This window comes from Haliotis rubra, unplaced genomic scaffold (assembly GCF_003918875.1).
Source record: "Haliotis rubra isolate DU_JTF1 unplaced genomic scaffold, ASM391887v1 Scf1158, whole genome shotgun sequence".
In the NCBI taxonomy this organism is placed as follows: Eukaryota; Metazoa; Mollusca; class Gastropoda; order Lepetellida; family Haliotidae; genus Haliotis; species Haliotis rubra.
The window spans coordinates 212,590-275,159 of record NW_025765068.1 but is presented as its reverse complement, the minus strand read 5'-3'; the positions used below and the strand labels follow the sequence as shown (position 1 = coordinate 275,159).

The 62,570-nt window shown below is 40.1% G+C and overlaps 3 protein-coding genes across 10 annotated transcripts in view; 2 read left to right on the top strand and 1 right to left on the bottom strand.

Moving 5' to 3' along the window:
- Nucleotides 1-1,919: 1,919 nt before the first annotated feature.
- LOC124255785 (serine/threonine-protein kinase 36-like) lies at nt 1,920-17,580 on the bottom strand. 3 transcript variants are annotated; one of them, XM_046689726.1, is made up of 9 exons: nt 17,562-17,580; nt 17,332-17,439; nt 15,061-15,198; nt 12,157-12,240; nt 9,609-9,785; nt 8,877-8,953; nt 7,942-8,162; nt 6,548-6,630; nt 1,920-4,691 (listed from the first exon to the last, which is right to left on the bottom strand). In XM_046689726.1, exons 2-9 carry the CDS (start codon nt 17,422-17,424, stop codon nt 4,353-4,355), a joined length of 1,212 nt encoding a protein of 403 aa, XP_046545682.1. In that variant the 5' UTR covers nt 17,425-17,439; nt 17,562-17,580; the 3' UTR covers nt 1,920-4,352. The 3 variants fall into 3 exon arrangements, with proteins under 3 accessions (XP_046545682.1, XP_046545672.1, XP_046545664.1); XM_046689716.1 differs by lacking the exon at nt 17,562-17,580 and having other exon boundaries at nt 1,920-4,425; nt 4,467-4,691; nt 17,332-17,475; XM_046689708.1 differs by lacking the exon at nt 17,562-17,580 and having other exon boundaries at nt 17,332-17,475.
- On the top strand, nt 17,357-53,807 carry LOC124255798 (serine/threonine-protein kinase 36-like). 4 transcript variants are annotated; one of them, XM_046689742.1, is made up of 9 exons: nt 17,357-17,486; nt 24,852-24,959; nt 25,667-25,804; nt 27,905-27,982; nt 29,615-29,791; nt 30,323-30,396; nt 31,386-31,612; nt 32,815-32,897; nt 53,492-53,807. In XM_046689742.1, exons 2-9 carry the CDS (start codon nt 24,867-24,869, stop codon nt 53,660-53,662), a joined length of 1,041 nt encoding a protein of 346 aa, XP_046545698.1. In that variant the 5' UTR covers nt 17,357-17,486; nt 24,852-24,866; the 3' UTR covers nt 53,663-53,807. The 4 variants fall into 4 exon arrangements, with proteins under 4 accessions (XP_046545698.1, XP_046545694.1, XP_046545712.1 ...); XM_046689738.1 differs by lacking the exon at nt 17,357-17,486 and adding an exon at nt 17,707-17,903; XM_046689756.1 differs by lacking the exon at nt 17,357-17,486 and adding an exon at nt 18,318-18,437.
- A 6,936-nt stretch (nt 53,808-60,743) lies between these two features.
- Nucleotides 60,744-62,570, top strand: part of LOC124255765 (serine/threonine-protein kinase 36-like) — a 13,118-nt gene continuing 11,291 nt past the window's right edge. For 2 of the 3 annotated variants that reach the window (XM_046689687.1, XM_046689678.1), the window contains exons 1-2: nt 60,744-61,046; nt 61,907-62,073. In XM_046689687.1, coding sequence (XP_046545643.1) covers nt 61,001-61,046; nt 61,907-62,073 — 213 coding nt within the window. In that variant the 5' untranslated portion in view covers nt 60,744-61,000. The other variant, XM_046689695.1, reaches the window with a different exon arrangement.

The following is a 62,570-nucleotide window of genomic DNA, read 5'->3' as shown; positions in this document are numbered from 1 at the left end:
GGCTTCCGTTCGGGTCGAGGGACGCAAGAAAATATACATGGTTTGTATTCAGTCCTTAAAAAATAAGAAGAATAATAAACAGTCTACCTTTGCTTGTTTTTATTGATGCCATGAAGGCCTTTGATAAAGTTAACAGGTTTAGGGTATAACTAACTAACTAACTTCATTTGGGAATTAATGGGAAATTTCTACATGCAGTTCAGGCTATGTATGATAACACTTCTGGAAGGGTTTGAGTTAATAACGAATACACACATGCTTTTGAAATTCAATCTGAGTCCGCTAAGGGTGCACATTATCTCCAACGTTATTCTCAGTGTATATTAACCATCTTGCTACTGAAATTAAAAGCTTAGGATGTGGTATTGACATCGATGGTGTTATGTTGAGTCTTCTCCTTTATGCTGACGATATTGCCTTGATAGCCCCAGATGAGGTGTCATTACAGAAAATGTTAGATGTTGTGTCTGATTGGTGCTCCAGGTGGCGTATGTTGGCAAATATTCAGAAAACTAAAGTCGTTCACTATCGCCCCTCTTCTATTGCCAGGTCAAGTTTTACATTCAATATTGGCTGTAATGTTTTGGAATATAACTCTGCCTATAAGTGCAACATGTGTATGTCTGGCCAACAGAGGTTCCTGCCATAGCATTATCAACATTACTAGTTGTAGGTTTGTAGTATATTCTAAGGGGAGATCACTCCAGTTGGACTTCCTGTACAAGACCATGTGCTCATCAGCACCAACCATTGTTCATCGTAATTAAAGCTTTCTAACCCGAAGCTTCAGTTTGTAACTTCTTTACAATAAGTATCTTAGAATTTGGCTACAGGAAAATCTGGATTTAATCTTTACAGCTATAGAGATAGCAAAATCGGCCAGTCGTGCCCTTGGAGTAATAGGAATGTATATCAAATTTAAGTCAGTAGGTGGTATGGCTAACAATGATCTGTTTGATTGGCATTTAGAAGTTGGTGACTAATAGGAAAGTAAGAAAGTTTATGGATAACAACTTCTTTATTATATATGATGCGACGTTTCGGTATGGATTCTTATACCGTTTTCAAGAAAGAGTGAAGTACTACAGCACAGAACAGACTTATATACATGAACAGGATTAAGTAATAACAACATGTAGGACTGAATCAGGGGATTAACAATAACAACAAGGCACGGTGGCAATAATGTAGTGACAATAGGAAGCCAATGGTGGTGGAGGTAAAAATAAAATATACATGCTGATGAGATTAATTAACAATGATGGCTGAGGTGCTCTAATCTGTTGTTTTTATGAGATCATTGTATGCAGAAGGGATGAGATATCCCTGGTCTCTGTTGATTGAGGGCTTGTGTCTCCGGATTTGAACTGCTTCTGCACTTAGGTTTTGGCTTTAAGCAGACTGTGCAACACACAACATTTGTTAAACATCTTGCCGCTTTTGTCTACCGCATGTACAGGAGGAGACTAAATATCTCTTAGGACGGGGTTGGTGTGTGTGTGAAATGGTTGTGAGTGTGGGTTGGTGTGAGACTAGAAGGGTGAGTGTGTGTGGGTGTGTGGGGAGTTTGACGCATGCATGAATGTACTTATGTGTGCAAGAATTGTGATGTATGTGCAATCTACATTTTTATTTATCTTAAATGTTTCACAGTGATATATACATGTGTCTCATAGGCCAAATGGCCGGATGCTATGTAAACGTTTTAATCGTGTCGCATATTAGCATGTGGCACAATAATAAAATATTTTTCTTCTTTTCTTCTTCTAACCCGGATATTCACGGGTCAATGTGGATTCGAACCAACGACCCCAGATTCCTGACAGGCGTCAAGCACGCAACCCTGCATGGTGACTTGCGGCACCCTAGACGAATGTGACATCCGGGCCCCTTGTGGGAAGAAGAGCAACGCCAGAACATTTACAAATGATCATAATAAATTTTATTGAAATCAAAACAAAGAACGTACAAAATCTACCTGACCGTAACAATTGTATACTGAGCAGAAAAATCAGGTTTATAATTTTATGAAATGGTGTCGATCTTATCAACAAAAATATCACCTTAGATATTTACGTTCCTTAACTTTGTTTGCTCAGTATTATTTTGTGGTCATTTTGCGAAATGAATACGCATTTTCAAGATGTACAGGAATAAGACCAACGCCTGAACATTCAGAAATAATCAAAATTTTATTGAAATTATACAAAACTGCGAACACGCATTTTCAAGGTGTACAAGTATAATACCTTCAGGTATTGTTGTGTTTAGTTGATTTGACGAGCAATAATTAATATGTTTGGGACTTAAAAGTATACAAAACCAGAACTAATAATTAATAATCATCCTAGTTGATTGTGGTTGATGCATGTCATCGTACAACAACGATGCTCACGATATCAATCACTTGCTTGTTAAGTCCTAAACGATTAGCTGGAATTTCGAAATAGAATTTATTCCAAAGCAACCTATACGTATTGCAAGGACCGGGCGACTTAATATAACGGGTGGTTCGACTATGTTACTAACATTGATAGCCTGGGTACAGTGTGTGAAGCCCATTTCCGGTGTCCCAGGCCGTAATATTGCTGCAATATTGCTAAAAGCGGCGTAAGTCTAAACTCATTCACAATGATAGCCTGGTATCCTACCGGCGTGAATCGATGCCTGTAACATCGATCCCTGGATTGTCTGGTTCAGAAAAGATCATTAAAAGGAGCGCCGTCGTATTGTCTAGAGCAATTAACACACAAACAAACAAGAGAATTCTATAAACATACAACTAGAATTAGTAATGTCACAAACGCCGCATAAAATTGTACATACATGACCCCATCCCGTCTCAACATTAAACAGTGAACTATCAGAGACACTAATGTTTGTTTTCGTTTTATGAACACAATACGTATTCTATTAAAGGTTACGGAACAATAATCTTTTGATGGGAAGACGTTAGTGTTTGATTTTGTAAATATTTGCATTGTAAACATTATATTATGATTTAAGTACTGTCTCTCTGACAGAATTCTCTTTATACGTGCCAGAAACCTACAACCGGGGATTCGAATGTCGCTTCTACCAGGTTATGTCTGTTAACACCATATCCGTGCCGAGAAACGTCTTCACGCAGGGGTACGGAGCAGAGGGGTAGCCTAGTGGTTAAAACGTTCGCTCGTCACGCCGAAGACTCGCGTCTGATTCCCCACATGGGTACAGTGATTGAAGCCCATTTCGGGTGTCTCCCGCCATGATATATATTGGTGGAACATTTCTAAAAGCGGCGTAAAACCATACTTACTCACCCACGCAGGGGCACGCTTGAACTTGATCGGACGCCGGCTTTATGTTGTGACTTGTTGTCACTCTAGAACTGTTTTGCCTGAGGGGCATATGATACCTTAGATGGTTTCTGGTGGTTTGGTCATAGCTGTAAAATTGTTAGACCTGCGTTATTCCGGTCTCTTTCCACATCAAGCTGGATCACCGTGACAGCTGAAATACTATTCAAAGCAGGGTTCAGCTATACCCTAACTTCTTTACGGGACTGTTGCTATAGTGATAAATAAATAAAGGAACGCGATAAGTGAAGCAAAGAGTAACATCTTTTACTGCTATACATAAAAAAGATACAAGGTTGGGTATGATTGTTGGTTGTACTAAATCTTCAGTTTGAGTAACATGTTCAGTCAGTATTCTAACACCTGCATGTTTGGCGATAATACAATGTAAAAATGTATACTCCTAAGGGAGATGAGAATGACATTTGAGTACATACACATCCAAAAGACCTTGGTAATGATAATATTGCGCCGCGAGCATTCACTTCATGAATGGAATGACATACATTGAAATTGACAACTTATACAGCTGACATTCAAGGGAAAGGACACCTTGTTTTTTAGGGTATTATTTAAAACAATTCTACGTTGATTCGTATTTTTACAATAGTTCCAAAGAGCTAGGCGCCATTCGCCTGATTAAGGAGCAAGAATTAGCTCTGAAACGTCGTGATAAAAAGTAAAAAATAGAATCCACAAAACGTGTCATGTATTCATGTTCGTCCAACTCTAAATGTCTATGAGATGCTACTTTCCTCTTTGTACGTCAGTGTATATAGCAATACTTTCGACATCATATTCAATATGAATTCTAAATGCTAAATTGCTGCGAAATGGGTTTCATCTCAGTCCTCCGAACCTTCATCGCCATCCTCGTCATCTTCTTCATCTTCATTCTCGTGACCAAAGTGTCCCTCCTCATCCTCCTCCTCTTCCTCAAGTCCAATGATCACAACAACATCTACATCGTCATCAATATCTACCTCTGCCATTGCTTCCTCCAATATCACAAAGTCATCGTCCTCCCCAAACCCGTCCACACATCGATATCGACATCGTCCTTAGCTGCGTCAACGACATCGGTGCCAGATGCCACCCATCTATCTGGTACTCGAGGAAAACGGCACTACTTGTCACATGTTCCGTTCTCGATGCAGTTTGGGTCTTCTTTACATCAAGATTGTCAGTTCTTGAGGCATCCTCGTTCTTGTCTTGAAGATAATCGGCCTCAGATGCTGCTTCACGTTCCTTTGTATCGAGATTATCAGGTCGAGATTCAACTTGAAGCCCTTTCACTCTACCAGCATCTGGTCTCCTCCGACGCATACTTCTGGAGTGTCGGATAATTCGGACCTGCATCATGATGTTGATGAAAAAACGTTAATGAAGTATATAACTTTATGGATGACAAGATCGTGCTTATTGTATTGACAACGTTTCGATGTAGATTCGTACACGTTATCGCTTAAAGTGACCACAACCAAATGATGAGAGGTTTATATACATTATATGTTTTGACAAATAGCAGATTAACATTAACAACAGCATGCAATTTAAGAACAATTGGCACATAATTGGAAGAGGCCAGTTGGGGACTAAGAACAACGGAAAGAACAGGTGATGAAGCCAATAAACAGTAGGGGAGGGGAGGGGGTAGTAGTGAAAACAAGCTGACAGGGTGCTTTGATAGAGTCTATAGATTGGCTACTTCACAGGCCTATTGTAACCTTGATCTCTGTTCATCTCTGTACATCAATGGTTTGTGGCGGCGGATTTCGCTGGCTTCCAAACGTTTTCCTTTTGTGAAGTCCTGATTCTTGGTGGACAGGATGTCGAGTTTGACAAACTTGATTTAATGGGTTGGGGCTTTTTGTTGGTGTGCTTTTTTTTGGAGGGTGGGTGGGTACTTTTGGAGGGTGGGTTGATTTCATTCTAAGACGTGGACAACCTGAAATTTTGCATTCGCAGGACGTAGACAGACATTGTGTCTTTGATGTTAGTGTGTTATTTTTGTAACGGATTCATTAGTCAGGAGGTGTTAAAATGTGAACTGTATGACATGGATGGATGACATGGATGGGATGACATGGAGGGATGACATGGATGGGATGGGATGGAGGGATGACATGGATGGATGCCTTAGATGGATGGGATGGATAACATGGATGGATGACATGGAGGGATGACATGTATGGGATGGGATGGCATGGATGACATGGGTGGATGACATGGATGGGATGACATGGAGGGATGACATGGGTGGGATGGGATGGCATGGATGACATGGAGGGATGACATGGATGGATGGATGACATGGAGGGATGACATGGATGGGATGACATGGATGGATGGGATGGCATGGGTGACATGGGATGGAGGGATGACATGGATAGATGACATGGATGGGATGACATGGATTGACATGGATGGGATGGGATGGAGGGATGACATGGATGGGATGGGATGGATGACATGGATGGGATGGATGATGGGGTGGGTGGATAGGTAGGTAGGTAGGTAGTATATGGGCAGGTCTTCTGTATAATAAGTCTAGTTGACTTTGACTATTCATACATGCGTTGGTATAATCTCTAAAGTCACATGAAGGGGGAGTCCAGAACATGCATGGGCCATGATTCGAATGATGCACATACGTTTATAACGAACATGTTTTTAATCAAAATGCGTATAACGTACTACGCTTATAACGAAAAATCTTTATGGCTCTTTCTTTGAGTTCTTTATATCAGTAGTGAATATCACAAACTATACATCGTGCCTGTTTAAACTGTACATCGAGCCTGTTTGCCTGTCTGTTGATGGTAATTGCTGCCCCTCACCTTCTGCAGACAACAACCCCCCAGGAACTTAGGATGGCCTCAGCAGGGCCAGCTGATCATATTCGGTTACTTTGCTGATTGTGTATCATCGTGATTAAAAGCTACTCAGCCAATCAGAGCGTGCTCCCCTTTACTGCCGTCACTAGGGCGCCATCTTGTCCCACAAGCGCTGACGATATTAAGGCTTTTCTATCACTGAGAACATGCAGTCTGTACAGAAACACCTTAAATATGGTAAATATTGTGAAGTTCAATTATATGGCAGGTGATGCCTGTCCAAGCTATGCATTGTCTGGTCCTGACTCCGTTATTTCCAGGCTGTCATTTGGATGGAATATTGCCGAGTGCGGCACTAAATAATTTACCCACCTTCCGAAGATGTTCCTGACGTTTCTTCACGCCTATTTCCGGTTTAGTGTATGGACTTTCCCTGGCCAAGTCTGCCTCTGATACTGAGGAATACAAAACACAAAATTAATGAATAGATCTACCATCACTCGTGTGTTCACATCATTCACGGTAGAAACGTTTTCACTTTGTTTGGAATAGTTTCCTTTCCTCATCGTCAATCATTTCAACTGTGATATCTGGAAACAGCGTCATTTAAAGAAAATGCCCAAATTGATTTGTTTGCTTCAACGCAAATCAAATAAAAAGTTGTTTAACAAACTATCATCAACATATTTACACAGGTCACTATTTGTTTACGAGGGAGGAGTGCAAAGAAAGGGACAGCCAGGGTGTGCGAGAAAGGATGGAGACGGCACAGCACAGGTTAATGAATCAATAGCTTTGTCGGTACTGCTTCTCTAACACCTGGCTGTCCCTTTCTCTGCACTCCTCCCTCGTAACAAATAGAGAACTGTGTCAACATTTTAATGATAGTTTGTTAAACAACTTTTTAAATTTTAGGACATAAACTCTGCAAACAAATCACAGAGTTGGTCTGATGTTTTGATTATGATCAGCGTTTCATTGAGTATTATATGTTTTCGAGTTAGATTGCAATTCATCGGTCCGCTTTTGAGCCAAACGGACTATAATTGCCGATCCTTATCGGGATTGTACCCACGTGATCAAAACTCCACGTTAACCGCCAGCAAATGAACATTTCTTGATAAGCACACTTTGCAAAGAATTGTCATAAAGTAAGCTACAGTCCTTATCGGTTAGTTTAACTTCATAAGTATTATCATACATGCAGCTATCTTCCTTGCTAAGTACCATACATGTATATGGTGATTCGATTTTCCAATAGCGACATACGTAGAATTTCATAGGTGCGAAAAAACCAGGGATCCCAGCCACCGCAAAGCACAAATATTCGTTGAACTAAGCGACAGATAAAGTAACCAAATACGTAATATATAGGTCCCAAACCTTTAAAAGTACTCGAATTTGTACATTTGACCACTTTCTAAATGACAGCGTGATTTTTTAATGGAATTTAGAGATAAAACCCTTTTTACATCCATAAGTTATCTCTGCTAAAATCAGATCCGATTGTACAATTGTGAACATGTAATGAGTATATATTTGTTTGAACAGTACTACAGCTGAACGATGTTGTTTGTAAACAAATCGAGTCTGGACCAGACAATCCAGTGATTGTCGCAATGCGATACGATGACAGAGCATGCATAAAAGAAATCATGGCCACAAAGGTAGCATCGTACTCGTATCTTCTGAGGAGAAAAACATTAACTGCTACCGAAGCAAGGTACGACAAGCTAGATCCGTGTTCGAGAAAATGCCATTCCTACCAGGTATGCCAGTCTTGAACCACGGATGGTTTAGAATATTGGGCCAGTTGAGTCGACTGTGTTGGTCACACACCAGCAGCCTCTGAAGCAGGTCCGTCAGCTTGCTGCTCATCTTCTTCGGGAGCTCTACATTACGATGCAGCTTACACAGAGCTTTCAAGCTCTTTGTTTCGAATAGTCGTTTACCAACAAACAGTTCGTATATAATGCACCCAAGAGCCCTGAAACGGAACAGGTAGGCCACTTCAGACATTTCTCCAAGAACAGTGTCGACACAGTTTCAGCTTTTATACCAGGTTTCCGGATTTTACCAAAACGTTAAGTGTTCCACCTGGTTCTTGTTTAGCAAAGAATGGAAGTTACGGTCATCTTTTGGCCACTTTGTGAAAGCTGGCCATGGGTCACTTCGGGCGTTCCTTTAACATCAAGGTGAAACAATGTAATGTCACTGAAATTCTATAAAATAAAAAAATTAAAAAGGAATTTCCGTAATCATAAGAAATTTCTTCTAAAAGCTTTGTCCATTTTTCGAATCTTTCTGTATCATGTGTGTATTTTGTTATTGACGATCAAATAATGATCATACTAGGTATTTGCAAACTGGCTTTAAATGCTAGTCACTTAGTTTTCAAAGGTCGGTGAAAATAAACCACAAATTTAGGGTGAAATCCATGTTTGATGGTTATTTTGTATTTTTTTCAAGATGTCCTTTTCAGGTAACTTAATTGTAAAATAGCATCTTCAATCATTTTATTTTTACAATTGTATCTGATATACAGGTGTTTTACACACTGTTTTCGGAAGCGTTATTCGACAGTGTCATGTAGTTTTAATTTCTAGTTATATTTATTCCCATGTCACTTACTCTAGTTTATATTCGTTTATGCAATCTATCCTCACGGCTAAAGCGGGTAAGGGTCAGTTGCCATAGTTACCAAATGTCCACTTTCTCTGTATAGTGGACAAACGCCTCATGGCCAAATAGTTCCGGTGCCATGTAGATCAGCGTCCCCTGTTAATGAAAATAATATATAAATAATAAAGAAAGGTTCCCTTGACAAGCAGCTTCCTTTATGGTGACCTACCCAACGAAGAGTGGTTCCGGTAGAGTTTGACATGCGCATACTTTGTCATAGTCAGTTCACAAGTACAACGAGGAGAGTGAGTGAGTGAGTTTAGTTTTACGCCGCACTCAGCAATATTCCAGCTATATGGCGGTGGTCTGTAAATAATCGAGTCTGGACCAGACAATCCCGTGATCAGCAGCATTAGCATCGATTTGCGCAATTGGGAACCGATGACATGTGTCAACCAAGCCAGCGAGCCTGACCACCCGATCCCGTTAGTCGCCTCTTACGACAAGCATAGTCGCCTTTTGTGGCAAGCACAACGAGGAGAGTTCTATGGATATACAACTTCTTTAATATTATATGAGCGACGTTTCGGTGTAGCTACTAATATCGTTATCAAGCAAATGTTGTATATCCATAGAACTCTCCTCGTTGCTCATCACACCAACTTCTAAATGCCACTCAAACAAGTTCACAAGTACTCATGGTGAACGTGTTTGTAAATTTTTGAATCGATTCTTGATGGTCATTGTGACCCTTTAACAGGTCATCATTAACTGTAATTTTAGAAAACATATTGATGTGCGAATAGTTCACCTGGATAGTTCTGGCATAGTATTTTTCTTCCATCATTCGCGCGAATCCAAAGTCACAAATCTTAATTATGTTGCCCTGGGTGACGAGGATGTTCTGTGGTTTGAGGTCTCTGTGGAGCACCTTCTCGGAATGGAGGTAGTACAACCCAGAACAGATCTGGCACGAGATCTCGCGCACCTGAAACAACGAGGAGGGTGACGTATCACGTTGCCTTATCTTGTTTGGTTATTGTTTGACGCCGCAGTCACCAATATTCCAGCGATCGTAGCGCTATGACTGTCTTAAGTCTATGTTAAAGTATGGGAGTTACGATCACCTTAGCACTACGACTGTCGTAAGTCTATGTTAAAGTATGGGAGTTACGATCACCTTAGCACTACGACTGTCGTAAGTCTATGTTAAAGTATGGGAGTTACGATCACCTTAGCGCTACGACTGTTGTAGGTCTATCTATGTTGCAGTATGGGAGTTACGATCACCTTAGCACTACGACTGTCGTAAGACTATGTTGCAGTATGGGAGTTACGATCACCTTAGCACTACGACTGTCGTAAGTCTATGTTGCAGTATGGGAGTTACGATCACCTTAGCACTACGACTGTCCTATGTCTATGTTAAAGTATGTGAGTTACGATCACCTTAGCACTACAACTGTCATATGTCTATGTTAAAGTATGGGAGTTACGATCACCTTAGCACTACGACTGTCGTAAGGCTATGTTGCAGTATGGGAGTTACGATCACTTTAGCACTACGACTGTCGTAAGTCTATGTTACAGTATGGAAGTTACGATCACCTTAGCACTACAACTGTCGTAAGTCTATGTTACAGTGGGAGTTACGATCACCTTTGTGGAACGGGGCCCTGGTCTGTAAATGATTCAAACGAGTGATTAACATCATGAACACCGATCTTTGTAATTGTGATACATGTGACGACTGATAAAGCGAGTCTGACCACCCGATCCGTTAGTCGCCTCTTACGAGTCACGGGTCACAGAAAATTTAAACCGGATCTTCACGGGTCTCTGCCTTATTAAACATACATTGAAAGAAGCAGGCAACTGTCACAAGTAAATGTGACGTTATTTTGCACATATTCGTCTTGGAACGGGTGAGGTGGCACGCCGTATTCAGGATTATCTCAATTATGTAGCAATGTGTTCACTAGTATATGTGTGTGTCTGTATGGACGAGTCCGGTCTAATGTCGGTCTCATGTTTCTAGCCCATTCAACTTAACATGAATACCTCACTCACACAGTACACTAATTCTGAACCGACTGGTAGTTGATTTACCGCTTTAATGCCGAGCGCAGGGCATATTGTAATAGTTTTAGGTACAACATGATCAGGGATCGAAGGACAGCCACTCTGCGAACAGACGCTCATCCATGGTACCACAGAGGTGAGGTGAAATTGGGTTTAACGTCGTGCTTGAGAATATTTCGCTCATATGACGACGTGCATGCGTGTGTATGTGTATGTACGGCTGTTTGTACTAGCCCAGACTTAAGCTGGTTTTATAGTGCTAGCTCACTGGAGATACCATGCCGCAGTGAAACATGAATACCCCACTCAGACACATTATACTGACTCCGAGCCGACCAGTCCTTGTTGTACCCATTAGTGCCGAGCGCCAGGCAGGGACCAACAAGTACCATATTTTAACGTCTTTTGGTATGACGCGGTCGGGGATCGAACCCGCGACCTTCCGCTCTCCGGGCGGACGCTCTAACCACTACACCACGGAGATGGTCTTGGCACCAAAGAGGGGTGGGTCAAAGGGGATATAATTTGTAGGCGATACCTAACTGTTCTGTAGCCTGAAGTCAGAGCTTGAAACCTACTGTTAAAACGTCTATTCATTACATTTTGTTAAGCCGGAAATTGTAATAGTATGCGTCCCATTAGCAAATGTACCGTATGGTTTCATGCATGTCTTTTCAATTGTCAGAGCCCTTTTTCGTTGAATACTCGATCAATTAAAATTTATGGTATATATTTGATAATATATTTATGTCGGTCTAATGGTTATACCTCGTTAACTAAAGGCCCGTTATCTCTTCCTCAATGAGTCAATGTTTTAGTGGAATATTATCTTCACCTTAACCAGTTTATGAAATAAGGCCCGTCCGACAGCCCGAGACGGGTTAGATGTCTGCCAGACGGTCTAATTTTAAAGCTAGTCAGCCCGATGGACGGGTGACAAAAATATTCAGATAACGTGTCCACTGGCACTGTCTATTTAGTGTTTAAGAAGGACTGATTAAATCTCTTCTGGGCTGGTAAGTTTTTGAAGTTACCAGCCCAGATGTCTGGCTGGGTTTTTGGCTTATTTCATACACTGCCTTAACAGTATTTCAGTGTATTGCTGATGTCTTTGACGTAATAGACGCAACTACCAGTACCTTGTCTTCCTTGACAGTGTTTCAGTGTATTACTGATGTCTTTGACGTAATAGACGCAACTACCAGTACCTTGTCTTCCTTGACAGTATTTCAGTGTATTACTGATGTCTTTGACGTAATAGACGCAACTACCAGTACCTTTTCTTCCTTGAACTTCCCCTTGGGCTCTGACCTCATAGCCTTGAACAATTCCTTGACAGCGTACTCGAACACAAGCACGATCTGCAAACATACATGCAAGAATGGTTAGATACATATACACATGACAGTCGAGACTGAAGCTCTTGACAAACTCTTTCTGACTGAAACATTTCACGAGTACAAGAATGTAAAACAGTCCACGGATATTGTTCTGCAAGAAGGCTTAGCCTGAAACAGCTCCGGAGAATTAACAAGAAAATGTTTAGGCCGGAACAGATCACGAGTAGGAAAGAAGGTCAACGTCTAAGCTAGAAAACAAAGTGTTATACAGGGAAAGTAAGATCGAAGAGTTCTGGGTTATTGTTATACAAGGCAGTTAAGACTGACACAGCTCAGTGTTTCTATTAGACTGACTGACTGAGTGTGGTTTTACGCCGTTTTTAGCAATATTCCAGCAATATCAAGGCAGGGAACACCAGAAAAGGACTTCACAAATTGTACCCATGTGGGGAATCGTATCCGGTCTTCGGCGTGATGAGCGAACTTCTATTATACCAAAATGTTTATACTTATAGAGTTAATAGGTATTTAATGCACGAGTGTTAAGACGGAAACAATTCAGGAATATTATAATACTTGAAGGTTATGACCGAAACAGTTTACTAGTATTATCATACGATAACGTTTAGAATGAAACAGTTTACTTTTATTATCATACGATAATGTTTGGAATGAAACAGTTTACTAGTATTATACTGCGGTAATGTTTAGAGTGAAACAGTTTACTAGTATTATCATACGGTAATGTTTAGAATGAAACAGTTTACTAGTATTATCATACGATAATGTTTAGAATGAAACAGTTTACTAGTATTATCCTACGGTAATGTTTAGAATGAAACAGTTTACTAGTATTATCATACGGTAATGTTTAGAATGAAACAGTTTACTAGTATTATCATACGATAATGTTTAGAATGAAACAGTTTACTAGTATTATCCTACGGTAATGTTTAGAATGAAACAGTTTACTAGTATTATACTGCGGTAATGTTTAGAGTGAAACAGTTTACTAGTATTAACATACGATAAAATTTAGAATGAAACAGTTTACTAGTATTATCATACGAGAACGTTTAGAATGAAACAGTTTACTAGTATTATACTGCGGTAATGTTTAGAGTGAAACAGTTTACTAGTATTATCATACGGTAATGTTTAGAATGAAACAGTTTACTAGTATTATACTGCGGTAATGTTTAGAGTGAAACAGTTTACTAGTATTATCATACGATAATGTTTAGATTAATGAAACAGTTTACTAGTATTATACTGCGGTAATGTTTAGAGTGAAACAGTTTACTAGTATTATACTGCGGTAATGTTTAGAGTGAAACAGTTTACTAGTATTATCATACGGTAATGTTTAGAATGAAACAGTTTACTAGTATTATACTGCGGTAATGTTTAGAAGTGAAACAGTTTACTAGTATTATCATACGATAATGTTTAGAATGAAACAGTTTACTAGTATTATCATACGATAATGTTTAGAGTGAAACAGTTTACTTGTATTATACTGCGGTAATGTTTAGAGTGAAACAGTTTACTAGTATTATCATACGATAATGTTTAGGATGAAACAGTTTACTAGTATTATCATACGATAATATTTAGAGTGAAACAGTTTACTAGTATTATCATACGATAATGTTTAGAATGAAACAGTTTACTAGTATTATACTGCGGTAATGTTTAGAGGAAACAGTTTACTAGTATTATCATACGATAATATTTAGAGGAAAACAGTTTACTAGTATTATCATACGGTAATGTTTAGAATGAAACAGTTTACTACCATTAAGGAAGGTTCAGTGTTATCTCTCGAGTATAATAGCAAACACTTAAGACTTAAACAGTTCACGAGTATTATTTACAATAACGTTCAGACTGAAACACTTCACGAGTATTATGGAAGCGACATTTCAAGACGGAAAACCTTCGCTGGCGGTGAAAACTCGGAGTAGGCTTTGATGTGAGCTATTTTTCTAATGTTTTGTTCATATTTCACAGGCGCGAACATATTATATGTTATGACAGTAGATTACCGATTTAACTGTTTATATAATTTCATTTGACTATTTCACCACACGTTCTTCTTACCGAGTCAGTTTCTCAGTTCGATACTTAAAAACAACGTCATTATTTAGCATTGTCAGAATGTCTAACTTTGATATAGATGTGCCTCTGTCACAGACAAAACTCGATGTCTGTTTTATTGACACCTATATGTCTGCCTGCCTGTCTGCTAGTGACAATATGTAATACACAACATCGATCACTGACCACATGCAATTTGAACTTAACACCTATCAGGCTATACACCACAAACAAAATTACACCACAAACAATATTGATTTATGGCTCGTGCACCCAAAATCTGTTTCTGTCACATTGTGTAATTACACAGACAGGCAGGTGTGATTCTTGTACACATGACATCTTATGATGTCTGTTGATTGCAAAATGTTATACACAAAAAATGAGCACGTATTTACAAAATCCAACATCTCTATACACACACAAATGGCCCTGAATGTATCGGCAAATGAACCAGCCAATAAAAGTTTTCGTTACACTTTAAAATTGCACGCCCACCCGCTCTGACTGGGTTCGGTATCCCGGCTGCTTCGTTTCGAGGGAAATATACCAAAGTACAAAATATTGCACTTTTGATTTGCGATTGTACGCTTATAATTTTGTTTATTTGATTTTTCATAATCAGCAATGTATATTATATGTTATGAAAAAGTGATAATTGTGTTTTAATTATGTTTTTTTTTGGTTGCATGTGACCTTTAAGGATGGTGGGTCATTGGAGCCCATTGGTTCTGAACCTACATGTTTGTCTGTCTCGAAGCTGTCCAGCATCTGTACAATGTGTGGATGCCTCAGTCGCTTGAGGATGTGAATCTCGTTCCGAGCATCCTTGATGTGTTTCTCTGTAACATTCTTGGGGATGTACTTGAGGGCGCACACCTGAAAAGACGGAACAGTTATCAACCTGGGCCTAGATTTTCGAAGCTCTCTTAGTGCTATGACAGTCGTAAGTTAGTGTTAATGTATGACACTTACGACTATCTTAATTAGCGCTAAGAGAGCTTCGAAAGTCTAGGCCCTGACACTCACTACATACGGAACAAAATTGAAATAATGAGTGAAGTTTGAGTTCAATGTTTAAACAGCGGGTCATAAAGGATTTTACGAACGCAGATGGCCCCGAATACACACACAAACTTTCACCTCTAGTCTGTCTCTCAGTCCCTCAACCGCATCAGTTTCCATTCCAGCCGCCGTGAAATGCTAAAGCTCTAAATGAAGCAAGTCTAGATTCCCTCGGGTTGTGAATCTCCCATCCTCGTTGGGCCTCCTTTTCAATGTACACGGGATTATTTATTGCTATCAAAATTATATATATTCAGAGATTAAGCGTTAGTCTAATTCAGCTCGTAAACTCATTGCACCTCTTTATCATAACCAGCCAATCTGAGTCGTCTAGTGGAAAGCATGTTTGCCGGGGTGCGGAAGGTCTGTGGTTCGCTCTCCGACCCCCGAAGTTGTACTTCTTGTTACCTGGTATACCTCAACTTCGTTTTGATGGCATCTGTGAAGAGCCCGGTTAGAATTGGTCTTCAGTAACCCATGCTTGTCGTAAGAGGCGACTAATGGGATCAGGTGGTCAGGCTCGCTGACTTGGTTCACACATGTCATCGTATCCCAGTTGTGCAGATCGATGCTCATGATGTTGATAACTGGATTGTCTGGTCCAGACTCGATTTTACATTTACATATAGCTGGAATATTGCTGAGTGTGGCATAAAACTAAACTCACTCACTCGTTTAGATGGTATCAGAGGGTATCCATGTCAGACTTCAGCATGGTATTTCAGTGAGTCAGCACATTAAAACCGGTTCAAGCCTAACCACGAGGACGTGAACAAGCATGCACGTTGCCATTAAGTACAATACCCTGGAATGCGACCATACACCCCATTGAAATCCCATTTGACCCCGACCCGTGAATATCCGGGTAAGAATCAGTAACCCATGCTTGTCATAAGAGGCGACTAACGGGATCGGGTGGTCAGGCTCGCTGACTTGGCTGACACGTGTCATCGGTTCCCATTTGCGTATCCAGATCCATGCTCATGCTGTTGGTGACTGGACTGTCTGGTCCAGACTCAATTATTTACAGACAGAGGCCATATAGCTGGAATATTGCTGAGTGCGGCGTAAAAGTAAACTCACTCACTCACCCATTTGAATCCGCCTCCCATTCCATTATTGTATAACGATACGATATATACAACCTGTCTAGGTGAAATATTTGTAGCAATTAGTTTCTGTTACCATGTCACTCTCTGACCGTGAAATGGCAATTTGACGTCGACCGTGACGTCATGATATCCCGATAACGGCAACTCACCAAAGAGACAGCTTGGTTCGTCACGAAAAGGAAAACAATATTCATACCACATTTTGTAAATTCCAGCTTTATCATGGCGGCTTAAAATACACGAGTCTGAACCAGACAAATCACTTAGCGAGACAAGATCGACGTCATGGCAAAACAACCTCGTCCTTGACCTCTGATGCCTCCAAGTCATTTATGGGAACATGCGCGACGGTCGTCTAAGATACCGGAAGTCGCGATGCAGATTTCAACTCTTTAGATTTCGTGCCAAAACTGAACCAGATGGCTTAACATGCGGATCGATGCTCATGATATCAATCACTAGGTTCTCTCGTCCAGACTCTATAATTTACAGACCTTCGTCACATAGCTTGAGTGAGTGAATTTAGTTTTACGCCGCTTTTAGCAATGTTCCAGCAACATCACGGCGGGGAACACCAGAAATGGGCTTCACATTATTGCACCCATGTGGGGAATCGAACCCGGGTCTTCGGCGTGAAAAGCAAACGCCGTAACCACTAGGACTACCCCACTGCCTAACATAGCTGCAATATTGCTGAGAGTGACGTAGACAACGTACAAACACACATGCGTCATTCCTGATGAAATTAATATTAATCAAATACAGTTAAGAGCGGCGTAAAACTAAACTCACTCATTCACTATCCACTGAGTCTAGGGATTGTTTCGACAAATACCTTGTCTTTATTGTCCCGTCTCCTGCCCTTGTACACAACTCCATATGACCCCCCGCCGATCTTCTTCAGCAGCTCGTATTTGTCGTCAGACATCGTCACACCTGAAACACGGAACAGATGTTCACCACGCCCCTTGGTCGTCATGACAACCTCAGGTAAAACTGTAATTTACAAGCACATTTACTACAAACTTGTAGACCTACACCCAATCCGGCATAAGAATATACGTACCTGTTGAATGAGCACAACGCGTCACACTAGACACATAACCAGTCTTGCTCAGCCTGTTGTACAAACCTGTATATACAACTACGCTCTGATAATTACGTCCTTCACCTTGAATGTCAGAGGTCATATTATATTCATGGCTGATTCAATTATGCTGTGACGACATGTAAGGGCAATACATACTAGGCCTCGCTCACATTGGATACGACAACTCTGGACTAAAAATGTCAGCGTGACACAACAGCGATATAAAAGAACTCCAACCGATTGTGAATGACCTAGCCTCGCAATATCTCTCGACTCCGTACAACAGTGACCGACATTTTAGCGTGGAGCAAAAGCACGTGAGTCCCTGCCTTCACTATCTTATCAAACCTTATCTTCTCCCTCGAGACAGGCCAATTACAATTACCAAGTTAATATTTATAATGACATCATACACCCTTTATCTTGTCATTACGTGCAGCTGTCAACTTGTTCATCAAACTGTCAGTTACTATATTTACCCCTCGTGATCAGTTATTAAATGTAATAACTGATATTATCTATTACGACAATCATATAATAACTTAGATTAATCAGTACTGTATCGTTTATGGCATAGCAATCACTGTTGACATCAACGTTCACAGTTTTACGACATAATTTAGAAACATGATATATCATTGTTGACAACACGAGTGGTTAGGGCTCCTCACATGGATATATAGGCAGCGGTTATAATCGATCTGGCATAGATATGAACATGCACTAAACCGAGCTTACAGCTTCGCTTACCTGTATGTTGCGTAGCTCTGTCCTAACTCAGGGGCAGAGTTTTGCCATTAACTACCTGTACAGGTAAATCCTGTGTGATCGAGTCGTGTGGTCGCACTCAGGTGAGTCACGGCCGCGCCCGGGTCTGTTTACTGGGTTACGTGAGCTTTTCAAACTCCTGGGGAATTCCTCTCACTGGTTCGCGCGTCGATTTCGTAAAGACTGACACGAGGTATTTGTAAAGGTTATGTTCGGCGGTTCAGATCGGTTCGCTCAGTGGGGTTAAAGTGTCGTGTTATTTTGATGAGATTTTTAAATGGTGAATATTTTATTGATGTATGTGTCTGGGGATTGAAATAACTTGTGTCGCCGGAATTAACCAGGTGTATAGTTACAGCACCGAAAGCAGGTATCTGACCTTAACAGGAAACAGAAACCGATTACGCCATGCATAAAATGGATGCTACGTATTTCATGCCGTGAAAATAACAACAAATGAGTGAGTGAGTGAGTTTAGTTTTACGCCGCTTTTAGCAATATTCCAGCGATATCACGGCGGCCCAAATGACACAGACTGACAAACGTAAGATGTCTGAAAAGGGAGGGTAAGGGGATGTATTATTACCGCCATTACCACCTCCCCCAATCACTACGTGGCGGTGGGTTGGGTAGCTTCGTGGCTAAAGCGTTCGCTCGTCAAGCCGATGACCTGTGTTCGATTCCCCTCGTCGATCCCGTACAATGTGTTAAGCCCATTTCTGGTGTTCCCCGCCGTGATATTACTTGTATATTGCTAAAAGCGGAGTAAAACTAAACTCACTCGCTCACTGCCCCTCTCCTTCCAAACTACACATAGGCTTTTCAAAACCGTCAAAAGACCACAGGCAGACAGACCCACCCACACATATATAAACACCCACATGCCGACACAGACGCACACGCTTGCACGTACGCACGTACTTTCAAGGAGAAAGTGGGTGAGTGAGTGTGGTTTGACGCCGCTTTTAGCAATATTTCAGCAACATCACGGCGGGGAGCACCAGAAATGGGCTCACAAATTGTGCCCATGTGGGAATCGAACCCGGGTCTTCGGCGTGACGAGCGAACGCTTTAACCACTAGGCTACCTCACCGCTCCCAAGGAGAAAGTGAAGACTCTCAATACTTCATTTCCAGTCAGATATAGATATTATTATGCCGTATATATACATTCAGCTGTTGTTTCCTGCACGTGTCATCAAGGACAGTTAACACACATGTAACACAATCCATGTACTGCCACTCCGCCACATACACAATCAATACAGGTGGTGGCTGTAGCTGGTCTACATCATAGTTCATCAGGTATACAGCCAACGCTCTGAAGTGTGAGACCCGTGAAGATCCGGATCAGAATTGATCTTCAGCAACCCATGCCTGTCATAAGAGGCGACTAACGGGATCGGGTGGCCAGGCTCGCTGACTTGGTCGACACATGTTATTGTATACCGATTGCGTAGATCGATGCTCATGCTGTTGATCACTGGACTGTCTGGTCCAGACTCGATTATTTACAGACCGCCGCCATATACCTGGAATAGTGCTGAGTGCGGCGTAAAACAACATTCACACAAACATACAGACAACGACTCACATACGCGCACGCGGAAATGACCTACCCGTCCTTGAGTTTAAGCTTGATAATGATATTATTATGGCGTATATTCACCCAGCTGTTGTTCCCTTCATGTGTTATCAAGGACATTTAAAACATATGTAACACAACCCATATGTCACTCCGCCACATACACAATCAATACAGCTGGTTGCAGTAGCTTGTCTACATCATAGTTCATCAAGTAGACAACGCTCTGAAATGTGAGGCAAATGATGAACCGTGTAGCCTCCGTTACAGCCAAAACAGATTGTTGCAGTCGCTGTTATACGTCATGGGGCGGCGGGGTAGCCTAGTGGTTTAAGTGTTCGCTCATCACGCTAAAGACTCTGGTTCGATTCCCCACACGGGTACAATATGTGGAGCCCATTTCTAGTGTCCCCAGCCGTGATATTGCTGGAATATTAAAAGCGGCGTTAAAGCTATTTGACGAAGGTCGTAAACGAGTCTGGACGAGAGAACCTAGTGATTGATATCATCATCGAATCGCATGTTAAGCCATCTGGTTCAGTTTGGCACGAAATCTTAAAGTTCATCATACCCGTGAAGGTCCGGGTTAGAATGAACCTTCAGTAACCCATGCTTGTCGTAAGAGGCGACAAACGGGATCGGGTGGTCAGGCTTGCTGGCTTGGTTGACATATGTCATTGTATCCCGATTGCGTAGATCGATGCTCATGCTGTTGATCACTGGATTGTCTGGTCCAGACTCGATTATTTACAGACCACCGCCATATAACTGAAATATTGCTGAGTGCGGCGTAAAACTAAACTCACTCACAGGTGTACAACGCTGCAAGGTGTGAGGCAAGTGATGAACCTTCCAGCCCCCGGGTACAATCGGTCGATTACTGTAACTTATAGATCGATCCCTCAGTGTTCTCTAATGATCCTTGACCTGGTCGTGACCTCTACCTGCTATTTTTGTTCACGCTTACCTGGATAGAGCAGATTAAAGAATGCCGACAGAGTATGTAGGTGTAGGTGTACTTACATTGTAACTCAAGATAGAAACACACTGATTTTATACTTTCATTTTTTATACTACAAATGGGGAGAGCAAATGCAGTGAATATTTCCTTCTCTTGTATCCGAGACCCTGTGTAATGAGGACAAACTTTGATCGCAAAATGATTTTTCTTTTCTTTTTGTTTTATTTATTTGTTTCATTTTATTATATATTGTAATTCATTATTGAATAAATGTACACCGTATTCATCCACCCGTTCATAAATCCACCCATTCATAATAATTATTATAACATCACGCTAAAGACTCCTGTTCGATTCCCCACATGGGAACAATGTGTGAAGCCCATGTCTGGTGTCCCTTGCCGTGATATTGCTGAAATATTGCTGAAATATTGCTGAAAGGGGTTTAGAACTGAACTCACCATTTATAATAAACATTATTACGTTATTTATTCATTTATTTATTCATTCATTCATTCGTTCATTTATAGTGGGTTGTGATCTGTGAATCTCAGATATCTTATCTCGCTTGACTCCAATCTTGTCCTGAACAAGGTAGTTTCCGAATAAAAATGATTCTATTTTCCTCCAATTCTGAGCAAACCCTAAATATGACATACAAATTTACTCGTCATAAACGAAACAATGATGTTTTTATATATTTGTCATACTGTAAATATATTACATATATATTTTTTCCATTTTCAATATTTTTTCCATTTTCATCCTCGACTAAAGATTTTCAAGAAACCTGAAACCAATAATTAGGAAAACGTTAAGGACGGTTGTTTGTACATGCATTCGGGTTCATTTACGCTACTTTTGTGACTATACTGGTGTTTATAGACACACAGAAGAAATGCACTGAATCACAATATAACGTGTATGCTTATGTACGTTTCCCCGTACAGTCACTCTTATGTCCATGTCAGCGTCAAGAATAGTCCCCAAAGTCCTGGCGCGGCAGCGACTCTATATTTCACGAATACCTTAAACAGTGTGGTTATAAAGCTACCAGGTACAGTATTGTACATACAAGACGGCCAAACAGATTCAAAGGAGGACTCTGTGTTCTATTGAAACGGTAAGTCATAAACATGCTGTTCACTTCAAAGGGACTGTCACAGTTACTTCACGAAACACGTATAAGTGAGTGAATTTTGTTTTACGCCGCTTTTTAGTATGTCCCAGTAATATTACGGCGGGGGCACCATAAATGGCCTTCACACGTTGTACCCATTTCGGGAATCGAACCCGGGTCTTTGGCATGGCGAGCGAACACTTTAACCACTAGGCTACCCCCTCGTCTCAAAATGTATATACTCATGGAAACGAATAAGGGAGCACAGGGAAGTAAAGTGTTCCTTTATTCTTTACCAGGTTTTTTCACAAGGTATATATTGCAATGTGAGAGAAATCCTGGAAATAAATGAAGGAACACTTGTACTTTCATGTGTTCGCTTATTTATTTCCTTGAATATTCAGGAAAATAACCCAAATTCTGTCAGGCAAGCAAATTTATATCACACTGTGTACCGGTGTCCAGTTGACTTTCCAATGTTAATAATGTTGTTTATTTTAAAAAATAACAAGAAAACGGCCGGTATAGTGGAGAAATGATCAGAGCAAGTGATTTTACATGTGCCACTGTACCGGAGTACACTAACAATTTTAAAGTTATTTCCACCCCTGTTATATATAAGCAATCTTCCAAATACCATGGTCCCTTTTCACAAAGTAAGTACAGTGACATTTATAAGAAACTGTCGTGTATGATAATGATAATAAATGGCGACCGTGTTGTTAATTATCTACCGTAGAACTTAGAGTACGTGTGCAAAGCACTTATATTCCCCGCCTTACACGATAAGAGTCACTAATACCGTTCAGGTGTTGATAATGTAGCTAATCGCTGTTTTTACGCTTCTTAAAGTCTGTGATCCGTTATGGATAAGAACCTATCCAGTTCACATGGACGCTTACTATAGAGTTAGCTGGAGCCGGAAACAGTGAGTAGCTGAATTCAAATGAAGCTCAATAGGTAAATAAAACGATTGTCGCAGTGCGTTGTAGATATTTATACTCCATACGAATTGCTTTTTTTCATGTCATGTAATAGATATAAATAGAATTCTTACTAATATTTTCTTTTTGATTTAGATCAAATTGTTATCGCAAGTATACAGCATGTTTAAGGTTAATGTGGAAATAGGGTTTGACTGAGCTTGACTGAGACGAATAGTTCACATGTTGAGTGAGTGAGTGAGTGAGTATGGTTTTACGCCGCTTTTAGCAATATTCCATCAATATCACGGCGAGGGCACCAGAAATGGGCTTCACTCATTGCACCCATGTGGGGAATCGAACCCGGGTCTTCAGCATGTCGAGCGGACGCTTTAACCATTAGGCTACCCCACCGCCCCTCATATGTCGAGAGTGACTTGGATCTTGTTTTACTTTACTTTTGCGTTTTATAATGGAAAGTAATACATATTGTTTCTGTTCTTAGATAGAAATTATAGCAGAGTAAACTATATACTGCATGCATTACTTTTGTATACTTTCCATGTCAACTTCCTTTTACAATTGCGTATATTGATAAATAATATATAATATATGTTATGTAATATATTAAGTCATATTACTATACAGCAGATGTATGCTCTAGTGTTGGGAATTGGTTAAAATCTAATAATTGATGATTGGTCCATTACAACCGATCAATCATCGAAAATAATTGGTTTGCGTCATTTATCAATTGTTCCTGTTATTTTTGTTAAAGCACAAAAAAATAAAGAAAAAACATGTAGTAATTTGTTGTTTTTTTGCAAATTGCATCAAGTCCGTTTGCATATTTTGCATATTTAAATGATGATTAGTATGTTAGGAACACATTCTTTAAGATATATTCAATCATGACTTGGAACGAGCTTCTACATGTAGTGCTTATGAAATGTAAATTTATTGACACAGTCAAAACCAGCATTGTGAAAAATAATGTTAATGCAAACAAGTGTTCCAAGATTGGTCGTGTTCGATTATGAGAAAACATGTTCGATTGCTTGGTCGTTGAGTCACTGCGACCAATCTTCGATTATTTCAATTAATCGGACCACCACTAGTATGCTCTATTCTATAATGACCTGTGTGAGTATGAGTGAGTGAGTATGGTTTCACGCCGCAACATTCCAGCAATGTCACGGCGGGAAACACCAGGAATGGGTTTCACACAACGTACCCAAGTGGGGAATCGACTCGACTATTTATAGTTATATACAGGTCGCCGCCTCATTGTAGAATTGTTCCTGGTCGGCTTCAAGAACAAAGAAAGTACATAAGATGAATTAATTCAAAGCATAGTCATCTACATATGAGAAATACTGACTTGCAGAAACCAAACTCGCAGATATTTTAGATATTTTACAAGGGTGAGGATGGACTAATGACGTTTGCGATGGCGTTGAACACTTTGGCGGAACCCACGGGCACTGATACACATGGGAACATATTCTGTTCGAACCCACAATAACTCGTGTCTGTACAAAGAATAGCAAGGGCGACCTCAAATTGAGATCAGATTACCCGTGAAGATCCGGGTTAGAATTGATCTCCAGTACTGGTCCGTGCTTGTCGTAAAGGGCGATTAACGGTATCGGATGGCCAGGCTCGCTGATCTGGTTGACACATGCCATCGTATCCCAATTGGCGTAAATCGATGCTCATACTGTTGATCACTAGATTTTTCGATCCAGAATCGATTATTTACAGACCGCCGCCATACAGCTGGAATACTGCTGAGTGCGGCGTTCAACAACAAACTAACAACAAAACAAAAGTACATCATAGTTACACTCCAAAGGAAACATGAAAGGGATGATGTTATGTTTTTTCTCATTGGATCATGTCTCTCCAGGAAGACCCAGCCAACATGCAGGACGAGCGATACGAGGCGCTGGAGCTGATCGGCAGTGGCGCCTATGGCGATGTGTACAAGGGGAGGAAGAGAGGCGGATCAGGGGAGGTAATGTCTTCGTGAAAGTTCAACATTGCTTTCACGATTATTACACCAATATAACGACATGTGTGTGTATGTGTGAGCCTGTCTGTCTGCCTGTGTGTGTCAGTGTGTGTTTGTATGTATGTGTGCGTATGTCTGCCTGGGCCTCCCTCTGTGTGTACGTACACATAATACCTCAGGTACTGTGACTAGCCTGGAGAAGTGTCTGTTTTTAGGCGCTAGCCAAATGAGATCCCGTCCGCTAGTTTTACTTTGTTACACCGCCGACATGGTATACGTTATTCGAGTCAACCAGTCTTTGTTCTAATACATTATTGACGATCGCCAGGCAGGGTAACAATAAGTATCATATTTGTACGTAATTCTGCATAGTACGGTATCGAACCAACGACTTTCCGTCTAGACGCTTTATCCACTAAGCCAACCTGTAAACAACAAATATATTTATTTGTTTGTTTATCTGCTGTTTAACGCCGCTCTCAGCAATACTACAGCTACATGAACACAGTCTGTAAATAATCGAGTCTGGGTCAGACAACCCAGTGATTAACATCATGAGCATAGATCTACGCTATAGGGATCGATGACATGTGTCAACCAAGTCAGCGAGCCTGATCACCCGATAGCATTAGTCGCCTCTTACGACAAGTACGGGTTACTGAAGATCAATTCTAACCCTGATCTTCACGGGTAAACTCTGTGTGTTACAGATCTGCGCTCTCAAGTACATCTCCTCCTTCAGGACCAAGAAGGAGATGAATGATGTGAGGAATGAGATCCTCATCATGAAGAAGGTGAACCACCCCAACATCATCAAGCTGCTCGACTCCTACGACATTCCGGGATACGTACGTAGAGCCGTTTTGTCCACATACGCCATATTGTTCACATTTACACGCCATGTTGTCCTCATACGCCATATTGTCCACATTTACACGCCATGTTTGTCCACATACGCCATATTGTCCACATTTACACGCCATATTGTCGACATTTACACGCCATGTTGTCCCTCATACACCATGTTGTCCTCATAAACCATGTTGTTCGTAAATGAAAGCCTTGTTTCCAAGATATTGAAGCTGTGTTGTCCTGAAATACATACCTGAAATGCAAAAGAAATTCACAATCTACAGTTATAGGCAAATTCAACAAATACACGCCAAATTATCAAAACATTTTAGCCATGTGGTCCAGAGGTACACGCCATGTTTGACCACAACTGCATGTCATGTAGTCCATTGATGTAGGTCACGTTGTCCATAAATTCACCCAATACTGTCGACAAATGCACGCCATACTGTCATACACACGCCATACACAGACCGAAATGATACGAACATCATTTGAAACGAAAACATGCAACCAGAATTTATTTTCAAAACGCACTGCTGTTACTGGCAGTAATTCTAGCGACGTAAGTGAAGTATTTTACTGCCGCTTTCGATGTAGCATCATTTATACCTTGTGCGTCACCCGGATGTTGAACTCCGTAAGTGATGAACTCAAGGATGGGATACGGGAGAGGGGGGAATGTACCAATGGATACATTCCGGTTAAAATTCATACTAAAGCGACCACTAGCATTACATATTAATTATTCTGTATATAAAGAGTAAGTGAGTGAAATTAGTTTTACGCCGCTTTTAGCACTATTCCAGCAATATCACGGCGGGGGACACCAGAAACGGGCTTCACACATTGTACCCATGTGAGCAGTCCAACCCGGGTCTTCGGCGTGACGAGCGAACTCTTTAGCCACCAAGCTACTCCACCGCCCCTTGTTATAAAGAGAATAAGATATGTGGCGAAAAACCAGGGATTTGATTCCCAAACCAGCGACCATATCACCTTCGCACAGTCTAGGGTACTGTAGGTGTACAGAGTTGCCTCCCTTTGCCGAGTCAGGAACATATAGTCGAGGATCCGAACCCAAAGCTTCTCCCGATCTATTGTCAGCAGCACACCTGTGCTTGTAGGTGGCATTCAAGGGCCTACTTTACATATGACCTTCTTTACAAATCAAGCTGACAGGCTGGGCTATAACCTTGATAGTGTTCAAAGTTGCGTTTTGACTAATTCATTCTCTATAAATTTATTACTGCTAGGGCCAAATTTAGAGGTAGTATCAAAACCAGGTAATGTGATACACCGGCCTTATCACAAAGTCTACATGTCTTTACCAAGTAGTGCATTAATCCTTTTCAGCCTCCATTAGACCCGGGGTTAATATTCATGCAGTTGGTCAGTGGACATGTGGATTGTGTGGGTGAAGCAATGTTGTAAACCTTGATTGCTTTTAGTGACCTGATACATGCTGTGGCTAGTTCACTATCAACAAGGATTTTAGGAGGGTTGGAGGGGTCATACTAATTACTGATAGGACTTCTTACCGCTGCTGAGAGATCCTAACATATAGGGACTTTTGTAGCATTTGTCCTTGGACTATCATTGTAACAACAACACTCATTCGTAACTACTCGCCTCTTTCCGTGACCTACAAGAAGACTCGTACCTGTATAGTACGCAATTATTGCCAAGAATCGTGGCAAACCATTCAAATCACGCGTAGTGAAATGTGAAATGAGGTCAAATAGTTTCTTTGCGATTATCGAATTTCTTTATTATTTCCGTGATTATATAATTATCTTGTTACTGATAACTGTTAACGACATATAAAACTTAAAGTGACTTTCGCGTTGTAAAATTAATTGGCGTTTATTAGAAGCTATGTTTGGACATTCAGGGTTATCTTTCCTTGGAAATAATCCGAGACTACTTTCATCTCCGTGCCCGTTTGCGCTTAGCCCCGTCGTGAACATGGCCACGAGAGGGGTACGAGTCGCCATCCGGCTTCCCGGAATGACACGAGTACTTACGAATGCTACAACACTGTCCCGATGTTAACTCGTGGTTACATGTCTGTATGTTTGTTTGTTTGTTTTCAGCTGGTGGTGGTCACGGAGTGTGCTTCTAAAGAGTTATACAAAACACTCATCGCTGTTGGGTGCTTTCCAGAAAACAGGGTACAGTATATTTGAGAAAACTAGGTTTTAGTATTATTGTTGTATACAACATATTATAATATTTCGCCCGGAGAGTGGAAGGTCGCGGGTTCGATCCCCGACCGCGTCATACCAAAAGACGTTAAAATATGGTACTTGTTGGTCCCTGCCTGGCGCTCGGAATTAATGGGTACAACAAGGACTGGTCGGCTCGGAGTCAGTATAATGTGTCTGAGTGGGGTATTCATGCTTCACTGCAGCATGGTATCTCAGTGGGCTAGCACTATAAAACCAGCTTAAGTCTGGACTAGTACAAGCAGCCGCATATACACATACACACGCATGCACGTCGTCATATGACGAAATATTCTCAAGCACGACGTTAAACCCAATTTCACCTCACCTCACCTATTATAATATTTTCTTTTTATCTTATACACATTACAGGCGCAAACATATCGCTGTTGTCATAGAATTACCAGCCGTGGTAGTCAGAAACTGATTTAAACCTGTCTTACCATTGCTATGTAATTCCTAAACATTTCAGTCAGTTAGACAAACGAACTGACAACTTTGCAAAGTACCAGATCAGAAAAAGTGTAGACTCGGGAACAAAAGTAAGTAAAAGGTAAAATGTTAAAAGACTACTGTTTAATATCAGTTCTCAGGAAATAACAATAAGCTGGTGGATTGTGAACATAGTAACTTCAACATGTGAACCACAGAACACGTATTACACACAGTGTTTAAAACAATACATGCTTTAAACATTAACTAAGTACGTCATTTCGAGCATTAGGCCTGTATACAATGAGAACAGAAACGTGATATCAACACACAGAGGAAATATTTAAAAACGTGTTTACATTTACAGTTAATTTAGCTATTACACCGAATAAATACAATACATTAAGTTATAATTCGTATGATCAGGTGACTTATGGATCCAACCGTCGACCGTGCAACTTTTGAAAACTGACAGTCTATTCGCAAAACCAAATGTCTCGCGCTGTCGGGCAATGGGTTATTTTAAACACTCCTTTTACTCCGATACGATACTTCTGTGTGTGGAGATCTGAGGACATCCCCGTAGGATATCCTTAAATCAGCCAATCAGTGTCGAGAGCTCTAAAGGTACGACATGAATGCCAAGCACATCTTGTGTCTGAACAAAGGGAGGTAACCTTGACGTCATATGGTGCTTAAATAAAGGGAGGTAACCTTTGACATCATATGGTGTCTGGTCCCTTTATGGCTATACATTTTAGTGTCGCTTCACACAGTGTGAATTTGTGCATCGACTGAAGACATTTAGTTGGTTGGTTGCATGTTTGCTTTGGTGTTCACAGCCGCATCCAGCAATATTTCAGCTATATGGCGGCGGTCTGTAAATAATCGAGTCTGGACCAGGTAATGCAGTGACCAATAGAAGGAGCATCGATCTATGCAATCATGGACATGTGTCACCCAGGTCAACGGGACTGACCACCAGATCCCGTCTTACGACAAGCATGGTTACGTTCATGATGTTGATCACTGGATTGTCTGGTCCAGACTCGATTATTTACAGACCGCCGCTGGAATATTGCTGAGTGCGACGTAAAACTAAACTCACTCACTCACTCATCTGACTGTCTCCATCTCCCGCCGTAGGTGCATGAGATTGCCTGTCAGTTGTCCTCGGCGGTCTTCTACCTCCACGCCAATAGAATCCTGCACCGAGACCTGAAGCCTGAGAACGTCCTCCTCATGGACGACGGTACCGTCAAACTGTGCGACTTCGGCTTCGCCCGGGCAATGGGGGAGACTTACTATGCCACTACAATAAAGGTGACTGAAAAACATTAAACATCCAATCATTCTGATTGGGCCATGGGACGTTAACGCTTTTCGTTTTGGCTTGTGTATTGGTCCCAACGGCGATGTCAATGTAATATTGTATTATATACATGTATCAGTCACAACATTATTGATTGATTGTTGTTTAACGCCGCACTAGACAATATTCCAGACAATCCTGTGATCAACAGCATGAGCATCGTACTAACGAATTGATGTTCAAAGACCAGTTCTATCCCGGATCCTGATAGGTAGTTACAACATTGGGGGCAATGGAGTAGCCCAGTGGTTAAAGCGTTGGCTCGTAACGCCGAAGACCCGGGTTTGATTCTCCATGGGTTAAACGTGTTAAGCCCTATTCTGGTGTCCCCGCCGTGATATTGCTGGAAATTTGCTGAAAGCGGCGTAAATCCATACTCACTCACTCACTCAGTACCATGATGATATAAAATAGTCGGCAGATGATATTATTATTCTCATGATGATGAGAAACATTGTTTTAAACCTGTTTCCATATTTCAGAGAACTCCAGTGTACATGGCTCCAGAAATAGCAACGGACACGTTCGTCTCGTACACAGAAAAAGTGGATATATGGTACGACAGAATCATTGTTTGAGATTATATCATCAAGGAATTGAAAGTTTGTAACATCGACAGTAATTATTAGTTCACGTCACAGAGGGGAAATATAAAAACACAGAACACGACACGGGGCTCATTTCACACTTGCCTTGTGTTGAAAATGAATTAATCATTAAACATGTTTCAAGAGCCGAGGACAGAATACCCCAAATACCATGAAGAGAACCCTGTTGTTTTATGTGAATGCAGTCATGGCTGGTAGCTGTTGCAAAGCCAGATTTCAGTTGGGGGTTTATCCAACTAATTTTAATAGCATACATCTAGGAATGTTTCTAACTGTTGTCTTAGATCTTCTACATAGGAAATAACATATGCAATACATATTATATATATTTATAAGATAGGAGTTATATATAATTACTGTTTAGATTTAGCCCCAGCAAAACAAGTCTGTTCTTAGGGCGACTAAGTGGATCCAGTGGTTAGATTTGGTGACAGATCGGGTTGATTGCATGACATCGTACTACCAAATGACTTTTATCGTGGCTCGTGTTATTAATCACTGGATTGTCAGGTCCAGACACTTTATAAACAAACGCATAACCGAAATTCTGCTGAGTGTGATGTAAAACTAAACACAGACAATCGAAACTTGAATAGTGTTATATGACGATAAGCCAGCCATTGTCCGAAGTCAGACTGACTGAGTTTGGTTTTAGCGATATAATCCAGCAACATCACGGCGGGGGACACCAGAAATGGGCTTCACACATTGTACGCATGTGGGGTTTCGAACCCGGGTCTTCGGCGTGACGAGCCAACGCTTTAACCACGAGGCTACCCCACCGCCCCTCCGAAGTCAGAATGTTCAAACAGCTGCAGTCACCTTACTAGGCTTAGCAGCAAACAAAGATTTCTTTCCAGGTTTAGGTCAGGAATCAAAAGACGTTATTTGGCTTCTTTTTACACGTTTCTAATCTATGTGGGTTTTTGTATTGCAGGGCGTTAGGTTGTATAATATACGAGTTGTTGGTGGGCGACCCGCCCTTCTTCTCCAACAATATGGTCACTCTAGGGATGAAGATCCTCAACTCCCCAGTACCATGGACCAACAACATGCCCCCAGATCTCAAAGACCTCCTGCAGATGATGCTCATCAAGAATCCCAAGGAGCGATGCTCATGGCCAACCATTTTGTCCCATCCCTGGATCAAGGGCGGAATCATTGGTAATTAGGTTTTTGAGGCATCCGGGTTTTGAATGAGTGAGTGAATGAGTGAGTGAGTGAGTGAGTGAGTGAGAGTGAGTGAGGCTTTTACCCGTTTGCATCAAAATTATAGTCAGATTACGAAAATATTATCTTCACACTCGTATCAGCAAGGACGATTATCCACCAATCCACTTGGCGATCCTTGGATTTTACTCCGCTTTTAGAAATGTTCCAGCAATATCACGACAGGGTATTCACTGAAATGGGCTTTATATTTACCCATGTGGGGATAGAAGCCATACTTTATGCGTGATGAGCAAACGCTTTAACCACTAGGCTACCCTACTGCCAGTCCATTTACCTTATGAATGGAATACATGCATAATGTCGACAGGTGAAACCGTTTCATAATCTTTTGATATGAGCAAGTCTTTGACCCAAGCTGATTTTCTTAGGACATGTTGATAAAAGCAGTATGTGACACAAGTATGGTTAAAAAGGATTCAAAGGCCAATTATTTGTTTATCTTAAAGGTGAAAAATCAGCTATTTCAAATTTTTAGATTCCTTTGTGATTGCTCATGCCGTAAGTCAAAACAAGCAAAAGTGTCAACTGTTAAAACTTGTCGCATTATTTGATACGAGTCTCTCAAAGGTTTTTGTAGCTTTGAAATTTGTAATTTCCATTAAACCTAAAATGTCCCTTTCATATACCTATCTTTTAAACATCCCATACCCTTTGTGTGTTCACTATAACCCAGACTCGGTTTACATAGAGTAAACTGTGGTTTATTACGAACACAAAGGGACCATTAAGTCTAAATCGTTACAACAGCACGTTACAAGGACCCCCAAACAGTTCGTTATATCTGTCTGTTCGTTACAAGCGTGTTCATCATAGATGCAGTAGGGGCGGTGGCTCACCTAGTGGTTAAAGCGTTCGCTCGTCATGCCGAAACCCGGGTTCGATTCCTCACATGGGTACAATGTGTGGAGCCCATTTCTTGTGTACCTCGCCGTAATACTGCTGAGATAGCGTTCGTTCGTAAAGAAACCAGGTCAGTAATTCTACATGGGTAACTCACTCAGCCCATCATAAATACGTAGTTTACTAAAAGTATCTTATACATGTATTTACAAGTTTTTATGATATATCAAGTAAACATTATAGTGTTGTGACTTTCGATAAGGTAGTAATTTAACCCAATGATATATTCCTAGTGTCCCCTGAGGATCGGGCTCGGGACAGCCCCTACACCAAACCCGATGTCGCCCAGAAGAAGGTGGAGGAATACCGAGAAAAGGTGTGGTGTTTGTGGTTTTACAACTTCGTTGACGGTTTGTCGACCGACCCCAACTCTCACCAATGTGAAATATAGTTACTATTATGATTATGACGTTCATTCTGAATCTTAATATATACTCAACAAAAGAAGTTAAGGACCACCCCGACTTTCAATATTAAAGTATTTAATAGTTCATATTATTAACCATGTAATGCTTTAATATTGAATATTGGGAGGTTCACATTTCGAGACTTGTAACATTTTTAAGAGAGTACAGATATGTTATCATTCGTCACCACTCGCCCCTTTCCGTAATCGCTATTCGGCTTGTCCCGGAATAACACGTGTGGGTCACGAATGATATGTTATGGGTACTTAAGTCTATCAACCTTAATTTTGCCAATCTATTGAAAGGACGTTTCTTTTATTGTTGTCATGTCATGACAGGGATCGATCGAGTTGCTGTCAGGAAATTACATGATAACAATGAAGGACAAATTTTGATTTTAGGATGACAATCTCTAATACTGATTTTTCCAGTAAGGCCAAAGAATACAAACAGAACACACCTAATCATATGTAAACGAACTCAGACGAATTAGATTGCTAAAACGTGAGTGCCAAAAGTGAAATTAATTCGCTGTAATTGTTACCCATAGCTTACAGGAAATATATACTAGTCAGGTGTGTTCTGGGTATCGTTTATACAGTTTGGTAAACCTTAAAAATGTTTCACCGTTTTCTCCACTGCCGACGCCATACTTTTAAGGGAAAATATTCGGAAAGCAAGTTACAAAAATTTATCATTCCTTGTACGGATGTGTCCAAGAGACTAAATGTATATCAAAATCTCAATAGAACAATAAATTAATTGTTGTATACCGCAAGTAGGTAATAAGTAATCTGCCATACACATACAATAGCATTCGTCATACACACACAAAAGAATTCCTCACCCAAACAATAGCATTCCTGAACCAAACAAAAGAAATTCCTACAGGCTCAGCCTTAAAGAATGTAGGTTCATTACATTATGAATGACATTCCATAGGTTCAGTTGTTACAACAAAAGAAATTCCTACAGGCTCAAAAGAAATTCCTTAAGGAGCATAGAGCAGGACAAAGACATTCCTTAAGGAGCGTAGGAGTAACCATAGAGGTGAAACGTCATTCCTACAGCTGCCCCTCAGGTATATACAGGTGCGCTAACTCACATTCCATAAGTGCCACATTTACACAATACACATTCCTTCTATACAAAACCAAATTCTTATCTTAACAAATTTCAAATATTATCACAGAATTGTTTATAATGACATCACATATTTGCATCTATTTCAATCGCTTGAAGCAAAATTCTCATCATTCCATATCTCTTAACCAATCAAACTGAATGTGTATTACACATAAACCAATCAGACAAACCATTCTCTACAATCCTATCTTACACTCAAACGTTTTAGCTATTTCAAATCAGTTTTATCACCAACTTGGGGCAAGAAGGTGTTGAAAATCGTCTATCTCCTACATATTCTCTATGATGGCACAGAAAAGTGTGGATGTGAAACGTGTTGCTTTTTCCTCAGAGGAGACATTTGATGATACATTTCTGAAAGTAAAGGATATTCTTGATAGTCAGGTTTATCTACATGAAGTTATGATGAGATCGAGTGAGTTGTACAAAACCATCTATATGGATATGTTGGAGAAGACCAAAGCCTTAGAAGGGAAACTTCAACCAATGTCACCTGCTTTCTTGAAATGGTTGACGGATTACACTCATCTCATAGGATCTTTCTCCTCTGCTCAAGAGCAAACTTCAGAGACAGCAACAACACAGAAAACAGTTGTTGCTAAGAAAAGAAGAAGAAAGCAGAAAAATGGAGGATGATCTGTTTCAGCCCAGTGTGAAGAAACCAAAGAAACAGCAGGTTAAGAAAGCAAAGTAAGTATATATTTGTGTTACATGCGACTGTGTTCTATCTATTTAATTTGTAACATCAACAATTTTGTTATATATTCATATCTTTTTCTTTTCTTTTTGTTGGTAGGGTAATGGACAAGAACTCAAGTCAACCATCGCTTGTTATAGAACCTATTTCACCTCCTCCAACTGAAGCTAACCTGGATGTTTCCAGTGAAGTCAACTTGTTTGTGGATGAAGACACTCTCGTAGCCGACTGTCAATCTACTACCCCAAACGACTGGTGGCAGGATTACAATCAGCTTATGGAAGATATTGAGCAACAAGAGTCAAATGCAGTAGAGGATGATCCTTATGAAGAACACAAACTAACCCTCCTCTTCAAAAGAATTGTAGTGTATGCTGTCATAATAATATGTTGCGATATATCAGTTGCAATAGTGGACAGGTTCGGTGTCATGTATGTTGTATGGATCTGATGAACTGTATGTGTTATCATGATCCAGAGGGGATGGTGGATGACATGATATCTCAGGACTTTCATGGACATATCCTCACAGTATAAGTGGTTGCATTCCAACAGAAGACATATGACTGAGATGACGATCATTGGTTCTTATCTTATTGTGTATGATGATTGCTATGTTCAACTGATGTTGTTATGTATAGAATTTTCTGTGGTGAAATAAATTTGTTCACTTCTTTTTAGTTGTATAAAATCTTGTTCAACACATTGCCTTGTTTCAATTCATCATGAGTTCTCGAAAGAAGAACAGTGCATTAGAAAAGTATTATTTCAACCCACAAAACCCAGGTGCTTTCTATGGTCCATCTAAACTGCGTGATGAATTGAAGAAAAACAAGCAACACAATATCAGGTTGAGGAAGGTGAAACGGTTTGTGAATGAGCAAGATGCTTACAGTTTACACAAACCAGTTAGACATAAATTTAAAAGGATGAAAGTAAGAGTTAATACAATGAATGAAATGTTTGATGCAGATTTAGCAGATATGACAAGGTACATGAAATGGAATGATGGTGTCAGATATCTGTTGGTAGTCGTGGACATTCTTTCACGCTATGCTTTTGTCTCGCCTTTGGAGAATAAGAGACCGCTTACAGTGGTGAAATCTTTCAAAAAGATACTCAAATCAAGACGACCAAAGAAAGTTCGTACTGATGCAGGATCTGAGTTTCGAGGAGAATTTGAATCATTTTTGAAAAAGGAAAACATCACCCACATCATCACACGTAATGAAAACATTAAAAGCAATTATGTGGAACGTTTCAACAGAACACTGAAATCTTTGATCACGCGTTATATGACACATAACAACACCAAAGAATACCTTTCTATATTGCCTCAACTGGTACAGAATTACAATCACACTTTACATTCATCACTGCCTTATTTATCACCAGCACAAGTGAATAAAAGCAATGAATTGAAAGTATGGCATCACCTATATGTCAAACCTTTGAGGAAACACCTCAAGAGTAAATCCAAGTATGTAGTGAAGAAATTCAAATATAAGGTTGGAGATATTGTTCGCATTCCATATCTGAGGAAACCATTCAGTAAAGAACTTGATTTACGCTGGACTCAAGAATTGTTCAAAATAGCTCATCACTACAAAAGGCAAGAAATACCCTTGTACAGAATTAGAGACTTTCATGATCAACCAATTAAAGGAACATTTTATACTCAAGAACTTCAAAAAGTAAACAAAGGTGAGGACATTGAGTGGCAGGTGGAAAAAATCCTGAAACGTCAACGTAGAGGAGGTAAAACCTATGTTCTTGTGCGATGGTTAGGATGGCCAAGTACGTTTGATTCTTTTTGTGGAGGAAAGTCAGTTGAAAGATTTGTGATGGAGAAATATATTTTCCTTAAGTCTTCAGATTCAAAAGAAAACTATTATAAGGACAACAGCCCCTATCATTTCCGTGTGAAACTGAATCAAAGACTGGTGTTGGATGGATTTTGGGTTGTTTCATTAACAGAGTTGAATTTTGGGAAACTGACTGATGTGGACAAAATCCAAGATCCATATGTAAACATACTGTGCAACTTGTGTGATAGTTCACTGGTAGGAGATGCTCAGTTACCATTGCTGAGACGCATTGACTTGAGGTTGGGACCTAACTTCACTTTTGCAAACGAATATAATATTCATGTGGTATTGAAAGAATCACCTGTCATAGAAATTGTTATAAAACCCAGTGATGAAGTGGCCTTGTCATTCTTGAGCGAGGAGACCAGTGCAACACTTCACTTACAGCGATATCCATTTGCAAGTTAAGATGGAAGACTATCCTCTCTATGTACCTCACTATGAAAATTGGAAACATTACTTCAAGAAACTGAGCACAAGTCACCAGCAATACCACAATGGAAAATTATCAGCTAAAGTAATACCATCTCATACAGTGAAAAGAAAAGAAGAAGGACCTTCAGTTGAATTGCAAATGACATCAGAGACTCAGAGCACAGTAGAGAAAGCAGATGCCAAAGAGAGACGACGCAAGTCTTTAAAAAGAGCTGCAGGAGAACAGATCATCACTACCAAGAGGATACGTCAGACAGAGAACACTACTCCTTCTAAGACAGCTAATGTTTTAACGTGCACACCTGTTGCAGGAAACGATATTTTCAGTTAACACAATGGCGCTCTTATCCAGCAGTAACTTTTCGGAATATCTCCCTGATTCTTACTCTCTTTTTTCGCTTCCAAGTTACACAACAACCACAGAGATGTTCTATTTCAACGATGTACGTCCATTAAGCCAAATCAACGACTCGTCACCATTGGAATTTGCTATCCCTAATCAGGGTAGCGAGTACATTGATTTGAAGAGAACAAGACTACATGTGAAACTTAAAGTGGTGCATGACGATGTTACATCATCTCCACTGGCTGAGGATGAGAAAGTGGGGCCTATCAACTTGTTTTTACAGTCCCTGTTCTCTCAAGTGTCGGTGTCCCTGGGAAATCAATTGGTATCGAATGCAAATAATCACTATCCCTATAAAAGCATGTTCAAGACATTGTTGAATTATGGAGCAGACGCCAAAAGTTCACAGTTAACATCACAGTTGTTCTATAAAGATACTGGTAATGACAATGATGACATCGAATCAACTGATGCTGTTGCTGGTGGTAATGATGGATTGTTGAAACGTGGTGACTACATTGCTAAAAGTCAAGAGATCACAATGGTTGGCAATTTGTTTGAAGATGTGTTCAACATGGATCGTTATTTGATTAATGGAGTAAAATTGAATGTAACCTTGTACAGAACCGATCCTCAGTTTTGTCTTATGAGTGGAGTTGCTAATACTAAATACAAAATAAGCATTTTAGATGCGTCACTTAAAGTGTGTTATCTGAAAGTGAACCCAGCTTTAATTCTGGCTCATAACACCTTGTTTGAAGAAAAGACCAATGGGAAACCAAACAATGCACTGTATCCCTATGTGAAGACAGAAGTCAAATCAACCACTATTCCTGTGTCTACTGAATCATTCACAATTGAGAATATCTCAAATCCTGTTGCCCATCGATACACAGTTGCATTTGTTGAGAGCAGTAGTATGACCGGTTCTTTGGTGAAGAACCCATACAACTTTCAATTGAGTATGATCAAAAAGGTTACTCTGAATGTCAATGGTGTCAGTCTCCCTGGGAGATCATCCAGTGCAGATGATGCAGATACCTATCTGAATCTGTTTGATGGGGTGAATGTAAAAAAGAGAAAGTAAAGGCAACTTCATCAGCAGAAAAGAATTTTTACTTGGAAGTGCCCTTTTTTGTGTTCGAACTGAACGAAACTGGCACTGAACATCTCAGTCTAGTACGACGGGGAAATGTATCACTAGAAATTCAGTTCAATGCAGCCTTAACCAAATCACTGAGTTGTATTGTCATGACAGAAAGGACCTCACTCATAGAAATTGACCAAGCCAGGAATGTGTATGTCAAGTGAAGAAGATGAGAGCCTCTGAATTGTTATGTGCTATTCAATGCGATCCTGTGCTTAGAAACCATGTCTTAGGAGTGTATGCTAGAGACATGTTACCTGTGCTTACATCTTCAATGTTGATGAGAGGTGTTGGTTTAATTGTTAATACTGATGTGAGAAGTAAAGATGGCCGTCATTGGGTTGCTATGTATTTGAAAGGAAACAGAGCAGAACTGTTTGACAGTCTAGCTGAACCTATCAGTACAACATTTGATGACTATTTAAAGTCATATGTTCAATTCTACACCTGCAGTACCATACCTTTACAATCAGTAGATTCAAATGTCTGTGGATCATATTGTCTGTATTATCTGTTGTGTGCATTTAAAGCTAACTGGACTTTGCACCACTTTTATCATCAGTTTGATGTAAAAAACTTGAATTGGAATGATATGTTTGTATCACGATATATTTGTCACTATTTTAAATATTGTACTCCTTCCTGTTTTCAATGAAACTATGTGTTATAGTTGCATGGAACGAAAACATTTAATAAAAAGTAGTTTAGTTTAAATCCTGTAGTTGTTCTTTGTATAAAAACGTCATCATGTGAGGTTTTAACTCACTAGTACAATACATTGGTGAAGTGTGCAGGTCGTCATGGAAGAATGTCTGTTACCCTTTCATACGCCTACTACAATTTCTGTAGCTGGTGGATCCTCTAGTGGTAAAAGTGTTTGGACTGCTCGTCTTATAAAACAAGCAGATACCATGTTTGATCCACCACCTCACTTGATTATTTACTGTTATGTTGTGTGGCAAGACATTTATTCAGAGCTTGAAAAAAGTGTTTCCAATATTAGATTTCAAGATCACTTGCCTACTGAAGAGGAACTGAAAGCTTATTCTCATGAATCAGACAAACAATGTTTACTTGTCCTGGATGATTACATGCAACAAATGTGTAAAAGTCCTTTGATTTTAGATCTGTATACCACACTATCGCATCATTTAGGGATTACAGTGATCAACATTATGCAAAGTGTCTACCCTAAAGGCGAATATGCAAGAACAATGTCACTGAACACACATTACTTTGTCTTGTTGTCCAATCCACGTTCAGCACATGAATACAAGATTTTAGCATCGCAAGTATTTCCAGGTCAAGCTAAGTATTTTGCTGAATCGTTTCAAGATGCAGTAGGAGGAAAGAAATATGGTTATCTTGTCTTAGATGTGTCACCTTATGCTGATGAACAGTATGGACGTTTACGAACCAACATATTTACTGACGATGAGATGTGTACAGTCTACCTACCACAGAAATAAATAGCTTCACTAAATATACACATACATGCCTGTGATACCTCATTTCGTTTACAACCACTGAACTGAACAGAGCTATGGATGTTTGTGGACACTTTGATGTGGAGACCGATTGTGTTGGTGTAACACATAATTCTCCTGATGGAAAAAAGTTTACTGATAGACTGGCTTCATTCAAGACTTGGCCAGTACAAATGAAACAGTCACCTAAAGTCATGGCTGAAGCTGGATTTATTTACACGGGACAATCTGATAAAGTCTACTGTTTCCAATGTAGACTGCGAGCCCATTCCTGGATACCAGATGATGATCCTCTGATTGAACATTTCAGACTGTCTCCACATTGTGGTTATATCAACATGATAGCAGCTCCGAAACATACAACTATGAATTCATCATCATAGTTTTCTATATAACAACCAGTTCACTTTTCACTTCAGTCATTCTACAGTTGGCTCGCCTCCTTTAGCAAACAAAATGTATGCAGTGAAAGAAAGGAATTGTTTGTTTGACATTATTGAAAAACACAGAAAGAATGGTACAACATTGAATGAAACAGCTTCTAGAATGTTGTTTACAGTGTCAGTGTGGGGAGACGATTATGCTGCTTTACAAATAGAAGATCGCTATGACTCATGGACGGAAGTCATTAAAGACTTGTTGTGGAATAACAGACTGTGCCCCAACATACTGGATGAAGATATATGGACAGATGGAAGGGTAGATTACGAATGCTTCAGTAGCGAAAATGACCGAACGGTTGCTAATAATATTTTCCAAAAGGCTATGACTTTACAAGATTATGAAGACACAAAACACAGTACCTCTGTGTCTGTTAAGGGTGAAGATTTGTTGGAAAGTTGGCAGAGGGATCCTCCACATGATTGTAGCCAGTGCAAAGAAGATGACAATGAAGAGGATGTCTAGATAAATAACAATCACTAAAGATGTGTTTCTTCATTTGAAAGTGGAACAGCTACCCTACAGCATCAACATGAGTGGGCTGATAAAACATCATGTTAGTTTCTTATCAGTGTTAGCAGAAGCTAATCCTGCTCAGAGAAAAGCTATGCTGACTCATGCTTCTTCAGAACAATTCCTATCAATTCTTACTCTTGTGTATAATATTCTCATGGGTAACATAGTGGTGACAAATGAACATAAAACCTGGCTGTCTCGTCGCAAGAGGGTCATTCGCATGTTAGCCAACAAGGCTGTCAGCAGACACAGAAAACGTGAACTCCTCATCTTACACCATTCAATTCTACCTATTTGCATAAGGAGTTATCTCACCACTCTACAACATGTCCAAGCCAATGGTTCTTTTGACAAGAGAAAATTACCAGAGACTGGTGTCAAAACAAGAACAAGAGAAAGCGAATCCGACAGTGAATCCGACAGTGAATCTGACAGTGAAACCTCCAGTGAGTCCAGTGACAGTGAGTGATGGTAGTGAAGAGCATGACTCATCTCTACAGCCAGATCTTAATGTGATGTTACGAGTTCCAGATCAACTCATTCAAGGCATTTCATCTTCAAATTCTGTTGGCAAGCTGATGTCAATGTGGTTCTTTTTGAAAAACAATATTACAGCTGGAAACATTGGATTAACAGAAAATTTGCAACTGGTGTTGGAGAGTGGAAAAGTGTTGTATGGTACCAACATTGTGGACTTAATTCGGTTTATGATCCTGTCTCCTAAGAGGAAACATACACCACCAGGATATAATAAGTTTCATAAACTGTTAAAGCGCTTGCATGCACCAAAACAACTGTTGAAAAGAAGAACAAAACACAAAAGTCAGTCAAAGATTTTATATATCAAAGGAAAAGCAGTTAATGGTGTGCCTGGAGCAACAAAGCTGAGAGCATTAGAGGTTCTGTAGTGTTCATGCTTTTTTCAATAAACACATAAATTACATTTTTTATTGTTGTTGTTGTCTTTGCTCAGTGACTCATAGAGCAATTAGCACATCATCGTGCACATAAACACACACAGTGGATGAATAACACCTTCAGTCATTGTGGTGTATCCTATGTCACGTGCACACACGTGGCTTTTTCTCATATTTCTTCTTATGCACTTGTATTCTCACAGGACAGGTGTCAGTATGAACCATGAATCTATGGTAGGTGTATTTCAGCTTGGTATTGCAATAGACACACGTAAACAGTCCTGAACTGTCTTCCCCATCAGCATCCACAGGTAGATAGCCGTGACAGGTAGTGCAGATATATGATGGTTGTTCCATCTGTGAATGAAAAAAGAACAGACATGGTAACTGCAATGTCAAACTAAAAAGTTGATGTTCAAGTGTATAATTATGAACATAATTTTAAAGAAGTGGAAACACAAAGTGGAACATACCTGAGGTTGATTTCCTCTACTGTGATTTCATCTACTGCTTTCCTAATGGTTCAGTAAGCAATTATTCTGGTGAATAACCATAAGGAACACTATAAATACCATCTTCTAAAATAAAACGTTTGTTGTCTATGGCTGTCAATGCTACTTTGGTATGATGTTCCGTGTACAGAGTGTTATTATGTGACCTAATGAGATTAAAGGAACATGAGACAGGTTTCCCATCAAACAGACAGTCTCTAAACATTTCGTGTCTGAGAAATTTTTGATGACAGATTTCTTTATACCTTTGGCTGTTTTTTCTCCATGAGTTCTTTGTCTTTTGCATTAAGAAAGAGTACATCTTACTTTTCAAACCACAAAATTCTAAAATAATGTTTCCACCTGCTTCATCCTTCATCTTCCCAGTGACTTTGCGATTGCGATCAGAATACAATCCTTTTGGATCTTCTGGTGCATAATTGGAAGTGTCAAATAACTCCAAGTTTCGCTTCATAAAAACATAGGGGTCCAGGAGAGGTTCATGCGGAGGGGCATGGACTTGCATGAACAGACTGTCAGTATCTGTCATGAGCAAATCCAAATGTTCATGTCCATATTGATTTTGCATAATGTCATAGTAAAATGAATAGATTTCATATTTGGCCAAGTCCAGAATGGTAAACCCAACAGTAATAGGCTGATCTAATCGAACAGACACCTTTTCCATTTCTACTGCCACCACATCCTCTGAATAAATTTTGAAGTTTTTGAAGTTGGATTTTGCACACAGTTTTTGAAGTTTTGCTTGTTGGGTGACCAGCTGCACTGTTTTGTGTTTGCGTTTATTCATGCAGAAACGTCCAAACACACAGTTGTTCATCAGTTTGTAACGATCTTTGTCACAATCGTCCTTTGCATTTTTTGCGATTTCTCAAGTTGAGCTCCACATAGGGCTTCAACCATGGGCCTTGGGTAAATTTGAGAACTCTGTGTATTTGCTTTAACACTAAACCATGCTTTAGATACAACTGTAAGGTTTTGAAATGAACCACATAATTGGTACGGTCTTTCAAGGTACAAAACAGTTTTCTACCAGATGATTTTGTAGGAAGTTTGTCCATGTCTTTTTTGAGGAAATGAGCCAGCAATTCTTTGTGTTTCTCTGAAAACTCCCCAAAAGAGATATCATCATGAGTTGGAGCCATAGGGGAAAGCTGCATGAGATTTGTATAAGTGAGGAGGATACATCAAATCCACTTCCAAGATATAACCTGTATCACCCTGAGTATCTACATTGTACCAGTCTATCTTACTGAACTCTGTGGATGGGATGAATTGATAGTTTCCAATGGGGAGAGGGTTGTAACATGACAGTGGCATACAATGAATTCACATCAAAGTAGAGAAGGGTGGAAGTGTCTTTCTCTGGGTCAGATTGTTCCATATGGTCATTGTTGGCTTCAGCATATTTCTTACCAATGACTGACACTCCACCACGAATAGAATTTTCAATGAAATTGTAGGTGTCAACCTCTGTGAATAGATCCAATTTTGCTCCCGTGATTTTCATAGCTGCGTCCAAACAGAAACCAGGCATGGAATAGTAATGGCAAATGTCTAGCCCATAATCATTCAAGCAACCTGTTCGAAAAGTCTCAATGATATCTGTGAGCAGTAATACATCTGTTTTGACATACAGTCTCGTGAAATCACTGATGGTTTGGCACTGGAATGTTTCCCATAATTGCTGTGTATATGCATAATCTGCATCGTTGATACTTTGTTCACTGAGTGAACTGTAAAGGTCTCTTTGGGAGGCAAAGATGTCTCATCTAAAGTGTTCCAGGATTGCATATATTCATAGGGAAAGTTTAGTTTCTTGTGAGATGATGAGCCTTGCCTCCAAAATGCTCATTCAAATACACAAATGTATCCTCTCCTTTCTTCAGCTGATTTTGAGTTAGAGCCTCTAATGAACTCTGTAAAATTTGTAAGAATCCAAAAGACTAAATGTTTGTCAACCGTGAAGGACAGAAATTGCTCAGTGGTATGTGGTATGACAGTGATCTCACGATCACCAAATTTTTGAGCCACCTCTAACAACAGATGAGCATCATAATGTTCCAAATTGTGAAACATGACAACCACCTTCTTCCTTAACTGAAAATTTAGATTGCATTTATTATGCAAAACCTGACGAAATTTCCCTGACAAATGGTCATGGTCTAACACCCTATCAGATCCCAGCAGCTCTCCACACAATCCACAATGGGTTGTGCTAGCTATAAGACGTTGATCTTGTTCAGTGAGCTGCATAGGTTTAACAGAATCAAACAGATTCATAATTTCATCATATTCTTTCAAAATGTTTTCAATGAAATGTTCTGCAGCATTTTGACCTACATAAGTTTGAATAGGTTTAGAATATTGTTCATCAGTACACACCACCTTGTAGGCATAAGCACAGGGTACATGGCGATTCAGACGAGACGTATTTCCCTGTTCAGGCACTAATAAACTTTCAAAGTCAGCTACAATCAGAAACTTCGCTCTTTCAGTTTTGCTTTGTGATCTTAAACCAAACTGGTACACTGCTTCTTCAGGTTTAGGTAAATCAACCCTTTGTGCCTTTGTGTAACAGTACGTTTTGTGAGCTTCCAACCTTGTCTTGGATGAAAATGACCATAAACATTTTCTACAAACAAAGCACATGTTTTTATCACCTTTTCTGTTTCTGACTAACCTATTCAGTCTAGTGATCAGACAGTAATGCATGTTTGGGCTCTTGTCAATCTCCATGGCTTCCTCATGGTCTTCTAATCCTAACACCCCTACAAAATCATCTGGTTCACTTTCCTCTGACAGTAGTAACAAATCCACCTGTCTGTTTTTTTCTACATCCAGAACCTCACTGATGAACATTGGGTATAAGGTACCATCTTCAAAACCATACACATTGATGGACAACTGATTCACTTGTTCAAACCGAGGAATTTGTTTCAAGGACATAGGGAAAGTGAATCCTTCTAAATTGAGTTGATTCAAATGGGGAAGGTAATGACTTTGTCTTTCTTTGTTGACTTTAGATGGGAACAATTTGGCAAGAATGGATAAGGGAAAACATAAATTATTATCCTCATTTTTAACATTGGTAATGCAGTAAGTATGCTTTGCCAGTGCTGGTGGTAATGGGATGTAAGTACCTCCTCTAAAGGGAGCAAACTTGACCACAGTAAGTTTCAAAACCACAATGGCAGACACATTTAAACCAGAATGAACCCCTTCATAATCATCTAAAGTTTGAAGCAATTTGTTCATAGCTTCCAAATACTGTTCAATCAGATCGCTCCCTACTGTAGCTGTCTGCATTTCACTTCTAAAATAGGCTTCATGATAATTTGATGCACCATCATCACTTGGTTTTTCCATTTTAATGTGTAAACACAAACCCCATTTCACAGATTTTTTCTCATGTATTTCTGATTCTAGCGATGAAATGATATTGCCCTGTTCACTGACTAGAAATTCTAATGCATCAGTTGCACCCCTACCTTTGAAGTCATATTCCCTAACATCACCCTGTAAAGCTTCAGTAGAACATGGCTTTGAATGATCTTTGGGTTGACTAGGATGGTGGGACGAAGCAGGAGGAGCAGTGGAAACAGGAGGTGAATCAGGGGGTGCTACAGACACTGTTGCTGGCTTAGACTTTTTCTTAGCCCTGCCTTTACCATGTCCTATCATATCATGACCTGATTGACTTTTTGTGCATACGCAAAGCCTTTGAGGTGGGAAAGGATTGATCACAGGTTGGACAGGTATGAGCAGAAACATTATTTGAACATGAACCTACACAGGGATGGTTTTGATAATCAGTTTCATTTGAAAACTGTTTAAAGCAGTGTGGACATTGACGACCATAGACAACTCTCTGTTTACAGGTTTTGACATGTTGATTCAAATTATCTTTCCGATTAAAAGCCTTTTGACAAAATTGACATATAAATAAAGAACCTGTTCTACCACAATTCTGAAGATGACGTACTAAACTGGATTTATGTCTAAAGCGGACATTGCAATGACCACAAACGTACACTGGGCATGTGGTATGGTTTGACATTATGAGGTTATTCACCAAGAATAGTATGCATAACAGCTCAGAACCTGTGTAAAAGAAAAATATAGCATATGTAGCCAACACCCTATATGCTACTATAGTGAAGTAGCGTACAGTGCAATCTAGTGTTTATGGTTGTCTCATTGTTAGACAGACGTTGGTCTGGTGTCATTGAACCCACGTTGCTCCTACCAAACTTTGTTAACTGGGTATATGTAAAATATTTCAGGTGAAACAAAATAACACTCTTTCTTATCACTATTACCAGTAATGTCACATACTCTCTTTCAATGAACACATCCTTACCTTACTGTTGTCAAATCGTCAACACAAAATACCACTAAGGTCGGTTTGTCTTCTTCAAGTGTAGAGACAAGTCAGTCTTCAAGCGTGGTGGGAGATGATGTGGTGTGATGAGAAAGGACAAAGTTCGAACCTTTTATACCTTCACTTGCATAAGTCCACATGGTTTCGTGAGGATAAGGTATCCTGAGAAAGATACCCGCCATAGAATACGTTTCTTGAATCAAATTCTAAAGTTCAAGATGACTAGGTAAAACTGATTGTCACCATCGAACTACTTCGTGATGATGAATTCAATAGATAACCTATTTTCATATGTTCAATGTGCAAGATCTGAATAGATGTCGTGGCGAAACTAGCTCACACCCATCACGCGAGGATGAGTCAGTAAAATTGGGTAATAACAAAATTTGCAAACTCATGTTGACTCATAAAAGAGGGTAGTGTTTTCTCGGGTTATATAAACCGTTTGATGAATGGCACTGTCATGTGATACCTTATATAAAATCATGAGATTGCAGATTTCTTCTGAAATATCACGTGAGGAGGTTGATGAGGTTATATAAAATCATGAGTTTGCAAGTTTTCAAAGCTTCCAGAAAGATTTCGAACATCACATGATCAAAAAATCTTGATCATTAATAGAACCACTCACCACTTACAACCACACTGTCTCTCTGGCTGTTGATCAAGTCTTCTTGCATGATGTCTACTACTGCTGCTGAAGCCGTTTATCAGTTTGCTGACAAACACTACCTTAGCATCAACTTTTTCAATGGGGTGGTGTATGTGCATCTGTCCAACTGGAATTCCCGTGGTATGAAGAAAACCATCTCAATGACATCAGAGGTGTTCAAAGCATTCCTCGGCTCTTCTAAGGAGTACACGGCCACACTTGATGATTACGAGACAATCCCAAGACAGGTCCCCACCTGCGTCTCTAGCAGTGTCCCACCGCGATGCTACAATTCCAGTGACTGGACATGGACGGGCAACGCCACCCACTCTCATGACCAAACCGGGTACCATTATGACACCACCACCGCCATATTCAGGACCAAGCCAGTGTAAACAGACCAACGCCCTATTCGCGTGGTGAATCTTTATTCAGCAACATGGGAACTGCTGAAGATGAACGCTGTGTGTACTTCTATTCGAGAAACAGTCCTTTCAGTCAACACTATCTTGTAAAGATGGAAGTGGATGGGAAAACCTTTAACTGTTCTGAGCAGTACTATATGTATTGCAAAGCTTTGACATTCGGCGATACATTTATTGCTGAGTGTATTTTGAATTCATCATCTCCATCTGAACAGAAACAGTTAGGTAAACGCGTGAAGAACTTTAATCCCACCGTCTGGCATACGATAAGTCCACAAGTGGTGGAAAGAGCCAATTATGCCAAATTCACTCAGTCTGAAGAACTTAAGTCTCTGTTGCTAAACACATACCCTAAGGTGTTAGTAGAGGCATCCCCATACGACAGAATATGGGGAGTTGGACTCTCCCTATCAGATACTAGGATTAGGAATGAATTAAACTGGCGTGGTCACAATCTGTTGGGAAAGATCTTAATGGGAGTGAGGCAGCGTATTTCCAGTGAGTATAATTAAAGATATAGACTGAAGTACATGGATGGCGAATTCACATTGTGTATTCCCATTATGTGGATGTTTACATTTCTCCGTATTGCAGTGTCAGCAGCAGCAGCACACAACTTAGGCAACGGACAACCTACGGACTGGTAACCACCTGGTTCGCATTTCCTTTCTCATGATGTGATATCAAATAAAGAAATTATCTTTGAACAGTGATGCTTGTGATTAATCTCAGTGTATGTGACATAAGAACCATTTTCCCTTACCCATTTTCCCTTACCGTGAAGATCTTGGTTAGAATAGGTCTTCAGCAACCCATGCTTCGCACAAACTATCCATGTCGTGAGAGACGACTAAAGGGATTGGGTGGTCAGACTCGCTGACTTCGGTTCCCAGTTGCACATATCAATGCTCATGCTGTTAATCACTGGGGTATATCGTTACCATATAGCTGGATTTGTAAACGTTTTGTTTGAAAACCATCTAGCTAACAATCTCTTGCCTGCAGAGAAGATTGAGCTATAGATTACAAGTCACAGCTTTGTCACTCGTTCAAACGTGATCGTACATAATATGGTAGCGTCTGACATCTAGGCCAGAGGAATTCCAAATAACTTTGTTAACTGTAAGTAAACACTAAACTCATAACACATGATTTAAGTTTATTTGGCGATACATGTGCTAATATCGGTTTTGCACAGTACTATTCTTACAAACCAGACTCAGTAAATTAACATTTCTGAACCAGTTACGAATTTAACTCAGTTGTGTAAAATGATAGACTGTAAAAGGGTGGGTGTAGGTTCAAATCTCTTGGTAAATGTACGGAACGTTTATCCTTTAGTCATCCCAAGACCTATGCAATATCTTAATCATGACCCTCGGATACACAGCTCCAAGATGTGATAATGTCTGTGCCTTGACAGGGAGCATGCGATCTCTGTTTATATTTACTTGCAAATAGCAGTTCACTATTTACAACCAACAAAACAGTAAACAATACTGTAACTGCGACTCGTCATTATTTACACTTTCAGTATTTATAAAGCTAACTGGTTTGGTTGACAAATTCAATGTCGCTCAATAAGAGGAGTACACATGCTCAAAACATCGTCACGCGAAACACATGCACCAATCAAACACCGGAAATATCGATCAACATGAAAGTCAAAACTTCATTAAGGAAGAACACATGTACACAAATCGCTTGAAACATGTGGGGAATTTAACAACTTATAAGGAACCTGTTCGAAATGTTACAGAAAGTTTTCTTTACTGTGAATATAACTAGATTAAACCATTTGTATTCACAGTATATTACAAATTGATCATTACAACAAATCTTACTATACAAGTATATTTTCGAAAATAAACAGATGTTTAGGTTTTAAGGACTGCACGATGCAGTTTCAACTTCTACATCGAAATACAGTGCGACAGGATGTGAACCATACAAGAAGCTATTTGATCCCAGCCTAACCTTTATACCCATAACAAACGAACGTGTGTGTTATAAGCCTATTGAATTGCAGCACATATAAATTTATCATGTTGATACCTGATACATCTAGACAATTCATAGGAGAATAACATGTAGCCTAGTTACGCGAACTCTTTGCAAGATACGATTTCTTCACGAATGCTGAAAAGGTTTAACTTACCTCTAGTAATGTTGCTGGATTTCGCACTGACGTTGAAAAATAACCATGCGATTACCTCCGTTCATATAAATTGTTCTAATATAAACGGTGATTTCTACAGATCCTTCCTTCAATCAACTGTGACACTAATTTCGCAATTTTGAGTTTCATACAAAATAATGGATGTATGAACAGGGAAAAGATAAGACAGTGTTGATAATTTCTAATTTGATTTAAAATATAAATGGAATGCCATGTTCAGAAAGAGAAATTTGATGCTTAGCATCAAAAAATGAATAATCTCAAAGCCAAATGTTGCAGGTGAAATCAACAGAACAGACACAACGCTTATAATGCATGGATGTTTTTGTCTTATACTAAACCTATTGGCATTGCAAAATCCTGTTCGTAACATATTTTAACAAAGTCGAGATAGTCGTGATATTTGTTGTATATCGCTTACAAGTGTCCGACAATACGACGAAAACTTGCGATACATTTATAGTTTATCGGTTGGTATAAAATGCGCTGGGTAGAGGTCGGCGTGCGATGAACGTTACAGCATATAGCGTGAGATGTATTATGTTTTTTCACTAGTTGACATCTGAGTCATTTCCACTGAAAGGATTCGTAAAACTACGTTACCTACTTAGAATAAAAAGTTCGTGCTACCTGTGACCCTGAAAGCATCACGATATTTTTGTACAGTATGTTTGCATAACTCATACATGGTGCCAGAAACCTCTGTATATGTAGATTATAACTGATGTGAAAACTTGACATGATTAAAAAGTGTGGGATGACAAGTAAATGATACTTTCTCATGAAAAACGGACTTTTGGTGATTTATGAGGGAAAAACTGTTGATATATTCCAAAGGAAATATTGCACCAATCACTCTATGAATGTGAAACCTATCCTGAAAAGTGATGTGAAAATTGTGTTTAAAGACCGAATGTTCAGTGAAACTGAAAAGACGAACACTGAAATTATTACAAAAACAACAACAAGAAAGCATCTCTTACATGACAACAGCGGAGTGTGTATGCAAACACTCTTTGTTCGACTTTATGTAAGTTTTATTTATTTATTTGCTTTACTTTGAGTAATATGTTTTAAACGCGAGGACAGAGTTTGCCGCCACACTTACGGGTGTTGAACTTTATTTATTTATTTATTTATGCAGTACAATTCCATGACATAGAGCATGAACCAGAATATTCTTGTTAGACAAGTGATACATTTCTGCATGTATGATTAAAAACGATAATTAACTTACCTTCATGGAAAATATCGGTTCGTTCGTTGGATCTCTCGCTCTGCATCTCCTCTAATAATCTTTGTCCAAATTCCGTTGACTTCACAATGCGTAAAATAAAATATTTTGTCTTCTGCAGTTAATCTTATTCTTAATACATGTATACCCTGGTGGAGGTCTCCCTCAAACAGAGCGGGACACTCGTCGTCAGGACAAAGAGTAAATTGGAGAAATGACTCACTTATTGTGTTTGAAATTGGTTTCAATGATAAATAAAAATCATTGTGGACTTCCAAAAAGTAAATCAGTGCCTCCTTTAAACCAATTTTATCAAAATCGCACAGTTTAAATTCTTGTGAAGACTTATCCAAAAACATATAGTCAAATTTGTCTCCGTCTGACTTAACCTTATAAAACTCAGCCAATGGTAAATGGAGTGTAGTAGATGCAGAATGAAGTTTACATCTACACTTCGCTTATTTATCAAAACTGGTAAAACGCAATTTCGCAGCAAACCATATATGAATCATTTCAATAAAAATTTACAAGTCGTGCTAACTGCTTTATTGCAATTTCAAAATATATTTACTGATGACATACACCCATCATATGTTTTCAAAAAACATCACTAGTCATAGATAAATAAATGTAAAAATTCGTCCGTCACGTTTTTAGTTGTGATATTTAAAAATCGTGATATGCTATTTCTTAACCTGCTTTGAAAAAGTTTAACCAGTCATGTTTTATTGATAAAAATCGTGATATACTGCTATTGATACTGTTAGTCAACCTCGAACATCAAATAGAGGCATCAACTGAAATAAATTTAGTCATTATTTACGCAACAACCAGACTTGAACAACTTGTGAGTATATTTAGCACAAGGCAAAGTTGAACGAACTATATCATATACGTTATGAAAGCATGTGATGACAGCATGAGGTGTGAATGCACCTGGCTGTGTTAAATAAGCACGAGTAGGAGTGTAAAACAAACTGAATGATTAAAGCTGAATTTACCTCACTGTTGTAATAAACAAGTCTAAGTATGAGTATGCAAGACGAAACAACCAGCATTATGACTTGAATTCGACTCACTGTCCGAGTAGTGTACTTTGTGTTTGAATTTTATGCACTACTCGGGAGGGAGATTATAATATTGTGTATGAAACGCGAAGCGAGATAGGCGACCTACATTTTATCGTTTTGTAAACATGGTGTTTGAGCGTATACGGGAGAGTTTGCCGCATGTGGTGAATAAGTGCGATTAACCCTTTCACGGCATCGTTACATGACTCTTATACGCATGTAAAACTGATTTTGAATTGATCATGATTAAATGGAGTGTAACACAACTTGTATTGCATATTTTACATAAAACAAGGAAAACTATAAGAATTTGATATTTGAATAGTAGGAACGTGTACTGACAAATGCCGTATCTATGGAATGTGAGTTAGCGCACCTGTATATACCTGAGGGGCAGCTGTAGGAATGACGTTTCACCTCTATGGTTACTCCTACGCTCCTTAAGGAATGTCTTTGTCCTGCTCTATGCTCCTTAAGGAATTTCTTTTCCTTAGCCTGTAGGAATTTCTTTTGTTGTAACAACTGAACCTATGGAATGTCATTCATAATGTAATGAACCTACATTCTTTAAGGCTGAGCCTGTAGGAATTTCTTTGTTGTAACAACTGAACCTATGGAATGTCATTCATAATGTAATGAACCTACATTCTTTAAGGCTGAGCCTGTAGGAATTTCTTTGTTTGGTTCAGGAATGCTATTGTTTGGGTGAGGAATTCTTTGTGTGGGTATGAGGAATGCTATTGTATGTGTATGGCGAATGAGCGGCACGTTCTCCTATGTTGTATATAGCCCAAACTTCCAGCATATCTGTACCGAATAGGTTTTGAGTGTTGATTACCGTTTAGGTTGTGTGAGTAACAAAGAAGTTGTATATTGTTAGGAATATTTGATTACTTATAAGAATTGATATAATAAGAATTGATATAAGAATACTTTATAAAACATCTTTAATATTGGCATTTATAGAGTTATGAACTAAACGCCGATGTGCACTCTTGGAATGAATGTAAAGAAATCTCAAATGAATGTATTTGTGCCGTTGTTAAGGTGCGTATACTTGGACGTGGGGGAAAGCTGCCAGAGAGTGAAGACGTTCCCGATGGAGCCGAAGACGTCACTGATGGAGATGAAGACATGGATGTCGTCATCATGATTCCTCCACGTAGGAGAGGAGGTTCTTCAGAGTCACCTGCTGAGCCTTCAGAAGCTGACCAGTAGTTTGTGTCCAGTGTTCCAGGAGCTACTATAATATGCTGCAAGTTTACAGGGGATCTCTCATGGAGAAGTTGATTGTTGTGGAAGTTTATGTTGGAGAGGAAGGCGTGTGAAATAGGAACTGTCTCAGATCACTATGGAAAGCCATGTTCCATTGGCTGCAGTAACCCAACCTCTGTGTTGCTCCCTATACACGATTTTATGACTTTACTCTTACTAGCAGTATACTAAGTCAATTGTTGCGGAAGTCTATGATCTGTCTCAATCAACATGGAAAGCCATGTCATTGGCTGCAGTAACTGTGTTGCTTCCTATTTATGGTTTACACTTTCTAGCAGTGAAGCATCAGATCCACTGGTTCTATTTATATTTTGGTTTAGTCCCGTCAGTGAAGTACAGGGTTCTTTAGTTCCCGTCCGGGACCCACACTGCCAGTGTCAGGCACCTAATCGCCAGCACACAAAGTTAGCCATCTTACCCATTCAGCCACTGCTGTCTACAGGACTAGGTCCCTAGTCTGTATAGCGACAATCAAAATCCAAATTGTTGATAAGGAGCAGCAGAGATACGGTTACGGCAGCTAATGCTTCATGGTGCCCGACGGTTCGGAGACATTGTAAAGTTGCTATGATTTAGAGACTTGGCCTCTGTGGAATTATCGTAATCTCAGACTGTTAGATTGATATCATGATACATGTAACTAGCAGACAAACTGGTGTTTGAGGGAAGTAAGTCGAGTCTAATGCCAATCAGCCTGAGCCTGTGAAAAGGGTGGCGTCTAATGACCGCCTGACCTTTACTGCTATTCTCCAGATGGGGGATGACCAAGACGCCAAGCTACTGCACTGAAATAACTCAGTTCAGTGAAACATGTAGGATAGCAATTGTCGTTGTTGACATTGTTGACGACGACGATGATGATTATGGCGAAGATGATGCTGGCGATAATGATAATGACGATGATAATGATGATGATGACGGGGAGGATGATATATCTCTAAAAACACAGCCAGACTCCAGACCTCAAAGGGACGTCACTCTGAGAAATCTCAAAGCCTATTATACACTAATCACATGATCTCTGAACATTCAGATTTTATTTTGAGCTCCCTGGTGAATATACACCATTGTTTTCAGTGTTTATGCATGAACAAGGTATATTAGTAATAGTGTGAAACACTCTATGACGACTGTCAACTTTTCCTATGTATTAACCAGAGTTGATTCATGTGTTTATGTTGTCACTAAGTGACTTGGTGGTGAAAATATATTTCTGTTGAATTTGTTTGAATTTCTGTCTTATATTAACCTATAATTACAAGCGGAATTGATATAATGTAAGAAGTTGTAAGAAAGATGAGGTGAGGTGAAATTGGGTGTAACGTCGTGCTTGAGAATATTTCGCTGATATGACGACGTGCATGCGTGTGTATGTGTATGTGCGGCTGCTTGTACTAGCCCAGGCTGATACCATGCCGCAGTGAAGCATGAATACCCCACTCAGACACATTATACTGACTCCGAGCCGACCAGTCCTTGTTGTACCCATTAATGCCGAGCGCCAGGCAGGGACCAACAAGTACCTTATTTTAACGTCTTTTGGTATGACGCAGTCAGGGATCGAACCCGCGACCTTCCGCTCTCCGGGCGGACGCTCTAACCACTATACCACGGAGGCGGTCAATCACTGAAAGAAAGACACCTTTCAGATTTATGATATGAAGTTTGTAAGAAAGAGATGTAAACACAACAACAAAAAACACATCAATGAAACCCGTATCATGGAGGTGGTGTGTGGCCCAGTGCATGGAGCTTGAATGGGTGACCGTGTGTGGCAGCTTGACTCCTGAGGTGAAATTGGGTTTAACGTCGTACTCGAGAATATTTCGCTCATATGACGATTGACTCCTGAGAGTTTCTAGGACTTCAGTCCTTCAGTCCTGCCCCACAGCGAAGCTAAGGTGGTTTCACCTTAGGCAAGTGAGTTTCTTAAAGTGCCCCTGTTCACCCAGCAGAAAATGGGTACCCGGTGGGATAAGTAAAGTGACTCTTCTAGCGTCTGGCAGGCAGTTTGGGATTGTCCGGGGTAAGATTTTTTGATGAGCCGTTAAACAGCTTCCAGTTGGATACCAGGCGCCATAGAAATCCATTATATATATATTATATATATATCAACTACATCACCATCGAATAAGCTTTGGGTCAAGCATGGGTGTATAGTTTATTTTGCACATGAGTATATTTCGTGTTTTTCATATAAAATGACACTAATGACACTGCTTTCGTTCATACATATCATTGTACTGACATTTCATGTTAATTTAATCTAAGTAGTGTCACGGCCTGCCAGCTTGACCTGAGAGCAAACTCGGGGGTGATGCAGTCCCTTGATAGATACAGGGGCGGTGGGGTAGCCTAGTGGTTCAAGCGTTTGTTCGTCACGCCGAAGGCCCGGGTTCGAATCCTCACATGGGTACAATATGTGAAGCCCATTTCTGGTGTCCCCCGCCGTGATATTGCTGGAAGATTGCTAAAAGCGGCGTAAAACCATACTCTGTCAGTCAGTCAGTGATAGTCACAAGTATCATTGACGTGTGAAATTTGGCCAGTCTTTCTTAATAAAACCGACAAAATCCTTTCCGCGTCCATAAGAAATCTCCGCTAAAAGCAGAGTCGATTGCGCAATTGTTACCATTTCATGAGCATATATTTGTTTCAGCATGATGTTGTTTGGCAAACAAATCGAGTCTGGACCATACAATCCAGTCATCAACAGCATGAGCATCGACCAAGTCAGCGAGCCTGACCACCCGATCGCCTCTTACGACAAGCATGGGTTACTGAAGATCAATTTTAAACCGGATCTTCATGGGTAGCGATGCGATGAGAGAACATGTGTTTATGAATCACTATGAGATAGTAATGACACCAGGTGTTCGCGAAAAGGTCAGCGTACCCTGCCCCACCGGTGGCACCCGTTAAATCACGACTGAACAATTGCCCATGTTGTAAACACAATTGCACAGTTAATCATTCAGGTAAAAACAAGTACTGGTGGACGTGTACCAATTCCGTCAGCTAACCAAATCTAGTACCCCTTTAAGCAACACTCCTATGAAGTGTTTACATGTACTTACTATACACAAAAACGCATTTCACTCACGTACCAGAGATGCCAACCCCAAAGTGACCGTGAAATTGGTAGTCAACTAAATACTTAAAACATTTAAGAGAAAGATAATACGACATTAATCAAGAGTGAAGCTTTAATTTCACATTCCTCCAACAGCAGATTTCAAAATTATCAGCATTACATTTCTTCTTGTCTCTTTTAAGCGAAAGTCCCTGGTATGGTGATCTACCTTCAGTTGTTGGCGATTTATAGCCCATTTTTATACTGTATTGTCCTAATTTAAATCCATTTTTAGAAAGTAATGCTAGTTTTATTTCTTGATACTGTGATATTCTAGTCGACTTTACTGTCCTTCGATGACAGGTTTTTATAATTTACATGTATTTATGGTGAATTCTAAACTTCTTGTAGTCACGATATGGCTGAAATATTGCCGATGTGACTTTAAATTTTAACTCACTCACTCACTTTTAGTCGAAAATGTATTTTATCGACGAAAATATATGTTTTTGTCTATATATCCAAATTGTAATGAATTTTCTTCCAATTTTGCAGAATTTCTAGTGCAATCGTATTGGCGTAGTTTGAGGCTAACATTAGTAGCGACTACGATAAAATATATAACATCAATGTATAGGAATACCAAGCCTTAACTACTTTGAGTGACATTTTAGAAGTTGGGAAGTAAACTATAGACATAATTTATGGAATAACTATCTCGTATCCAAAAAGTGTGTCAACATAATACCACGTCTTGACTATCCTCTGACGTCATGCAACTTATATCATTGCCCATAATTACACTTACTTGCTATGAGGCATCCCGTGAACATCTGGAGAGTTGACCCGTGAAGGTCCGGGTTAGAATGAACAGTCCCCATATAGCTGGAATATTGCAGAGTGCGGCGTAAAACTCTACTCACTCTCACTCACTCTGGAGAGTTGATTTTACTTGCCTTATTCTGGCCTGATTAACATAATTGGCTGGCCAGTCTCTCTGACTTGCAAGGTGCAAGAAGTCTATTCCAAGTCTTTGGCATTCAGAAGCAAGGAAGAGACATTTTATGATGTCAGCTTCTTTATTATGAGGAGGACAACATTTGGGCGTATATCCTTACTACTTCATCAGGTGAATCAATTCGTCTTATCCAAGATGCTTAGATCGGTGTTCATGATGTCAAACCCCGGACTTCATGGTCCATTTACAGACATCTGCTCCAATGGTGCTGTGCCAATATTATCATGTGACGGGAAGATGGAGATATCCCCTTGAGTAATGTTATTAACAGGTGAATAAAATGTTGCATGCGTACCGGGTATTAGTCACGCGTAAATATACTTTTACTCATGACTATTTATCCCTGTGTACAAGTTCTCACTTGAAAAGTAACCTGTGTATTACCAATGGGAGTTTTCGCAAACACTGTATGTGACACCATTTGATAGTAATTCATGAACATATGCTTGTACGGTCCATGAGGATTTCTTGAGTGAGTGAGTATTGATTTAGGCCGTATTTATCAATATTTCTGCAATGCACGCGCAGGAAACCAAACATAATCTTCACACATTGTGACCAAGCAGAGAATAGAACCCGGGTTAGCGGCGTGACGAACGCACGTTCAACCACTGGGCTACCCACCGCCGCACCTGGATTTCTTGTGATTATAGAAGTGATATTTGTCACTTTCATTTAAATGCAGAGTGCCAACTGGCTTCCGCAGGTGTTGGTGCTGACCAGTTGAAAAACGAAGATGTCTCTTCGTTGTATTAATGCCGGTACGGCGGGGTAGCCTAGTGGTTAAGGCGTTTGCTTGTCACGCTGGACAACCGGGTTCGACTCCACACTCGGCACATTGTTGGTGCTCCCTGCCGTGATATTGCTGGAATATTGCTAAAGAGGCGTAAAACCAAAACTCACTCACTCACTCACTCATTCACTCACCGTTGTATTCATGCCAGTATTACCTATCTGTTGCACTGTTATGGAGATTACGACACTGCTTAAGGCATGAATTATATGAACAAAGCATGTATCGGTAACTCAACTAGTCATTCGACTGTTACGAATATGTCACATTAGATTAATTGATTTTTTGTAGAATAGACAGTCCTTGACATTATTCACTGTCCATAAGGTAATGGTACCAGAATTGTGAATATAAAATTTTAGTGAATGAGTTTAGCTTTACGCCGCATTTAGCTATATTCCAGCAATATCATGGCGGGGACACCAGAAATGGGCTTCACACTTTGCACTCATGTGGGAAATCGAACCCGGGTCTTCAGCGTGACGAGCGAACACTTTAACCAGTAGGCTACGTCACTGTCCCAGGAAAATTACATAATGATAGTTATAATCGCAAGGATTCGGTATTTTAATTGTTAACCTTGTTGATGAAAAGTACAATATTCCCGAAGAACCATTTATGAGTTCACTGCAGCTTTCATTGTCAACATGACGTTCATGAGGGAATCTATAGCCACGTCTACGTCCACGTCTACGTCTACGTCTACGTCTGGATAGTAATTAGCGTCTACGTCTACGTTCACCTGGATAGTAATTAGCGAAACACTATTTCTATACATACACTTACAATGATTAGACACACACCGGGTGTTGGGGAAAGGCGCCAGTAGTGCAATGAACACCGTTCATGGACGTCAGTGACGTCATGGTAAATGGGTGTTGAGTAACGTCAGGCGCAGTAAACACCGGGTGTTGGGGAAAGGCAGTGATACCGTTAACACCGGATGTTAAGGGACGTCAGTGGCGTCTTGTTAAATGAGTTGAAGAACGTCAGGGGCACAGTATACACCGGGTGTTGGGATAAAGGCAGTGATACAATCAACACCGGGTGTAATACGTGGCGCTATGGAAAATGGGTGTTGAGGAACATCAGGCGCAGTAAACACTAGGGCTGACTACTGAGAGAGAAACGACTATTGCGATATCGATAGTCTATTGCGACCAACTATTGCAATACTATTACAATAGTGGGGCGGTGGGGTAGTCTAGTGGTTAAAGCGTTGGCTCGTCACGCCGAAGACCCGGGTTCGAATCCCCACATGGGTACAATGAGTGAAGCCCATTTCTGGTGTCCCCTGCCGTGATATTGCTGGAATATTGCTAAAAGCGGCGTAAAACCAAACTCAGTCAGTCAGTATTACAATAGTTTATTCGTCTCATTGAATTGTCTCATTTGTGTTAAAACACAAACTCAATGAAGCTGAAAGTCTGCGGGGGCGGATAACTCTAAATCAACGTGAACGAATCTGGTACGGACTTTATTTTGCGCTGCGCATTTATCAAAAGTCATTTACTAAACTATTCGATAGTCACACATACTATCGATGCATCAATAGTTTTCGCTTCTACCATCGATTAATTTCTATCGGAGACTCAACAATTGCAATCCATCGATAGTTCGATGCATCGTTACAGCCCCAGTAATCACTGAGTGTTGAGGGAAAGTCAGTGATACAATGAGGAGCAAACATCCTCAGGTTAAAAACAAACACAGATACAGTTATTCATGGAAACAAAAGACTGACTGACTGACTGAGTTTGGTTTTACGCCGCTTTTAGCAATATTCCAGCAACATCACGGCGGGGGACACCAGAAATGGGCTTCACACATTGTACCCATGTGGGGATTCGAACCCGGGTCTTTGGCGTGACGAGCCAACGCTTTAACCATTAGGCTACCCCACCGCCCCGGAAACAAAAGAGTAACCTGAAAGAGCATGTAGATAATAATAAAAATCTAATTTCAAAACACAAACTGTATTAGAGAGTGCGTTTAAGCAATATTAGTACAGGAAGTAAATGTACTGATTCCCATCCTTTGAAAGTTTAATTTTAGCTTACCGCATGCCCTGGTAACTGCCTGCTTGACGAGTTCGACCTGTGTTGCTAGTTGAAGTGGAACGTACAGCAGAATTCAGGTGTCTATGTATGTCCTTTGTGTAGGCGGTGAGTGTCGGGACTGTTTGTATAGGAAACACAACACTGTCGGTATAAATATATTAATATGTTGGCCTCGCCGCAGCACAGTGTCACAACATATTGATTAGCTGTTGTGCAGAGCAACACGGCCCAATAACGAATTGCAAATTCTGTAAGTGTGCAGCTTTGTGTTGAAGGAAAGAGGAATTCCCGGCCTATAATTAGGCATGACAAGATAGACAGGTTGCACCCTGTTTATATGACTGAGGCGAGTTTCAGTGGCAAGAGGAACGTTATTGTAGAAGGTAAGGTGACTGTTTGCATGAAGTGTTGACATTTTATGAGTTTGTATGTAATGACGAGTCTATATTTTATGAATGTGTAGGGATTATGCAAGAGTTTGTACGTATCAAACACCTAGTGAGAAAACAGTGAGACCGTTGGTTGACGAAGGAAGGTGAGTACATGCAACACTGTGTGCAGCGAACGTGCTATCACACACCATTATATACCACCTTCAACAAGACGTGCTGGTCTCAGGCCGCATACAACACACAGCGCAGTCAATTTATCCCTGACTACCACACATACCACACCCCAAATCACACCGAACACACACACACACACACACACACACACACACACACACACTGCGCAGTCACTTAACCCCTGACTATCACACATGCCACATCCCACTTCACATTGAACACACACACACACACTGCGCAGTCAATGTACCTCTGACTACAATTCAAACCACACACACTTCACACTGAACAAACACACACACACACACACACACACAGCGCAGTCAGTTTACCCAGGATTACCACTAATACGACACCCCACAAACCCCACTTCACACTGATCAGACACACACACACACACACACACACACACACACACACACACACACACACACACACACACACACACACACACACACACACACACACACACACACACATCTCATCTCATCTCATCTCATCTCATCTCATCTCCCCCCTCAACCCCTCACTCCCGCTGTGAGTATGACATCACTCACGGTACTGACTGCTGGGAGAGGCATTCAACGTGATGTTTTAGAGGCAATCGCTTGAAAAAGACTGCTCAGCTATCAAGCTTTAGATTTGTAATCGATATATTTTTAAATATACATTTATAGAAACGAGCGGTTTTCTGGAGAATCTCACACCACCACTCACCATGAACGTCAACAGACTACTAACGGAGCGTAATATCCAAGATGACCGGTATGATGTCGTCGAACTACTCGGGGAAGGAGGCTTTGGTGTGGTGTTTAAGGGGAAAAGAAAAGACGGGACTGGAGAGGTGAGGTACTATTGCGCCAATTGAAGAAATACTGATTCATGTTTTTACACTTTTAGAGTAATTCATTTTGCTTGTTTAAATTACTAATGAATGTCAGAGTCTTTCCACAATTCACTGTGGAGAGTTGCCTCCCTTTGGCATGCCAGAAACCTATGATCTTTGTTTCGAGTCCCAGATTCGCGCTGATTATGTTTCGGGGCTTTCAATCACCATTGGTACCCGTGTTACACCCACTTCAAATCAAATATACTGTAAGTTATATATACCTGGAATGCTGTTTAAAGCGGGGTTGAACCCAACAACTCACTCACTCAGTCACGCACACATGTATTTGTTACTTGAGACTCATACAATTGGGTATACAGGTTATACAATTTTAAGGTTACATTATATCAGATGTTGGGCACGAAGTATGTGCTGTAGTTGAAGAACGTGATGTTGTAGTTGTTGTTGATGATAATAACAATGTGCCTCCATTTGCATGAGTGAGGTTAAAC

Excerpts from the sequence above, each read along its gene's own strand:
- LOC124255785 (XM_046689708.1), bottom strand. The coding sequence starts at position 17,475 with ATGACGACCAAGGGGCGTGGTGAACATCTGTTCCGTGTTTCAGGTGTG. Across the intron at positions 15,199-17,331 it reads GACGGGACAATAAAGACAAG|GTGTGCGCCCTCAAGTACAT; the intron begins GTATTTGTCGAA and ends CCGTCTTTTCAG. Across the intron at positions 8,163-8,876 it reads ACAGAGAAAGTGGACATTTG|GGCTCTTGGGTGCATTATAT; the intron begins GTAACTATGGCA and ends GTTCCGTTTCAG.
- LOC124255798 (XM_046689742.1), top strand. The coding sequence starts at position 24,867 with ATGCAGGACGAGCGATACGAGGCGCTGGAGCTGATCGGCAGTGGCGCC. Across the intron at positions 27,983-29,614 it reads GGTGCTTTCCAGAAAACAGG|GTGCATGAGATTGCCTGTCA; the intron begins GTACAGTATATT and ends CTCCCGCCGTAG. Across the intron at positions 32,898-53,491 it reads TGGAGGAATACCGAGAAAAG|GTGCGTATACTTGGACGTGG; the intron begins GTGTGGTGTTTG and ends GCCGTTGTTAAG.